At 37.8% G+C, this 72,089-nt stretch overlaps 2 protein-coding genes across 3 annotated transcripts; one reads left to right on the forward strand and one right to left on the reverse strand.

Moving 5' to 3' along the window:
• The first annotated feature begins 40,533 nt into the window (after window positions 1-40,533).
• LOC107774183 (ARM REPEAT PROTEIN INTERACTING WITH ABF2) lies at window positions 40,534-49,306 on the forward strand. Its single transcript, XM_075237785.1, has 19 exons — window positions 40,534-41,024; window positions 41,164-41,324; window positions 42,200-42,372; window positions 42,465-42,585; window positions 42,666-42,740; window positions 42,859-42,953; window positions 43,115-43,190; window positions 43,305-43,412; window positions 44,426-44,554; window positions 44,648-44,716; window positions 44,866-44,925; window positions 45,176-45,299; window positions 45,392-45,531; window positions 47,181-47,244; window positions 47,334-47,413; window positions 48,028-48,092; window positions 48,183-48,300; window positions 48,396-48,520; window positions 49,035-49,306. Exons 1-19 carry the CDS (start codon window positions 40,775-40,777, stop codon window positions 49,126-49,128), a joined length of 2,127 nt encoding a protein of 708 aa, XP_075093886.1. The 5' UTR covers window positions 40,534-40,774; the 3' UTR covers window positions 49,129-49,306.
• A 2,567-nt stretch (window positions 49,307-51,873) lies between these two features.
• LOC107774182 (cyclin-P3-1) lies at window positions 51,874-56,033 on the reverse strand. Of its 2 annotated transcripts, none has more exons than XM_016593660.2 (3): window positions 55,531-56,033; window positions 53,178-53,581; window positions 51,874-52,570 (listed from the first exon to the last, which is right to left on the reverse strand). In XM_016593660.2, exons 2-3 carry the CDS (start codon window positions 53,576-53,578, stop codon window positions 52,318-52,320), a joined length of 654 nt encoding a protein of 217 aa, XP_016449146.1. In that variant the 5' UTR covers window positions 53,579-53,581; window positions 55,531-56,033; the 3' UTR covers window positions 51,874-52,317. The 2 variants fall into 2 exon arrangements, with proteins under 2 accessions (XP_016449146.1, XP_075093888.1); XM_075237787.1 differs by lacking the exon at window positions 55,531-56,033 and adding an exon at window positions 54,029-55,483.
• Between the last annotated feature and the right edge of the window lie 16,056 nt (window positions 56,034-72,089).

The raw sequence follows: 72,089 nt of genomic DNA on the forward strand, positions 1-72,089 counted from the left end.
GACATATTACGAGTGGGACATCGAACTTTCTCCTGAATAAGGTATCGTCTTCGGACAAACTGAACTGGGCCGCCTTTATGCACATAGCCCTCGATTCTTTAGGATCCGAGGGCAGTTTTCCGGTCTTCAGATACTCCATATATTTTTTTCTCCAGTCCCAGGTTAGTCTTATTGAGTTTATCTCAGCGTGACCTTCTTCGACTACCGATCTCATGAGTTGTACGACCATCCCCGAGTTGAACTCATCGTTGTCGACCAACAATCCCAAGTTAGCAAGAGCATCGGCCTTACTGTTTTGATCCTAAGGTACATGTTGCAGAGTCCACTCGAACCGAGGAGTTATCAGCAGTTTATCCAGGTATCTCTGCATTGGCTCCTCTCTAACTTTGAACGTCCCATTAACTTGGTTCACCACAAGGAGGGAGTCGCACTTAGCCTCGATCATTTTTAGCCAGTTCGAGACCTGCAATCTAGCCAATCGTACTTAGCCTCGATCACCGCACATTTGGCCAGTCGTCCCGAGAGCTCGGGTTTATGCATTATGTTCCTCAATGGGTAAGTAGTTACAACACGTATGGGGTGGCATTGAAAGAATGGTTTTAGCTTCCTAGAGGCGCTTAGCAAAGTGAGCGCTAATTTTTCTAGGTGAGGATACCTAGTTTCGGCCTTGCCTAGAGTTCTACTAACATAATAGATAGGAAATTCCGTACCTTCTTCTTTCTGGACCAGGACTCCACTTACCCCCACCTCGGATACTTGTAAGTACATGTACAATTGTTCGTCTGCCTTCGGAGTGTAAAGCAAAGGTGGGCTCGAGAGGTACCTTTTGAGTTCCTCCAAGGCTTGCTGGCACTCCGGAGTTCATGAGAAGTTATTCTTCTTCTTCAACAGTGAGAAGAACCGATGGCTCTTGTCGGAGGATCTCGAGATAAATTGACCCAAAGCGGCTATGCATCCGCTTAACATTTGTACGGCCTTGATGTTGTCCACTACGGTAATGTCCTCTATGGGCTTGATTTTATCAGGATTGATTTTGATCCCCCGGTTGGACACCATGAATCTGAGAAATTTTCCGGATCCGACTCTGAATGCACATTTTTGGGGGTTTAGCTTCATATTGTATTTTTTCAATATGTTGAAGGTTTCCTTCAAATGCTTCAAATGGTCCTCTGCTCGCACGGACTTAACCAACAATATCATTAATATAAACCTCCATTGATTTTCCTATCTGTTCTTCGAACATCCAATTTACTAGGCGTTGGTAGGTGGCACCAATTGTTTAGTGTGAATGGCATTACGTTATAGCAGTAGGTATCGTACTTAGTGATGAAGGTCGTTTTTTCCTGATCCCCCGGGTCCATCCGAATTTAGTTATATCCAGAATAGGCGTCGAGAAAACTGAGGATCTCTTGGCCGGTTGTCGTATCGATCATGCGATCGATATTGGGCAAAGGGAAAGAGTCCTTGGGACATGCCTTATTCAAATCTTTATAATCTACACACATTCATAATTTATTCCCTTTTTAGGGACTACCACTACGTTTGCTAACCAGTCCGGGTACTTAACCTCCCGAACGGACCCTATTTTAAAGAGTTCAGATACCTCGTCTTTTATGAATGCATGCTTGAATTCGGACTGAGGTCTCCTTTTCTATTTGACTAGATGGAACTTCGGGTCCAAGCTCAGCTTGCGAGTGGTTATTCCTGGGGATCCCTGTCATATCAAGGTAGGACCAAGCGAAACAATCTATGTTAGCTATAAAGAATTTAAGAGTTTTTTCCTGAGCTTGGGACTTAACCCCGTGCCCAAGTATACCTTTCGATCGGGAAAATGCTCGATCAATATGATCTGCTCCAGTTCTTCGACAGTTGATTTGGTGGCATCGGAGTTGTCGGGGGCTATAAAAGACCTGGGAACCTCGTAGTTGGCATATTCATTGATCCCCTGCTTCTCTGGTTGGGTCGGGGCCGGACTAGGTAATTGCTAATTGAAGAATTAATCAATACTTAGCCTTGAGATGGATACAAAATAACAAAAACAACAGTTCCGGGAACAGGGTTTTCGGGCACAACAACAATGAAATTGAAAGCAAGAAGATAAGATTGTATTAAGCTTTGAATAGAATATAGCATAAGTGTTTCATAAAATTCGTATCCCTTACAATAATAACTGAATTCACTATTTATAGCTATGTCTAGGGAAGGAGGTCCTAGGATTGTGTCTCTCTTTAATGTCAATAATGAGGGTCATTGATGAAGAAGTAACGGTGAACATAAATATTAAATTCCTTGTAACAGACAGTCGTTCTTAATGACACTGAATATTCTCTATTAAATGCTACCGGGCGAAGAGTATTTATCATATTTTTATGAGCGTTATTCTTTCCGGTAACAAATGGAACAGTTGCTTTCAGTCTTGGTCATCCCCTCGTCTTGGGTTCCACGTGTCCCTCTTTTGGGCGGTCATGTGTCATAACATATTTTACTCTATACACTCTTATCATTGTTGTTTACCCATAAAATGGTACATTTGAATTTATATGTGATTTCTAGACAAGTGAACTAATTTGATCCTAAAATAATATAATAATTGAAGAAATACATAATACTTACCCTTAGAATGTAGATGAAATAGCAAAGATGATGATTCTGTGAACACGGTTCCCGAACACAGCAATGATGAGATCTAAGAGCAAGAAAGTGAAATTGTACAAAGCTTTGTATAGAATATAGTATATGTTCTTGCCAAACAATTCATGTCCTTTACAATGGTAACTGAGCTCATTATTTATAGCTATGCCTAAGGAAAAAGTGCATAGGATCATGCCCTCCTTTAATGTCAATTATGAGGGTCATTGATGAAGATGTAACATTGAGTATAAATGCCAATTCTCTGTAGCAGACCGGCGCTCTTAGTGTTGTAGAATATTCCTTAGTAAATACTACCGGGTGAAACTTTTATGAACGTTATCCGTTCTGGTAACAAGCGCAGTAGTTGCGTTCGGTCCTCAACCATCCCATCTTGGATTCCACGTGTCCTCCTTTTAGTCAGCCACGTGTCATATCATATTTTACCGTATACAGATAGTCCCCCTGCTTTTCGGTGACATAACTTTGTGTTACCGGGACGTTGGTAGAAACATTTTTTTTGGCGGGGATTACTATAACTACCTCTGAAGGTCTCTAACAAATGATTAGACGCACGTCTAATCAACTTTTACATTTAATGCCCCGAACACGCGTCATCCCATAATTCAGCACAGCTTTTGCCGATTATCAAGGCAATTATGGCCATGAATTTAGCCACCAGAATTTTACTTATATGCAACTTTCTTTTCCTTTACGTTTCACAATTGTTTGAGTTTCTGATTTGCATCCTTGTTTTCCATATTTTTCCAAATTTTCTTCAAACAAAAACTCTTTACCTTCTTATTTTCCAATGGCTTCTTCTTGTCGAGCCCCTTTTTCTCGTGAAATCGGGCTTCGACATTGACAACTCTTTTAAAAGAAAGGGTTATTAAAAGAGAGAGTCGTCACCTAACGGATTAAGGTGCGTTAGGGCACCTATTTGCAAATGACTCAGGTTTAATAGTTTGCGTCACCAAAGATCGGGTAAGGGCTCAAATTACCTCGAGGAGAAGGTGTTAGAAACTCCTCGAGGTCCACAACGGTGGGTCCCGGCCGAACTCAAATCATGTGAATTAATCTAAGAGAAAAGAAACAATTTGGACAAAGAAAGAACAATTTTAACAGGAATGGGGGAGTCCTAAGTTTTTTAGCCTAAAGGATCAACCCGTGCAACATAAATAATACTTCGTAACTCCCTCAAGATGGGGTGTTACTCATATTATTCAGCGGGCACAGACTATCATCTCCTGCTATCCAATTACTATCTTTAAGTTGTTTACCCAAAGCGCTATATTTGATTCTAAGTCGTACCCTATACGTGCACTACCCGTCCCATGCCTATGGTCCAGGAGGCATTTGGACCTCTATTTCAGGGTAGTTCTAGACCTTAACTTAGGTTGCTCAAAGGAGAAAACTAGATGACATACAAAAACAGTTAGGACTTTCAAATAGAAACAAGTATGGGCTCAAGTTACCCTCCGCATTTAAACATCAAATGCACGCCAAACTGATTAGCATTAACAGGTTTTATTAATTGCAAAATCCTATAGGCAAGATATCTATGTGATATTGACGAACGGGCAGATAGTCGTATACAAAGTCAACTTCTTAATGCGATTATTAGGACCTACGAAGTTTGCCTACTGATTTTAGCATGATACAATTAAGCCTACCGGCATGGTATCTAGGTGTTTGTGCGATAGTAAATAGTAGTCAGTCACAGAAACAGACCTAAAATTATTCGTTTTAATCATACAGGCATGTTTTCTAGTGAGGATAGCAGCATAGTAAACAGCCATAAATAACAATTAAACAGATTCAGGCATGCATTCTATAACTTGATCCAGTTTGAATCCTATAGGCATGATTTCTATAATTTGAACAGTTTTGAATCCTATAGACATGATTTCTATAATCTGAACGAAACAGTATGCAAGCAGGAATTCACACACACATTGGACCATACCATTTCTATAGGCATGGTTTGTAACAGAACATAATTGAGCCAAACATTGAGCCTATGGACATGGTTGCTAACACATAATGACTGAACACAATAAGACAGTAAGAAGCATGATTTCTAACATATAACATCACAACATTAACCCTATAGGCAGGATTTCTACCCCAACTTTATAGCAAGTATAAAATAAGAATCCTTTCCCATTTTTACTAATACCCCAGAATTGTTATTACAAATAATTATTACATGCCAGAATTTAATGAATGAATTATAAGGTAAGTAAAACTATAGGGAGCCTACAGCATGCCCAAATACACCTGGACAGGTCAGGCCTTCAACTCACAGTAGTTCCAAAAGCCCATGTCCATAGATACACAATAACCAGTGGTGAATGATTCACCCATATTTCAAGGATAAGCATACAGAACCCAAATCTCTAGTGTGTCAGATTTCCTAGGGGCTTCAGGAACCCAGGACAGTGCTCACACTAGGGTGGTTAACAAGAATAGTTCAGAGGAGGGATTAGGGTATACACTTAAGGACAAAATCACATATAGAGCATGTACAAACAAATAGCAAACATATTTGAACCTAAGCATATTTAATCAAGTTTTTAAGAATCAACAATGTCTCATGCTAATAAGGCCAGTTCATAAACATGTTCACAGTGATAACAGAGACTTCAGATCAGGCTAAGTCATAGAAAGAAAACACATTGATTGGCAGTAGGTCAGGAACTGATTAAGATAGTTTAATAGAGGTATCATAATATAGTGAGAACAGAACTAAACAGGCCGTAACAAGTTCAACAAACAAACATTATAAATCTGTTAAGGCACACATCTATACATGGCTAAAGAGGTATGAAAGCATGTTTAACTCTAAAAGATAGTCCTCAATAACACAGAATTAGGTAGATTTCATTAATCAATTCAAATTAAGTTCGACATGTCTTAACTACAAGTAATAGCATTTAGGGTAACATGGCCTAATGGCAATAAAACATTGAGCAAGTAATCATAATGAAATGGCAAAGGATTCAATAACTCACCAGTTAAGATGAAACAGGGAAGAAAAGAATCCAACAGTATAGCAAATATCACCAAACAGAAGCAGAACTTGCAGATTTCTGGCCTTGGCTTTCAGCCGGCCAGGAATCAAAGCACAGAGTAAAATTACTCAAGCGAATAGTAGTATACAGCTTTTGTTTATAGTAGTGAAAGGATCTTTCAAACTTAGAACCTTCTCTTTTTCTTTTCAAAGGGGAGTAGGGAGGGGTTTAAATAGTGCTTAGACTAGAGCATAGAAATAGCTAATTAAAATATTAAAAGGAAAGTGCTCAAATCAGTGGGATTGAAATCCCAAATTTTAGGTGAAGATACACAAAATCAGTAGGAAATAAGGTAAAGAATCACATAGGCATATAATGAACAGACAAGAGATTATTATAAAAAAGGAATACTGAATCGAACCAGATTTAGTTCAAGTAAAAGGGTCTGAAACCCTAAGTTAGGTAAACCACAAAATTGGCAGAAAATAAAAGCGAGAATCACATACTAACATAAAAGTAAACATAGGTAAGAAATTATTCAAAAGGAAAACTAGAATCGAACCAGATTTGGTTCAAGTAAAAGGGTATGAAACCCTAAATTAGGTAAGTGAAGGGAATCGACAAAAATAAGAAGATTCATAAGTAATAGAATGAATATAGACGGAAAAATGCTAGAAATCAGAGTTTGAACCAGTTTATGTTCGAATCAAAGAAAAATCTGGAACCTTAACCTTTAGGGTTTAGTGCGAATCAACGAGATATGACAGAATCGTTACAAAATAACATGCTTGGACTCAAGGTTATCCAGATTCAAGAGACAAACATATATTTGGACAGAATCAAAGCGGAGTACTTTCCATATTTAGGCAAGTACCTAAGTCACTCTGTAACATAGCACCAAATAAGGGGAAAACATCGAAATGGCAAGGGAATAGGGAAAGAATCCTATTAGGAACTGGATTTGGGGGGATTTGGGTGAGACGGCGGAATTAGGGTTCATCATCATAGGGGAAATAAGGGCGGTGGGTTTAGGGAAATAAGGGTTAGGGTAGAGAGGAGGGAGATATAAGGAAAGGGGCGGTTATTTGTGGGCCGTTGATCATCTTTGATCAATGGCCGAGATTTAAACTGACTGGGGTCGGGTTTTAATGAATGGGTAAGGGTAATTGGGTTAGGAGTATTGTGCTTGGGCTGGTTTTGGTAGTTTTGGGTAGTATTAGGTCCGAAATTAATTTAAAAAATGGGGCCAAATTTTAAATACCCAAATTTAACCAATAAAATAATTTGTAAAAATAATAGATAAATAATAAAAATATCATTTGTGCATAAAAATGATTGAAAACAAATATTCAACATTATCAAAATATAAAAAGGTTATTTTTGCATAAATAAAGTAATTATAAGTACATATAGGCTATTATTGCAAAAATATGTAATTTTAGCCTTTAAAATGCAAATTTAATTATAAAAAATGTATTAAAAATATTTAAAACCTAATATGGGTGTAAATGATGAGTTTAGATGATAAAATCATCATAAAAATTATTTCTAAGGTAATTAATGGGTATTTATATAATAATAATGCGAAAATAAATTGATTTAAAGCATTTAAAAATTATGAAAAATTATGAAAATACTTGTATATGCTTGTAAATCAAATGATGATGCATATGCACTATTTTGAAAGTGTATATATGTATATATATATATATATATATATATATATATATATATATATATATATATATATATATATATATATATGAGGGGAAAATTGGGTATCAATAGCTGCCCCTCTTTACCCGGGAAGGATGAAAGAGTTATCGGGTAAAGAAATGATGACCAATTTTGACCGAATGTGGTGTTTTGAAAAATATAGGCCGCACCCTGGTCTCTGAGCTGCCTACATATCCCTGGTTATACAGGAATCAGGCCATGTGTAGTTCTGGATCCGACGGTAGAATAAACCGATGGAACTGTTGTAAGAACAGACTGAATATTCTGGATATGACAGGTTGAGAATGGTTACGGATATTTGAGTGGGCATCATGTGAGAATAAGTAACGGACGGTGGTCGGTTGCGTTTGAAATAATTGAAGGATATGAACGTTGAATGGAAACTGGAGCGAAGATTGCTCCCATTATGAGAACGGTTACTTCCCGGATTACCTGCAAACTCATAATACAATGCATGCATATAGATTATCGCATAAATTTAAACATGATGCAAATTTCCTTTGAACCATAGAGATCGTCCTTGTACGGTGAGGATGATGTCCTTAAACCATGATGTCCCGGGCCATGAATTGTGCGGTAAAGGATTCGCAGGCTATGAAATGATGTTCTCGGGCTATGAAGATGGTGCCTCTGAACCATGATGCCTTTGAATAATGATGTGCAAGATTAAGATATCCTCAGGCCATGGCATGGTGTCTCCCGGCTATGAGGATGATGCCTTCGGACTATGACGCCTTTGGACAAATTGGCTATGTATCAGCCTATGAGATGCAGAGATATGATGCTTGAGATAAAACAAGATAGAGCTTAGTCCTGTATAGAGTCGGGAGCAGAGCTTAGTCTCGAGAGAAGAGAATAATGCAAGGTTTGGAGCAGAGTAACATTTGTCGTTATGCAAGGAGAGACAATGCTTAGTCTCATGCAATGAGAAGGCAATGCTTAGCCTTGTGCAGTTGAGGAGGCATGGCTTAGCCCCATGCAAGTTGGAGACAGTGCTTGGTCTCATGCAAGGGGAAGGCAATACTTAGCCTTATGCACAGTTGAGGAGGCAGGGCTTAGCCTCATGCAAGATTTGAGACAATGCTTAGTCTCATGCAAATGGAAGGCAATGCTTAAACTTATGCAGTTGAGGAGGCGGGGATTATCCTCATGCAGGATAGAGACAATGCTTAGTCTCATACAAATGGAAGGCAATGCTTAGCCTTATGCAGTTGAGGAGGCACGGCTTAGCCTCATGCAGTATGGAGACAATGCTTAGTCTCATGCAAATGTAAGGCAATACTTAGCCTTATGCAGTTGAGGAGGCAGGGCTTAGCCTCATGCAGGATGGAGACAATGCTAGTCTCACGCAAATAGAAGGCAATGCTTAGCCTTATGTAGTTGAGGAGGCAGGGCTTAGCCTCATGCAAGATTTGAGACACTGCTTAGTCTCATGCAGCGAATAAATAATAGTGATAGCGGAGTATTTCTTAGTTGTGGATGAGTTCGGTAGCCTTGTTGTTGTGAAGACAGTGATTCCAAGGTGCGCATGTACTGGCGACTATCTCTTGTTCCTGCATTCAAAGAAAAATCGTGAGTTTTGCGGGGGAGTTTGGTTCGTGCCTTTGTCTGCTCTGCTCCGCGTTGGAATCCTGTTCGAGTTACCATAGGTAGCATCTCGCTAAAAATAAAGTTTTCAAAAAATATGCATGCATAGTTATTCAAAACACAGTAATGTGCAATTTAAAAATTAATTAGATGAACCAATAACTGCGACATTATTAGACACATTGCGACCTTCTTGCCATAGAATTTTGAGGGTCCCCCAGTTACCTAGACGAATCTCTGGCTGTTCCGCATACAGTGTCGTTGGCTGAACTTGCTTCAGAATTTTAAGGGTCCTCCTCAAAATTCTGCCCCAGTTTCCGATTATGGGGAAAATGAAAATTTTATTGAATTGTGATCGAACCCACAAGGCTGCCTACGTATCCCCTCTTAAACGGGAATCAGGTCAAGCGTAGTTCAGTTACATCAATTGCATAAATGTAAACAGCTTTAAACATAGTGTCTTTTGACTGTATCTGAGTTGATAGGCTTTGGCCAAATCTCTCCATCCATTTCTGTGAGTATGAGTGCTCCTCTTGTTAGTACTCTGTGAACCATATATGGTTCTTGCCAGTTGGGTGAGAATTTTCCTTTGGCTTCATCCCGGTGTGGAAAGATTCGTTTCAACACTAGTTGCCCTGGTGCGAACTGTCTAGGTTTGACCCTTTTGTTGAAAGCTCTGGACATTCTGTTTTGATAAAGTTGACCATGTCATACTGCATTCATTCTTTTCCCGTCAATGAGAACTAATTGTTCATAGCGACTTCTTACCCACTCTGCGTCACTAAGTTCATCTTCCTATATAATTCTTAGGGAGGGAATTTCTACCTCGGCGGGAATGACGGCTTCAGTTCTGTAGACCAATAGGTAAGGAGTTTCCCCGGTTGACGTGCGGACTGTGGTCCGGTACCCCAATAAGGCAAATGGTAACCTCTCGTGCCATTACTTATGGTTGTCTACCATCTTCCTCAGTATTTTCTTGATATTCTTGTTTGCGGCCTCCACGGCTCCATTCATTTGAGGCATGTATGCTGTGGAATTCTTGTGCTTGATTTTGAAGGTCTCGCACATTGATCTCTGACAAAATCTGCGATGACTTTCTTGGTTACAGCTTTGTAGGATGCAGCTTCGACCCACTTTGTGAAGTAGTTTATGGCCTCTAAAATGAACCTGTGCCTGTTTGAAGCGGCGGGCTCGATTGGTCCAATGACGTCCATTCCCCAAGCGGCAAAAGGCCAAGGTAAACTCGTTGCATTGAGTTCATTTGGCGGCACCCGTATCATATTTGCGTGTATTTGGCACTGATGACATTTCTGGACATACCTGATGCAGTCTGTTTCCATAGTCATCCAAAAATAACCTGCCATCAGTATCTTTTTGGCTAAAACGAAACCATTCATGTGTGGTCCGAAAATTCCAGAGTGTATCTCTTCGAGCAGTTTGGAAGCTTCCTTGCCGTCAACACACTGTAAAAATCCTAAGTCTGGAGTCCTTCTATACATAATCACTCCACTTTGGAAGAAATGGTTGGACAATCTTCGGAGAGTGCGTTTTTTAGTATGATTTGCATGCTCCGGGTACTCTCATTTTTCCAAGTACTCCTTGATATCATGGAACCATGGATTCACGTCTGCTTCTTCTTCAACATGAGCACAGTAAGCCGGCTGATTATGAATCTTTACCGGAATGGGGTCGATGAAATTCTTGTCCGGATGCTATATCATGGAGGACAAAGTGGCCAATGCGTCTGCGAACTCATTCTGGATTCTCGGGACATGTCTAAACTCTATCTTCGTGAACCTCTTTATCATCTCTTGCACATGATATAGATATGGTAATATCTTGGTATTCTTTGTAGCGCATTCTCCCTGCACCTGATGTACCAGCAGATCTAAATCGCCAATTACCTGTAATTCCTGGATATTCATGTCAACAGCCAAATTGAGCCCCAATATGCAAGCCTCATATTCTGCCATATTATTGGTGCATGAAAATCTGAGTTTTGCGGATACCGGATAATGTTGACCTATTTCTGACACCAAAACGGCTCTAATACCCACTCCTTTGATGTTTGCGGCTCCATCAAAAAACATTCTCCACCCGTCGTAGGCTTCGGCGATATCTTCTCCTACGAACGACACTTCTTTATTAGGAAAATACGTTTTCAGTGGTTCTTATTCTCCTCCTACAGTATTTTCCGCAAGATGATCTGCTAATGCCTGTCCTTTAACTACCTTCTGAGTTACATAGATGATGTCAAATTCGCTCAACAATATTTTCCATTTGGACAGCTTTCCTGTAGGCATAGGCTTCTGAAAGATGTACTTCAGAGGATCCATCCTCGATATGAGATATGTGGTATAAGCATAGAAGTAGTGCCTCAGTTTCTGGGCTATCCATGATAGAGCACAACAAGTGCATTCCAGCAGAGAGTACCGTGCTTCGTAGGGTGTGAACTTCTTACTCAAATAGTATATGGCATGTTCTTTCCTTCTCATCTCGTCATGTTGTCCCAAGACACAACCGAAAGCCCCATCTAATACAGAGAGATAGAGTAGCAGTGGTCTACCGGGTTCTGGCTGGACCAGGACTGGCGGTGTAGACAAATATTCTTTGATTATGTCAAAAGCTTTCTGGCAGTCTTCAGTCCAATTGATTGCGGCATCCTTCTTTAACATTTTGAAAATCGGCTCACAGATCACGATTGATTATGCTATGATGCGGCTGATGTAATTAAGGCATCCCAAGAAGCTCATCACGTCTTTCTTGTTCTTTGGAGGTGGCAAATCCTGGATAGCCTTGATCTTTGATGGGTCTAACTCAATTCCTCGGCGGCTGACAATGAACCCTAGCAATTTCCTGGCATGAACTCCAAAGGCACATTTTGCGGGATTCAATTTCAAATTGTACTTCCAAAGCCGATCAAAAAATTTCCTCAAGTCTGCTATGTGATCTGTACTCTTCTTGGATTTGATGATGATGTCATCCACATATAGCTCTATCTCCTTGTGTATCATGTCGTGGAAAATAGTTGTCATGGCCCTCATATAAGTGGCCCAAGCATTCTTCAGACCGAACGGCATCATTTTATAGCAGTACACCCCCCCTCCCATGGTGTGATAAAAGCTGTCTTTTCGGCATCCTCTTCATCCATCCAGATTTGATGATATCCCGCGAAGAAATCCATAAAGGATTGGAGCTCATGCTTGGTGCAATTATCAATCAGTATGTGTATGTTGGGTAATGGGAAATCATCTTTGGGACTTGCTCTGTTTAGGTCTCGATAATCGACGCACACTCTGACTTTCCCATCCTTCTTCGGAACTGGCACGATGTTAGCCAACCAAGTTGGATATTCAATCACTCTGAGAACCTTAGCTTTGATCTGTTTGGTGACTTCTTCTTTGATTTTCAAACTCATATCTGGCTTGAACTTTCTGAGCTTCTGCTTTACTGGCGGACATATTGGGTTGGTAGGTAGTTTATGAGCCACTATGGACGTGCTCAAACCAGTCATATCATCATAGGACCATGCAAAGATATCCTCATATTCTTTTAGGAAATGAGTGTATTCTTCTTTCTCTGATGGTGACAGGTGAATGCTTACACGTGTTTCCTTGACTGTTTCGGAGTCTCCTAGATTAACTGCTTTAGTCTCATCCAAATAGGACTTAGGCTTGTTTTCAAAGTTTTCCACTTCTCTAACAATTTCCTCGGTCATTATATCCTCTTCCAGATCCTATGAATCATTATCCTTATGTTGCGTTGTCTCATTACATGTCACAGTCGTAAGTTCATCGGGGTAGGTAATAATAATACTGTAGAAAAAAAATGTAAAGAATAATAATAAATACTAAAAACATCAATGCATTTAGATAAATATTGAAAACGTCAAACAGGTGCGGCTCGAAGACCCGAGCAATTATTTCAAAATAAAACATGCTTAAAACAAAATGCTGAAAACTTCTTAAATGCTCATAAAAATTGCTTTTAAAAATAAATGATGATAATTGCCAGGCTACCTAGGAACTCGATGGGCCCTTGATGGTGCAGCAATCCAGTTCTTGAGAATAGCTCCCTTGTCCAAGGTCTGAATAATGAGGCCTTCCTCCTCTTCCTCCTCAACTATCGCACTGCAATCCATGTCTCCATCATCCAGAAATAGATTCCTTATACCGGCTAGAACTTCATCTTCTTCGGACTCCCACATCATGTCAGCTTGGTGAAATGACTGGCTCAAATGTGGTACTGGTTGCTCTAGAGGGTAATAAGGACCACGCCATGGTGGTGACCAATTCTAATACTCGTGCCAGGTGTATTCATACCCAAGCCCAAAAGTTGTGCCGTGATGCTTTAGCTGTATTGGTTTGGTGATCCCTGGGAGATTTTTGCCGAGACCTTGCTAGGCTCATACCCTGTCCATGCCAATATGCCTTCTATCTTACTGCTCCACCATTTGTCCTTTTCATTTGCGTTGACGTGCTCGATGCGATGGTATGTTTCTCCACCCAACTTCCTTCTATTCTCGATGACCGGAACAATTTGACTGGTGTAAATAGGATTACTTTCGTCCCCATAGATGATCACTTCCTGATGGTTCCACTCAAACTTCACGACCTAATGTGGAGTAGAAGCTACGGCCCCAGCGGCATGTATCCAAGGTCATCCCAACAATAGGTTGTAGGTAGCAGATATGTGCAACACTTGAAACTCAACATCAAACCATGTTGGGGCCATCTGTAGGTTGAGGTTGGTTGCCCCAATTGTGGCCCTTTGAGACCCATCAAATGCTTTCACATTCATACTTCCTGCTCGTATCCCGTGCATGCCTTTACCCAATCTTTTCAGAGTAGTTAGTGGACATATGTTAAGACTCGAACCCCCATCTATCAGGACTCTGGCAATGAACTTATCCTCAAATTGCACTGTGATATGCAGTGCCCTGTTGTGACTTAGTCCTTCTAGTGGTAGCTCGTCTTCATAAAAAGTGATCTTGTGGCTTTCCAACACTTGTCCTACCATATTGGCCATCTCTCCACTGGTAAGATTGTTGGGTACACAAGCCTCATTCAACACTTTCATCAACGCGTTCATGTGTGCCTCTGAATTCTGCAGTAGTGATAGAATGGATATCTTAGCAAGGGTTTTGTTCAAATAATCAACCACAGAATACTCCCTTGCTTGCACCTTTCTCCAAAGATCATCTGGGCTAGTTTCAATGATGGGCTGCTTGGAAGTGGCTTCTTTACTTGTTCCCCCCAAATGCTCGGGCATGTAAACCCTACCAGTTCTGGTCATACCTTGTGCTGCACCAGTTTCTTCCATTTTCCCCTTTCTTTTCCTTCTTGCTTCTACAATATAATCCTATGGCATAGCTTTAGACTTATAAGACGGTGTAGGTGCTACCATCACGGTGAAGGGTGTTGTAACTCCAACCATAAATGGAGTTGGTGTAGCTACCTCAACTTCAATTGGTGCCTGAGTTTGTACCATGATAGGTGTGAGAGTGACTGGAGATGTTTCAGGATTATCCCCTTCTCGAATGAGTCCAATTGACCCCTCTGAGTCCCATTCTTCATCGGTCTCTATCATGTTTACCCCTCCGCCCCTGTGAACAGGGAGAGGATTGTTACGAGCATTGGGTGCAGCCTCCTTTGCCTGCATGACTTTGGTGTCAATTAATGTCTGAATCTTATCCTTCAAAGTACGACACTCATCAATAGTATGACATTTCATGCCTGAGTCATAGGTATATGTTTTATTTGGATTGGCCCATTGAGAGGAATTTTCCATGGCGACAGCGAGAATGGGAGTGATATAACCGGCAACCTTCAGTCTCTCGTACAATTGGTCTACAGGATCAGCAATTGGGGTGTATTGTCTGGGTGGTGTGCGGTCGAAATTTGGTCTAGGTTTTTGGTAGTTTTGGCCGGCTGGTGGTGAGTGGTAGTATGCGGGTTGGGTGTTATAGGTATGGTAAGTGGTGGCAGGTTGTTGGTATCTAGGAGGTGAAGGCTGATATGTGGGTGGAGGCGTTTGGTATGTGAGAGGAGACTTCAGACCTTGGGCTACCATCACGGCCCCTACTTCTTTCTTCTTGAATATACCCCCTAACTGCAACGCTTTATTTGTAGCCTGTAATGCCTCAAAATTAGTTACCATTCCGCACTTGATCCCTTCTTTAATCCTTTCCCCTAATTTGATGGTGTCGTAGAATTTGTGATTCTAGATAACCATTAACCATTCGTAGTATTGTGGATCCTAGGCCTGGACGAAGAACTTGTTCATCTGCTCTTCTTCCAATGCCTGCCTTACTTTCACAGCTTCCGATCTCCATCGAGTAGCATACTCGCAGAAAGTCTCTGTTGGCTTCTTCTTGAGATTCTGGATATAGAAGACATCTGGCGCATTCTGCATATTAAACCTGAACTGATCCATGAAATCTGATATCATGCTTACCCAATTAACCCATTTCTTTGGGTTCTGACTGATGTACCAAGACAGGGCATCTCCAATGAGGTTTCTCATGAACAGCTTCATGCGGATTCTTTCATCCCTGCCAACTCCTACAAGCTTGTCACAATATGTTCTCAAATGCACCTTCGAATCACCAGTTCCGTCGAACATTTTGAACTTGGGAGGTTTGTAACCCTCTCGCAGTTCTACATCTGGCTGAATACACAAATCCTCATAATTCAAACCCTCAATGCCTTTGCCCCCTTCGATATTTTGAACCCTGCTGGTAAGTTTCTTGAGTTCCTTTGCCATGTTCTTGATGAACAGGTACTTCTCGGTGGATTCTGGTGTGTATGGGGTTTGTTGAGTGGGGTGAGGTAGAGTTTCTACGTATATGGGGTTACTTTGGTGGATACCGGGGATTTGGGTGTAGTGATGATCATTGGTTGAGTTCTGCGGATCAGGGGTAGGTTACGGTGTATTTTGAGGAGTATGGTAGGTAGTAGTTTGTGGATACTGAGTCGGAAGATGTTGGTGTTGAGGAGGAGTTGGCACTGGTGGAGGGTTAGGATTTTGAGGAGGTGTGGCGTATTGATGAGGTGCAGGAGGATTTTGTGGATGTTGGTTTGCTGTGTTTTGAGGAGGTGCTGGGTTTTGGGTGTTCTGTTGGTTAATATCCGGGACGTTTAAGGTGAGGGAGAGGTTTGCCAAGTTGTGGACCTGCTCAAGTTCCCCTTGTAATTCCAGTATTTTCTGCTCCAACCGTAGAATCAAATCATTTTGTGCCGGAGTACTCCGACCATCTGAAGTTTCAACATTTTTCGCATGTGCATCGTTATCTTTCCTGATACCACTTATGTCATCCATCTTAGCCTTTCTCTTACTTTTAGGATTACTTAGAGGAGGAGGTGGTGGAGGGCCTCTGGATCTGGTATGATACGCTGATGATGCCAGTATGCAAGAACCAACCTTAGGGGATGGGATTAATCAAAATAAAGAAAAGCAAAAAGGTAAACAAGTCAGTAGGGGATTTTAGAAGGATATCTGCAGTATTTAAACATGTATTGCAGAATTATTTGGGGACCTCATTGTGCATGAGGTAGGCCTAGCGACACATAGATTTGGAGAAACTTGATGCCGATAACTGCCTCATTTCATTAATGTATTAAATAGATCAAACCTCTAAAATGACAATAATTAAAAGAGTTGCTAGTGGCATTTGCCTTATTACAATCAATTTCTAAAACGACTCTAGAAAAGCAAATAAACAACAATTCTATTCTATTTGGTCCCGGAGGGACCCTCTCCAAGCTTGGCCTTCTTGGCCCCATCGATCAGATTCCCCAGGTCGCGCATGTCCAGCAGCAGATACGCCCTTACTTGGTGTCCTCCTTCGTTGCCCTCTGCATTCTGACTATCCACGATCTTTTTCCTCATCTTCCCTTTAAGTTCCATTAGACCCTGCTCTAAGTACTCCAACCTCTCTGTTGATTTTGTAGCAAATTCCCTCCATTCATTGATTGATTCCATGTCTATCTTGTGTTGTTCCAAATGTTTGGCTTCAGACTCAAGGATTCTCTTGCGCAACCTCTTGTATTTTACTTGTGCTTTAGCAGCATCGTCTATGACCCTGTTTCCTCGATCGATACCTAGCTCGACTTCTCCTGCTATGTCATCATTGAACCATGATAGGTAGAAATACACATGACCGGCGTGGTACCGATCTGGTTCGATGGTATCCTTTTCCACAATAATCTTCAGATGCCATATGTGTTGGGCCTCACACTTGAATGGAATGGCACCACCCTGAAAGTCTGCTTTGTAGTGAACCATCTTAGAAACTCGCGGTATGACATGTTTTCTCCCAGCCTGTCTCATGACCCTGATAGGAGCTTAAGGATAGATACCCCTCAACCCAATCAGCACCAAGTGAGGAACATCCCTGGACCTGAGGATGAACTCGCTAGTAGGGAACCACTCGAACATCCAATAGACCTTGTCATTAGTCAAATTGCTAAAGAAGTGTACCCAATCCACGGCATTTTTTGGTTGTGCAAATCTGTCTGGGATAAAAGTAATTCTTTTTGGATGGTGAAAGGCTATATGGTCATTCCATGGTCGCCGCGGAAATTCCTGAAGGTACTGTCCTCTTTGAAGATGCTCCAACAACCATATTTGCAGTAACAAATTACAACCCTCAAAATGTCTGAATCCCTTCTTACAACGGTCCAAAGCTCGGTATATCTCTGCCACGATCATTGGGACAATAGTGTAAGTCTGTCCCTCAATCCCTTCCATTAAGGTCTTGGTAACCATAGCCAAATGAGTGTGAATCATGTCTCCTTGAATTGGAAATACTATGATACCCAGAAAATAGACGATGAACACAAAAACTCGACGATGAGTCCAGCCCAGGGAAGTGATGGCAAACTCATCATGATAGATACGGTAGGATGTGTTGTGCCCATAACGCTCGTAGAGGAGGTTGAAAGGTATGGTAGGACTTCTTCAGGCAGACTAACTCGTCATTCTTTCTAAGACCCATCATTTTTAAAAATCCCCTAGAAGTATGATTTTCCGGTACCAGCAGACGAGGGCTATCCCAGGGTAGCCCGGCAAAACCTCATATTTCCTCAAGAAGGGGAGTCATCTCTATGTTACCAAAATGGAAAACAACCCTCTTTTCATCCTAGAACATAGTAGCGGCCTCGATCAGTACATTGTTTGGCTGAATGTCCAGCAAAGAAGGTAAATTTTCAAGAATTCTTTTCACATGGTTCTTGTTGTATGGCGAGAGATTTTCCCACCAGTCTAGCAAAAGAGGTGAGATACTTCGGACCATGTCGAACCTAGGAATTTCGTGCCTCATTTCTTCAAAAAAAATAAAGTTAGCCCTTTCCCGCTCCGGGTTTGACTACTTACACATTAATGATTAGCATATCGGCATGTTTTCTCCAAATAATGCACATATCATGATCGTGCCCGTTAGGATTATGGAAATCCCGATGGACTTTGGACAAGGCTTTCCTTAGAGAGTTATTATGCGGACAACATTCTAACTCATGCTAGGTTTGGACATGATGCGTGCACAATTAATATCAGAGTAGGGTTTTCTATAGAAGTCTAGGTCTTTGAGAGGGAACGGCACAGAACCGTCGATTGAACCGCTAATCGACTAGTTTTATCGCAAATAAGCCTTTCCAAATTTAAAAAGGGCAATATAGGAAGAGCGCGGACACTCATCAAGTGCCGCTATGGTATTAATTACGCACGAGTGGAATATGATGCAGAGCATGTAATTATGCAAAAAATAAAACAACACCTTGTCAAGTATTTTGCATGATGAAAGCGATAAATGCGGTATTTAATAAATGTAAAGACATGAAAGAGAGAAAAACAAAGAAGGAGTTAGTTCGCATAATGGAAAAATTATAATAAAGCAGTAAAAGGGTAGGGATTGGGAAAGACATAAGGATTGAAGCCAGCGAACAAGGTTAAACGAAAAGTTGCATGTAAATTCATGTAAAAGGGAAAATAGGGAAGGGGGTGTGCATGTAGCAACTAAACGGTGAATTTGAGCATAAAATAATAAAGACATGCTTATCGAGGGAGACTAATTCACACATACCAAGTTCATTATGGTAAGAGCCTAATGATATCCCCAGCAGAGTCGCCATGCTGTCACGCCCCTTTTTCTTGCGAAATCGGGCTTCGACATTGATAACTCTTTTAAAAGGAAGAGTTATTAAAAGAGAGAGTCGCCACCTAACGGATTAAGGTGTGGTAGGGCACTTATTTGCAAATGACTCAGGTTTACTAGTTTGCGTCACCAAAGATCAGGTAAGGGCTCAAATTACCTCGAGGAGAAGGTGTTAGGCACTCCTCGAGTTCCACAATGGTGGGTCCCGGCCGAACTCAAATCATGTGAATTAGTCTAAGAGAAAAGAAACAATTTGGACAAATAAAGAACTATTTTAATAGGAATGGGGGAGTCCTAAGTTTTTTAGCCTAAAGGATCACCCCGTGCAACATAAATAATACTTCATAACTCCCTCAAGATGGGGTGTTACTTATATTATTCAGCGGGCACAGACTATGATCTTCTACTACCCGATTACTATCTTTAAGTTGTTTACCTAAAGCGCTCTATTTGATTCTAAGTCGTACCCTATGCGTGCACTACCCGTCCCATTCCTATGGCCTAGGAGGCATTTGGACCTCTATTTCAGGGTAGTTCTAGACCTTAACTTAGGTTGCTCAAAAGGAGAAAACTAGACGACATACAAAAATAGTTAGGACTTTCAAATAGAAACAAGTATGGGCTCAAGTTACCCTCCGAATTTAGACATCAAATGCACACCAAACTGATTAGCATTAACAGGTTTTATTAATTGCAAAATCCTATAGGCAGGATATCTATGTGATATCGACGAACGAGCAGACAGTCGTATGCAAAGTCAACTTCTTAATACGATTATTAGGACCTATAAAGTTTGCCTACTGATTTTAGCATGATACAATTAAGCCTACCAGCAGGATATCTAGGTGTTTTGTGCGATAGTAAATAGTAGCCAGTCACAGAAACAGACCTAAAATTATTATTTTTAATCCAGTTTGAATCTTATAGGCATGATTTCTATAATCTGAACAGTTTTGAATCCTATAGACATGATTTCTATAATCTGAACGAAATAGTATGCAAGCAGGAATTCACACACAAATTAGACCATACCATTTCTATAGGCATGGTTTGTAACGGAACATAATTGAACCAAACATTGAGCCTATGGACATGGTTGCTAACACATAATGACTGAACACAATAAGACACTTAGAAGCATGATTTCTAACATATAACATCCAACATCATAGCATTAACCCTGTAGGCAGGATTTCTACCCCCACTTTATAGCAAGTATAAAATAAGAACCCTTTCCCATTTTTACTAATACCCCAGAATTGTTATTACAAATAATTATTACAGACCAGAATTTAATGAATGAATTACAAGGTAAGTAAAACTATAGGGAGCCTACAGCAGGCCCAAATACACCTGGATAGGCCAAGCCTTCAACTCCCAGTAGTTCCAAAAGCTCATGTTCATAGATACACAATAACCAATGGTGAATGATTCACCCATATTTCAAGGATAAGCATACATAATCCAAATCTCTAGTGTGTCAGAGTTTTCAAGGGCTTCAGAAACCCAGGGCAGTGCTCACACTAGGGTGGTTAACAAGAATAGTTCAGAGGAGGGATTAGGGAATACACTTAAGGACAGAATCACATATAGAGCATGTACAAACAAATAGCAAACATATTTGAACCTAAACATACTTAATCAAGTTTTTAAAAATTAATAAAGTCTCATGCTAATAAGGCCAGTTCATAAACATGTTCACAGTGATAACAGAGACTTCAGATCAGGCTAAGTCATAGAAAGAAAACACATTGATTGGCAGTAGGTCAGGAACTGATTAAGATAGTTTAATAGAGGTATCATAATATAGTGAGAACAGAACTAAACAGGCCGTAACAAGTTCAACAAACAAACATTATAAATCTGTTAAGGCACACATCTATACATGGCTAAAGAGGTATGAAAGCATGTCTAACTCTAAAAGATAGTCCTCAATAACACAGAATTAGGCAGATTTCATTAATCAATTCAAACTAAGTTCGACATATCTTAAATAGAAGTAATAGCATTTAGGGTAACATGGCCTAATGGCAGTAACACATTGAGCAAGTAATCATAATGAAATGGCATAGGATTCAATAACTCGCCGGTTAAGATGAAACGGGGAAGAAAAGAATCCAACAGTATAGCAAATATCACCAAACAGAAGCAGAACTTGGAGATTTCTGGCCTTGGAATATACAACTTTTGTTTATAGTAGTGAAAGGATCTTTCGAAATTAGAACCTTTTCTTTTTCTTTTCAAAGGGGAGTAGGGAGGGGCTTAAATAGTGCTGAGACTAGAGCATAGAAATAGCTAATTAAAATATTAAAAGGAAAGTGCTCAAATCAGTGGGATTGAAACCCAAACTTTTAGGTGAAGATACACAAAATCAGTAGGAAATAAGGTAAAGAATCACATAGGCATATAATGAATAGACAAGAGATTATTATAAAAAAGAATACTGAATCGAACCAGATTTGGTTCAAGTAAAAGGGTCTGAAACCCTACGTTAGGTAAACCACAAAATTGGCAGAAATAAAGGCGAGAATCACATTTTAACATAAAAATAAACATAAGTAAGAAATTATTCAAAAGGAAACCTAGAATCGAACCAGATTTGGTTCAAGTAAAAGGGTCTGAAACCCTAAATTAGGCAAGTAAAGGGAATCAACAAAAATAAGCAGATTCACAAGTAAAAGAATGAATATAGACGGAAAAATGCTAAAAATCAGAGTTTGAACCAGTTTAGGTTCGAATCAAAGAAAAATCTGGAACCCTAACCTTTAGGGTTTAGTGCGAATCAACGAGATATGAGAGAATCATTATAAAATAACGTGATTGGACTCAAGGTTATCAAGATTCAAGAGACAAACATAGATTTGGAGAGAATCAAGGTGGAGTATTTGCCATGTTTAGGCAAGTACCTAAGTCACTCCGTAACATAGCACCAAATAAGGGAAAAATATCGAAATGGCAAGGGAATAGGGAAAATATCCCATTAGGAACGGGATTTGGGCGGATTTGGGTGAGGCGGTGGAATTAGGGTTCATCAGCAGAGGGGAAATAAGGGCGACGGGTTTAGGGAAATAAGGGTTAGGGTAGAGAGGAGGGAGATATAAGGAAAAGGGGTGGTTATTTATGGGTTGTTGATCATCTTTGATCAACGGCCGAGATTTAAACGAATTGGGGTCAGGTTTTAATGAATGTGTAAGGGTATTTGGGTTAGGAGTATTGGGCTTGGGCTGGTTTGGGTAGTTTTGGGTAGTCTTAGGTCCGAAATTAATTAATACAAATGGGGCCAGATTTTAAATACCCAAATTTTACCAATGAAATAATTTGTAAAAATAATTTAAAAAAATATTATTTGTGCATAAAAATGATTGAAAACGAATATTCAACATTATAAAAATATAAAAAGGTTATTTTTGCTTAAATAAAGTAATTATAAGTACATATAGGCTATTATTGCAAAAATATGCAATTTTAGCCTTTAAAATGCAAATGTAATTATAACAAATGTACTAAAAATATTTAAATCCTAATATGGGTGTAAATGATGAGTTTAGATGATAAAAGCATCATAAAAATTATTTGTAAGGTAATTAATGGGTATTTATATAATTAAAATGCGGAAATAGATTGATTTAAAGCCTTTAAAAATTATGGAAAATTATGAAAATACTTGTATATGCTTGTAAATCAAATGATGATTTATATGCACTATTTTGAATATATATATATATGTGAAAAATATGGAAAAAATATTAGGTATCAACACTTCTACCAAACATGGTGGTTCTTTAAAGAATAATAACAAAACTGAGGACTCCATTCCTCCAACAGTGGATTCCATCATCCCAAGGAGGTTTAGTACTTCGAAGGAGTTTGAAGAGAAATTTCTACTGTTAACCCTCGTACTTGGGTTGTTAGTAGGTACCCTTCTTCCATTCGTCCTTCCAGTATTCCTGCTGTGAAGGAGGATTGTCGCTGCAATAAGTTGGAAATCATTGCTCCTGATCTATCGGAGCGAGTGACCTTTCCCAAGGAAGGTTTTACATAATTTTTCATGTATATCTTTACATTGGGTGCATTTTCTTTGAGCGGAGAGCTTGATTCCGTGATTGCGGAGTTTTGCCTTTACTACCATGTAAGTTTGGCACAGGTAAATCCTTTAGTGTGGAGGACGATCGCCTGCCTCCAATGCTTGTACCAAGCAATTGGAGTGGAGCTAACCTTAGCTCATGTGATTAATCTCTATTCCCCCAAAATCTTCCGTGGGGGAATGATAAACCTTTGCAAGTATGGCCACCATAATTTATTGTTTAGCATGGATTATGACAACGACAATGGGTGGATGGAACGATTCGTTGCAGTCGCCACCAACGACATCATTCTGATAACGGCTTCAACCTTTCTAGTTGCTTGGAACCACACTCGTAAGTTCTTTGTATAATATTCCTCTGGTGGCGATGATGATTGGTCCTCCTTCTGGGCCGGCCGTAGACACCGTGATGATTGATGATGATGAATAAGTTGTTGATGAGGGAGCTTTTTTACACAGAAGGCGACTATCCTCATCATCTCAATATGATGCTCAACCTATTGAGATAGTTGCACCAATTGAAGACAACGTCTCAGCACTTTGGGGAGAATCTGATTTAGTAGAATATGCCAACTCCCGCTTCTGAGCCCTAATTGCTGTAATCGGTGCTGTGAGGCTGAGTATCGGGTCCCTGCCTTCTTTGGTTGGCGAGCATCAAACAACCAGCACTGCATTGGATGCTGCTGCTTCTCACTCTTCAACTCTATCAGCTTCATTTTCACCTTCACAAACACCAGTAACTGCTACATCATTTCCATCTTCGTCTACTCTTCCAGCAGTGGTTGTTACACCATCTCCATCGGCCGCACCTGGCAATGAAGAAGGTGTTCCTCTTCTACAGTCCCCAGTTCATGGGATTTGGGGGAAAAATTATGCTGCTCCTTATGAAGACCCCCAAAGGAGGAGGAACATCAGCCTTTCGGTCTCTACAGGGTGCAACCTACTATCACGGCCGGTGGAGCTTGATAATTACCTTAAGGCTTTGGATTCAGAAAAAGACTAAAAACGATTCAGACACTCTCGGGAGAGTGTTTGTTGAACAATGTTATGCATAATGCCGCAGTCGTACGTTCCTTCCTTCTTCTATTATTTCTTTTACTTTGAACGAATATATTCTAAATTTTACCTCTTCTTATTTTATAGGCCAACTTTCTTACTTATGAGGGCCTTCAAAGATTGATTCGTGAGAAGGAAGAACTTACGGGATCAACTATTAGCGGAACGGGACCAGACTATTCTCCGCCTCTCGGAACTGGAAACTAGAGCTTCTAAGGCCGTTGTTTTGGAGGCTCGTTTGCAGCAAAGCGAGCAAGAAGTGGTAAACCTTTAGAGAAGAAATTGGGCCATTGAGGGTTAGATTTGATGAGGCCAAGGCCAAATAGGCAGAAGTCCAGAACGTCGTTCTTGCTGCAACCGACCGCGAGGCTGCCTCCGCTGAAAGAGTGATTAACTTGGAAGCAGCCTTGAACTCCAAAAGTGAAGAGCTTGCTGCTATAGAGGTGAAACATACCCAGCTGGAAGAGAAGTACAGGAAAACTATAAAACATAATAGGCTCTTTAGTTCAACTTTCTGTGAGCTCGATATTAGCCTCCAATCTGCTAGATCCGCCCGGGAAAAACTTTCTGCCGAGGTCACTAAACTCAAAGAAGAACTTAAGCACCGAGCGGCTTCCCTCATTGTTGAAAAAACTTATTTTATGTACCGCATGAGGAGAAAAACCTTGGAAGAGGCTAAAGCTGGTATCATCGATGTTGATGCCGAAATTGCTAAGGCCTGAGAGCTTGAGTTGGCTGCAAAAAATAGACTTTCGGCGCATTCTGATGCTTCATGTTCTTTTGATTCCGGTTCCGAGTTTTCGGAAACTGAAGAAGGATCGGAAGGTGATGAGGATGAAGGCCAAACTAGGGAAAGCGTTGATCCATTGGCGGAACCAACTACTCTTTCCGACAATGCTGATACTTCTCTTCCTCCTGGTCCCGGAAGTGCTGCAGTTTAGCTTTTCCTTTCTTTCCTCATTTTGTACTTGTAATGTTTGGCATGTTCTTATGAATAAAGACATACGTTTTGTTAATATCGTTTGAGTCTTACTTTCATTTGAATATCCATGCAAGCTTTTAACTTTTGCATTTGCTCAAGTATTCTGCGTATGTTATTCAATTCGCGCTTTACTATGTGTAGTCTCGGATGCCTTTTCTTTGAAGCATTTCGGTTTCAAGTATTATCTCTTTTACTTGAGGGTTTTTATGAATCTTTGCGCAAGTTTCCCTTTTAGGTGAGGGTTTCTATGAATATTTGCGCAAGTTTCCCTTTTACGTAAGGGTTTCTATGAATATTTGCGCAAGTTTGCTTTTTGCGTCCTTTTCATATGCGACTTCGGGTGTATTTTTCCCTGATGGCATTTTGGATTCCGGGCATTGATTCTTCCAGAACCAACCCTTTAACGTGAGGGTTTTTTAAGAGAGGGCCCTCTTATATTTACGATGCTCTTGAAGAGGACGTCTCATGTTCATTACAACACTAACATTTGAAGTACTTGTTTAACTTTCAAATGACAAAATCAGCTCATCGCTCAGACAATAAACAAGATAAAACAAAAAGGATTTCATTTTTTTCCTTCTATTTTTAGAAATTACATAAGCATTTTGCTATGCAGAAAAGAAATTGCCATTACTTGTGGCTATCTTGTACAACTTGTTTCTACGGGGCTGTCTGTGCAGTCTCCGATCCCGATTATGCATTTTGTTTCTGAATTTTTGTTCTCGGTTAACGTGGCAGTCATTGATGTTGTATCCTTATATCACCCCCCCCCCCCCCGGTGTTTGAATGCGAATTGGAACACTGGAAGTATTGTATCTTCGAAGGTCCCACCAATGAATTTCTAGGTAATCCTTCACTCGGCAACATATCTTGTTTCCCCTTAGGAATCCATGCTATTGAGCGAACGAATACCTAACAGTACTCTGATGGTTTTGTGCTTGTGAATGGTCGGGTAACCTCAATTCGGTAGCAAACTTAACTTCACGGTGTGAATTTGCTATCGAACCAAAGATTACCTAATCATCCCCGAGTGGAAGCTTGTTCGTTTACCTTGCTATCAAAGGTCTTATTGTTGTTGTCTCCGTAGTATGCTTTTTGTCGCTGCCTCGTTAAAAACCTTGCTAGAAAAACCCAATTGGGACAAAACCGAACGAAGGGAAGAAGAGTGCAGCACATACTTTTAGTTTGAGTATTGTTCATCATCAATAATATCTTTTGAGGTGTGCAACGTTCCAGTTGCTGGGCAGCTTGTCCCCATTCTGGTTCTCCAACTCGTATGAACCTTTCCAAGTGACAGTTGAAATCCGGTAGGGAACTTCTGACGTTAGACCTAGATTTCTCGCGTTGAGCTCTAGGGTATTTTATGTTACTTTCCTTAGAACCTAGTCTCCTACTTTGAAAAAATGGAAACTAGCTCTTCGATTATAATATCGCTCCATTCTCTACTTTTGAGCTACCATTCTTACATGCGCCAAGTCCCTGTATCCCTCAAGTAGTTCCAAGTTGACTAGATTTTCTTCATTATTAGATTCTTCATTTGTCTGAGAATATCTCAAAGTGGGTTCGCCCACATCAACTGGGATTAAGGCTTCAGCATCGTATACGGGGGAAAAAGGAGTTTCTCCTGTACTTGATTTGGCCATTGTTCGGTAGGCCCATAGAACTATGGGCAACTCTTTGGGCCATTTGCCTTTTGTTGCTTCCAACCTTTTCTTGAGGTTTTGAATGATCACTTTGTTTGTTGACTCTGCTTGACCGTTTGCGCTCGGATGATAAGGCGAAGATGTGATTCTCTTTATTTTCAAGTCTTCGAGGAACTTTATAACTTTTGCACCGATAAACTGTGGCCCATTATCGCATGCTATATCTTTTGGTATTTTGAACCTGCAAGTTATATTTTCCCATAGGAAATCGACCACTTCGCGTTCTCCAATCGTCTAATAAGAACCTGCTTCTACCCATTTAGAAAAATAATCAGTCAAAATTAAAAGAAACATTAATTTTTCGGGAGCCGGTGACAGCGGTCCGACGATGTCCATCCCCCATTTCATGAACGGCCATGAGGACAGAACCGAATGTAAGGGTTCTGCCGATAGATGTACAAGTGATGCGTAACGTTGGCACTTATCACATTTTTGTAAGAAATCTTTGGCGTCTTGTTCCATGCGAGGCCAGTAATATCCTGCTCGTATCAATTTCAGCACCAAAGACTCTGCGTCTTAGTGATTGCCGCATATCCATTTGTGGATTTCTCTCATAACATAGTCAGTTTTTGATGCTCCTAAACACCGTGCCAGCGGGCCTTGGAAAGATTTTCTATACAATTGGCCTTTCCTGAAGCTATAACGTGCAACTTTGGTGCGTAACGCTCGTGATGCTTTGGGATCATCGGGAAACTTTCCGTGCTCGAGGTATTTGATTATTTCATTTCTACAGTTCCAGACCAGACTAGCTGAATTCACTTCATAGTAAGCATTTGTATCAAGTACTAAACTCATCAGTTGTACCACCATTTCAGACTCTGATCCCTTTATTTCCGTCGATGAACCTAAGTTTGCTAATGCATCCGATTCTGCGTTATCCTCTCTCGGGATATGAGTGATTGACCACTCACAGAATCGTGCCAAAAGAGCTTGGACCTTTATCATGTATCGTTGCATACGTCCTTCTTTGGTATCAAAGATCCCGTAAACCTAGTTTACCACCAGTTGTGAGTCATATTTGATTTCAAACAGGCGATTTAAATAATGGAAAATCCAATATTTAAAAATTGTATTGAGAATGTCTGGTAAGGTGGAAACAAGACCAGATATAATTTGATCATTATGAACAAATCTAAAATCACCTCAGAATCAAGTCCCCGGGCCAATTCGAGCCCTGCAATCAAAGCTTCATACTCTGCTTCATTGTTAGTTAAATGAATTGTTCAGATTACTTGCCTTAAGGTTTCCCCCGAAGGCGTGATTAAAACTATTCCGAGCCCGGACCCTTTTATGTTCGAGGCTCCATCCGTAAATAAGGTCCAAACCCCTGATGTCGATTTTGATACCATGACTGCCTCCTTGGTTGCCAAAGGTAGCAGTCCTAGACTAAAATCGGCCACGAAGTTAGCCAAGACTTGTGACTTAATTCCAGTCCTCGGTTTATATTCTATGTCAAATTCACTTATTTTGACGGTCCATTTGGCCAATCTGCCAGAGAATTTAGGTTTATGAAGGATGTTCCGCAAAGAGAAAGCAGTCACCACAGCTATTGGGTGGCATTAAAAAAAGGGCCTCGGCTTTCGAGCTGCGACTACAAGAGCTAAGGCCAGTTTTTCCAAATATGGGTAGCGAGTTTCTGCTCCCGTTAAAATTTTGCTAACGTAATAAATAAGAAATTGGGTACCTTCATCCTCCCAGACTAAAATCGTACTTACCGCAACTTCTGAAACTGCGAGGTAGACCAACAGTATTTCACCATTTTTCGGTTTCGAGAGCAATAAAGGGCTTGATAAGTACTTCTTCAGGTCCCTCAAAGCCTGTTGGCACTCCGACGTCCATTCGAAATTGTTCTTCCTTTTGAGCAATGTAAAGAAGCGATGAAACTTTTCCGACGACCGGGAAATGAACTTGCTCAAAGCTGCTAACCTTCCTGTGAGTCTTTGGACTTCCTTCACGTTTGATAATTGATCGAGGATATCGTCTGTGGCCTTGATTTTGTTGGGGTTTACCTCAATTCCCCTTTGTGAGACCAGAAACCTCAGGAACTTACCGGAGCTGACCCCAAACGCGCACTTTTCGGGGTTAAGTTTCATGTTATGCTTTCTCAGGATATCGAATATTTCTTGCAAATGCTTAAGGTGGTCACATGCATTCAAAGACTTAACGTGCATATAGTCTATATAAACTTCCATGGTTTTTCCTATTTGCTTTTCAAACATCTTATATACGAGTCGTTGATAAGTGGCTCTGGCATTTTTTAACCCGAAAGGCATTACATTGTAACAATATGTACCGAAATTTGTTATAAATGAAGTTTTTTCCTGATATTCTGGGTTCGTCTTAATTTGGCTGTACCCGGAATAAGCATCAAGGAAACTCATCAGTTCGTGTCCGGTCGTGGCATCAATCTTTGATCGATATTTGGCAGTGAAAACGCATCTTTCGGGCATGCCTTATTAAGATCTTTATACAAAATTTGTTGTTCTTCTTAGGAACTACTACTACATTAGCTAGCCAGCCTAGATATCTTACCTCTCTGACTGAGCAAGCGGGTTACCTCTTCTTTGACGAATTTATTCTTGGCCTCAGCAATAAGGTGCTTCTTCTGTCGTACCGGTGGTACGTTGGAATCCTAACTCATCTTATGCACAGAGATTTCCGTCGGGATACCTGTCATATCCTCATGCGACCATGCAAAACAATCAGCGTTAATTCTAAGAAATTCAATAAAACCATACCTGAGCTCGGGGTGCAGTCCTGTTCCCAAAGGAAATTTTCTTTCTAAAAATTCTTCAAACAATGACACTTGCTCTAGCTCCTCTGCCGTGGATTTCGTTGTGTCCGTTTCTTCCAGAACATGGAGATATCTTGGCACCTGATATTGTTCTGACGATTCTTCCATTGGAATAACCTCTTCTAACTCGGGATTAGGCATCGGTTCCTGTAATTCCTATGTCGTGCGCTTCTTCCCTTTGCTGCTGGAAACTAAGATTGCATTCATCTCCCTTGTTGCTAGTTGGTCACCTCTTATCTGCTTGATTCCTTCGGGCTTTGGAAACTTTAGTAATTGGTAATACGTCGAAGGTACGAGTTTCATATCATGTAGCCATGGCCTTCCCAAGATGATGTTGTATCCTATATCACCATCCACTACTTCGAAGAGAGTTGTTTTCATAACTCCTTCAACGTTCATGAGCAACAGGATATCTCCCCGGTTCGTCACACTCGCAAGGTTGAATCCAGCGAGGAGTTTTGTTACCGGAATAATGCTTCCGGTGAGTTTAGCTTGTTCCAATACCCTCCATTGTATGATATTAGCCAAACTTCCTGGATCCACTAGAACACGCTTACTTTTAAAATCTAACACATTTAAAGAGATTACCAGTGCGCCATTGTGTGGTAACAGTAATCTGTCTGCGTCCTCCTCCGTGAAAGTGATATCATCCTCCCGGAGTCTTTTGATGTGAGTTATCGATATTTTAGTCTTCTTTGCTGCCGAAAAGGTGACCCCATTAATTTTGTCCCCCCCCTCCCCCCCAAAGATCATGTTGATCGTATGGCGTGAGGCTTCTTCTCTTGCTTTCGAAGATTTCGCGTTTGTAACGACTCGACTTATCATTTTGTGAATTGGCATCCCGTTCAACGGTTTAAGGCACCGAGCAGATTCGTAATATGTATTATGACTTGCGTGTGCGGTCGAGTTTAGTTTTCGGAAGATTCAGAATTTAATTGAAAAAAAAACAATTCTTATTTTTGAAGCTTAAGTGAAAAAAGTTGACCGGAGTTTGACTTTTATGCAAACGACTCCGGAATGGAGTTTTGATGATTCCAATAGCTTCGTATGGTGATTTCGGATATAAGCGTATGTCCAGATTTGGATTTGGAAGTCCGTAGGACAATTCGACACATTTTTGGCGAATGTTGGAAAATAGAAGAATTTTGGAAAGTTTGACCGAGAGTTGACTTTATTGATATTAGGGTCGAAATTTGATTCCGCAAATTGGAACAACTCCGTTATATAATCTATGACTTGTATGCAAAATTTAAAGTCATTCCGGATTGATTTGATACGTTTTGGCACAAGATATAGAATTTGAAAATTTTCATAAACTCATAAGTTCGATTCGAGGTGCGATTCGTTGTTTTGGTATTGTTTGATGTGATTTGAGGCATCGACTAAGTCCGTATTATGTTATGGGGCTTGTTGGTATATATTCGGACGGGTCCCGAGTGGCTCGGGTGAGTTTCGGAGTGGTTTCGGACCATTTGTAGGCCATTTTTAATTGCTGGTTTTGGCTACAACAGTGTGTATCGCGAGAAATTTCTGATGCACATAATTGACTTTGGAAGCTTATATCTCGCAATCTGTAAGGAATTCGGAGATGATCTAAAAATAAAAGTTGTAGCTTTTTGCGTCTAGATTCCAGAAAAGTAAACCATTCATCATTTGGACATTTGTACAGAAAGTTATGATTGATTTACTGAATACTAGTACTGCAGTCTCTTTGCCTGGCAGTGTGCATCACAGAAAATTCCTTATGCACAGGGCATATTTTGGAAGCTTATCTCTTGCAATGTATAAGGAATTTGGAGATGATTAAAACATGAAAGTTGTAGCCCTTTGATTATAGTTTCAAGAAGAGTAAACCATTCATCATTTGGACATTTGTACAGAAAATTATGACCGATTTTACTGAAGGTTGGTACTGCCTTTTGTTTTGGCTAGAAATAATGAGGCAAGTCGCATTTCACAGATGTGATTTGCCTGGAAAGAAGCTTATATTCCGGAGTTAGTCATTTTTATTCATTCTTGACGTTTTTAGAGCTCGGGAGAAGCGATTTTCGGGAGATTTTCAAGGGAAACATTGGGGGTAAGAATTCCTAACTCAATTTTGGTTAAATTACCCGAATCCAATGTTATTTTTAACATTTAATTGGTGTTTTAAGTTGGAAAAGTTGTGAAAACCCTTAAGGTTAAGATTGAGGATTTGAGGGCCGAGTTGTTATCGAAATTTAGTAATTTTGGTATGGTTGAACTCGTATCGGAATGGGTGGTTCGAATTTCGTAAAAATTCTATCGGGTTCTGAAAGGCGAGCCCCGCATTGACTTTCGGGTTGACTTTTTAATGTGAAATTTTAAGTCGACATTATATTATCCGAAATTATTTACGGTGAATTTTAATGAAGTTATATAATTTATTTGGCTAGATTTGAGCCATCTGAAGATCATTTCACTCAAGAAGACTATTTTAGAATATCGGTCTAACTTCGTAAATGTAAGTATATTGCCTAACCTTGAGTGGGGATTACCCCTTAGGCATTGAGTTTTATGTGGAAATTATGTTATTGAAAGCCGTGTATGCGAGGTGACGAGTACGAACTCGGCTTATATGTACAAATTTTATTGGTTTATAGTCTTAGCATTTTTATGTATTAAATTGGATAATTGTTGGCATTTATTAAATCCTCTATTTGCCATACCTCAAATCTTTGTTTGTCGAATTTGTTTTTATATAATAATTTGGTGTTATTGCCACTTTGATTTTTATGTGAATCAGTGTGTTTGTTGAGTTGACATTTCATTGAAATAATTAATTAAATAAGTTTAAAAAGAGGAATTTGTATATTTATTTAAAGTTTAGATTAAAGAAGACGTTGTCCTGTGCTGAGCTATTTTTCCGTCCTTGTTATTATTTTTGAGGTTTTATATACGTTGTGTGGAGCCTTGGGCTATTTGCTGTAAAATTAATTGATTTCATTTTACTTTTGGAAAGGTTGTGGCCTACGGGCAATTTGTAATTACGAGTTGATTATGTGGTGTTATTGTGATAATCTTCTGTGTAAATTGTTGTGTGATTTGGGTTACTGTTGTACGACGTATAAGTGTGGCATTCCATTGTTAATATTATGCAGGTATAAAGTGGCATTTCATTGTTGTTATGTGTGTTGGGATATTGTCTGGGCGGAGTGATAAGGAAGGTTATTAAACAGTGCGATAAGGGAGGCTATTATAGGAGTGATAAGGGTGACTATAAGAGCGATAAATGTGACTATTGATATTATCAGGGCGGAGGAATAAGGGTGGTTATTGATATTGTCGGGGCGGAGCGATAAGGGTGGCTATTATATGGAGTGATACAGGTGGCTATAAGAGAGATAAAGGTGACTATTGTCAAGGATGATATGTGATGATGTGGGATTATTGTGTTGGTGATTTTTATGTGATGTTCTGATTTCCTTGTGATTTCTTTTATATCTTGGGCAACTTGTTTTGTTAATTTAGTAAATTTGATAACGGTCTAATACATGTTGAAATTGTGAGCATGTGGCTATTACCGGACGGATTCTGTTATTGCCACCTGAGTTGTCCGTGCGATTGTGATATAAAATGTGGGCACGAGGTGCCGTGGATATATAATGATTATGATATTGGCGCGTGAGTTATCCGTGCAGTTGTGAAATGAGATGTAGGCATGAGTTGCCGCGAGTAAATGATGATTTTATTATTGGCACGTGAGTTATCCGTGTAGATCTTATATATTGATATTTTGGCACGTGAGTTGCCCGTGCAATTGTGATAAAAAAATATGGGCACGAGATGCCGTGGAAATATGAAAGTGGACTGAGGCCCGTATTATGAAAATATGAAAGTGGGCTGAGACCCGTATTTTTTATGATTATGAAATGAGGCGTCATAGGGTGTGAAAGAATTATATTCAAAAATATTATTTGAAAGAATTATATTGAAGGATATTTATTTGAAAGAATTATATTCGAAAGATATTTATTTGAAGGGAGTATATTCGAAATATATTTATTTGAAAGGATTCTATTCTAAAGATTTTTATTTTAAAAACTTATAGGTGAAAGATTTATATTTGAAGGACTTGATTACTTGGTTGTGCATATGTTCATTATTCGTTTGAGCAATATTTATGGTGTTCTTGTGGCCTTGTTGTTTATATCCTTGATTGATTCTTGTTGCCATCATTGGTATTTGTTTTATGTTATTTTGTATGCTAAATTGCACAGGTTATTAGACCAGTGAGTGTCTTGACTGTTTCTCGTCACTACTCCACCGAGTTAGTCTTGATACTTACTGAGTACCGACCGTGGTGTACTCATACTACACTTCTGCATATTTTTGTGCAGAGCCAGGTACTGGAGATATTGGACTCGAGCAGAGTTAGTGTGTTGATCGCAATGATTCAAGGTAAAGTATATTCGATCCTTGAGATCATTTCATGTATTCGGTTAGAGTTCGTGACTCAGTATTACCAGTATTGAGAGGTTGTTTAAATATTTCTGATGTTGGTTTTGACACTTGTATTGAATTAAAAAAATGGCTTGAATTGTTATTATGATCGGATTACTTAGTCTTAGAGACTAAGTTCCATCACGATACTTGTGGTGGGATTTTGAGTCGTGACAGCGTTGTTGCGACCGTCATTGTTCTTAGCTCGATCACTCAATAATTCTCGGAGATGACCATTCTTTAATAGTGTTGCCACCTCCTCCTAAAGATGTAGGCAGACCCATGTCCAGTGACCGTTCGTCCCGTGGTATTCGCACCAAAAATTGGGATCCCTCTGGCCGTAATCGGACCTCATAGGTCTCGAGAATCATGTTTATTTAATGTTCCTCATGGCTGACACCAGTTCCACTACACTGGCATTGAAGTTATATTCTGATAACCTGGGGTAAGAAAGATCTCGAGGCCCCGACGTTTGTTTATCTTGAAGTGATCTATTGTTTCGGCCATGATCAATCCCTCCGTCAACGGTGAACTTGTTTGCTGCTCGGAAATTTCTGCCATGGCCTTCGGGACGCTCGTAGGGAAAAAACCAACCCCACGTAGTCTACATATCTGCGTAGTATTCATCCTTTGATTTTTCTCTATTCTTCTCCCGTCCTTTGCCCGGTGATGTAAAACCGACCTGTCCATCTTCGATCCTTATCTTCGACTCATACCGGTTGTGAACATTTGCCCAGGTTGTTGCTTGAAATTCAAGCAGGCTCTCTTTCAGCTTCCGGGAAGCGTCTGAACTTCTCGGATTCAATCCTTTGGTGAATGCTTCAGCTGCCCATTCATCTGGGATGTCCGAGAGCAACATTCATTCTTTCTGGAACCGAGTGACAAGCTCTCGTAACAATTCTGATTCTCCTTGTGCTATCTTGAATATGTCGGCCTTCCGGGCTTGCGCCTTTCTGGCCCTAACGTGTGCTTTAGTGAAAGAACTCGCGAGCATCTCAAAAGAATCTATGGAATGCTCGGGCAGTAATGAATACCACGTTAGGCCTCCCCTCGTGAGGGTTTCGCCGAATTTCTTTAGCAACACATATTCAATTTCGTGAGAATCTAGATCATTTCCTTTCACCACTGTTGTGTAGGTGGTAACATGTTCGTATGGGTCTGAAGTTCCATCATACTTTGGAATTTCATGAATTTTGAAATGCTCCGGGATTAGTACTGGTGCCGCACTTGGCTTGTTCAGTAATTGAACATACTTCTTCAAGTTCGGGTCTTTCAATACTGGTGGTGCGCCCGGGATTTGATCCATGCGGGCGTTCACTTCCCTTATGAACCTTAAAAGCTCATCTTTGAATGAATTGTTCTCGTTATTAAGACCTGATCTGCTCCCCCAGCCCCATCGGAGCCAACTTCACCCCTGGGAGTATTGTTATTGATTTTTTGTGTTGTTTTGTCTGCAGAAATAATGAGAGGAATTGGATCACGCCTGTTTGCATTATTCGAAGCACCCGATATCGCCTGCTTCAGTTCCGTCATAACATGATCCTGCCACATGAGATGGCCTACAATGATTGCATGTTGCTCTTGCAGGACCCTCTAAGTATCCGCTACTTGCTCATCGTCAGCATCACCGGGTTCTTTCCCGAACCAGTCGAGGGTACCGTCTGTCATGCACCGGCGTGGCGTCATTCCCCCCATTGCGGTGTCACTGATTGAGTCCTCAAAATAAGGTTGGTCCCCTCGAATTTCAGGATTGTGTGCATCGTTAACACTGTTATCTGCCATTTTTTTGTGATTTTTTCTAAGACAAAAATAGTCAAGACACGTTAGTAAAAGAGGCAAGGATCAATTTAATTGCACGGCTGTCTAGGCCCTTGTAATGACCCGACCGGTCGTTTCGAGAGTTGTAGCCTTGTTTCCCTATTTACTGCTCCATTTATGCTTTATAACTGTTAAATGACTTATCGGGTTAGTTGGTTCGGGTACGGAGAGATTTCAAAATGAATTGAGACACTTAGTCTTATAATGGAAAGCTTAAGTTGGAAAAGTCGATCGGATGTTGACTTACATATAAACGGCCTTGGATTTGAATTTTGATGGTTCTGTTAGCTCTGTTAGGTGATTTTGGACTTAGGAACGCGTCCAGATTTTGATTTGGAGGTCCGTAGCAGAATTAGGCTTGAAATGGCGAAAGTTGGAATTTTGGAAAATTTGACCGGAAGTGGACTTTTTGATATCGGGGTCGGATTGGATTTCTGGAAGTTGGAGTAGGGTCGTGGTGTCATTTGTGACTTGTGTGCAAAATTTGAGGTTAATCGGACGTGGTTTGATAGGTTTCAGCGTCGTCGTAGAATTTGGAAATTTCAAAGTTCATTAGACACAAATCTATGCGCGATTCATGTTTTTGATGTTGCTTGAGGTGGTTTGAGGATTCGACTAAGTTCGTATAATATTTTAAGACGTGTTGGTATGTTTGGTTAAGGTCCTGGGGGGCTCGGGTTGATATCGGGTGGTTAACGGATCAAGGTTTGAAGTTGAAGAGTTGCTGAAGTTTGAGGAGTGCTCGTGTAATCGCACCTGCGAATTGGGAACCGCAGATGCGAGCTCGCAGAAGCGAGAAAGGGACCGCAGAAGTGGCTAAGAAGGCTTTGGGAAGAGGCCGCAGATGCGGACATGTGGGCGCAGAAGCGCTTGCGCAGAAGCGGGAGGACAGGCACATGTGCGGGCTAGTGCGCAGGTGCGATGGAATTTTTCGCACCTGCGATGGCGCAAATGCGGTCCAGGGCTCGTAGAAGCAGAGGCAGCTGGGTTAAGTGATTTCCGCAGATGCGGAGTTTTCACCGCAGAAGCGCATTTTGGGACTGCAAGTGCGGTTTGACTGGGCAGAACATATAAACATAAGGGTTCGCGATTTTCTTCATTTTTCTAACATTTTGAGCTCGGATTTCGGAGGTTTTTAGAGGATTTTCAAGGGGATTCTTGAGGTAAGTTCCTTGTATTTATTTTTCTTCAATAATTATGTTTCCCCATTGATTTTCCACCTAAATGGTGTATTTTTAAGGTGTAATTTGGGGGTTTGAGGCGAGGGATTTGGAGAGTTGATTTTGGAGATTTGAATGACCAATTGGTGTCGAATTTTGATGAATTTGGTATGACTAGACTCGTGAGTGAATGGGCTTCCAGATTTTGTGAGTTTTGTTGGATTCCGAGATATGGGCCCGAGGGCGGTTTTGAACCAATTTCGGAATTTGAGTTATAACTTAGTAATTTCTTGTAGAATTGATTCCTTTAGCCCGTATTGATTGTATTACACTGTTTGTGGCTAGATTCGGGTCATTTGGAGGCCGATTTGCGAGGCAAAGGCATATTAGAGTAGGGATATGCTCAGATTGAGGTAAGTAACACTTCTAAACTTGGTTCCGAGGGTTCGAAAGCTCGAACTTATGTGTTATGTGATTGGTATTTAGGTGACACATATGCCAAGTGACGTGTGTGCGGGCGTGCACCGTGAGAACTATGACCGGTCGATTCCATGGCATTGTATAGTGGTTCTATCTTGTTGGTATTCGTGTTTTCATCATGTGATAAAGTAATTGAGTAGTCACTCATGCTAGATATCATGTTTAGGCATTATGCCAGTACTGTTGGGTCCCATAGTGGTCGTTTATTGCTGTTGTCTTACTGATTTCATTGATATTTCGTACTCAGTCATATCCATTCATTTCATAGAATATCTCAGTCTCTGTTGTTATTTATTGATACATCGTCATTTTTTCCAGGCTAGTATCATGACATTATGAGCCTGTGAGAGAGAGACCTGAGGGATTTATGATTGAGTGAGGCCGAGGGCCTGATTATGAGTGACATTTATGAGATCGGGCTGCACGCCGCAGCGGTTATACTGATTTATGATAGCGCTTGAGCTGAAAGAGCCCCTCCGGAGTCTATACACACCCCCAGTGAGCGCAATTGATTATATTGAGGGATGGATCTTCCCTGGACATGGATCTTGTCCGAAGCATTATATACCTGGAGATGGATCTTCTCCATGGGTTGGATTGGCCCTACTCGGTACTGGGTGACAGATTGTCAGTGATGTATATATTTCGGGATGGATCTTCCCTGGGTCGTATGGGCCATATACAGTACCGAATGATTGAGCATTTGAGATAGTGAGCACATGAGGCTGTCAGCACGTTGCATCACATACAACATGTGCATTGGCATGTAGAAGTAAAGAAGTTATATTCTTCATATCATTCAGATTTGATCCATTTTACTGTTTTGAGATATCTATCGAACTTGAAAGCATGTCTACGTTTCTGCATTGTTATTTTCTATATTGAACTGTGCCGGTTAAGTTCGTCACTACTTTCAGTCCACATTTTGGATTTGTTACTTATTGAGTTGGTTGAACTCATACTACACCCTGCACCTCGTGTGCAGATCCAGGTGCTTCCGATTACGGCGACTGCTGAGTGAGGAGTCGAGATCTCGGAGACTATCGAGGTAGCTGCATGACATTCGTAGGCCTTAACACTCCTTCATTATCTTTATTTGTATTTCAGTTCTTATTCCTCAGACATTGTAGTAAGCTGTATCCTGGTATAGATACTCATGTACTCGGTGACACTCAGATTTTGGGGAGAGATTTGTATTGCGTTGTGATTTTATTTTATTTTTTAAAAAGGTTTTTCCAAAATATTAACTGCTTCCGTTTAATTTTCAAAGCTTTTATTTGGGTGAATTGGTTGAGTAGTTGGCTTGCCTAGTTCCACGATAGGCGCCATCACGACGGTCGGTTTTTGGGTCGTGACAGCTCCACGGTGGGCGCCAAACTATTTGCCTGTAAAACGGTACTGTTGAATTTATACGTGGTTTCTAGACAAGTAAACTAATTTGATCCTGAAATAATATAATAATTGAAGAAATACATAATAATTAGCATTAGAATGTAGATGAAATAGCAAAGATGATGTTTCCGTGAACACGGTTCCCGAACACAGTAACGATGAGATCTAAAAGCAAGAAAGCGAAATTGTACAAAGCTTTGTATAGAATATAGTATATGTTCTTGGCAGAAAATTCATGTCATTTACAATGGTAACTGAGCTCACTATTTATAACTATGCCTAAGAAAAAAGGTCTTAGGATCATGTCCTCATTTAATATCAATTATGAGGGTCATTGATGAAGATGTAAGGCCAAGAGTGGGTTGCTCTAGTTGTGAGCATCCCCACTTCCAGGTTGTGAGTTCGAGTCACCCCAAGAGTAAGGTGGGGAGTTCTTGGAGGGAGGGAGCCGAAGGTCTATCGGAAACAACCTCTCTACCCCAGGGTAGGGGTAAGGTCTGCGTACACACTACCCTCCCCAGACCCCACTAGTGGGATTATACTGGGTTGTTATTGTTGTTGTTATTGATGAAGATGTAACGTTGAATATAAATGCCAAATTCTTTGTAATGAAGCGTCGCTTTTAATGCTGTAGAATATTCCTCAGTAAATACTGCCGGGCGCAGAGCATTTAATACACTTTTATGAACGTTATCCGTTCGAGTGACTACTGCAGTAACTGCATTCGGTCCTCAACCATCTCATTTTGAATTTCACGTGTCCTCCTTTTAGTCAGCCACATGTCATATCATATTTTACCATATACAATTGTATCTCTAGTACTAATGAAATTACATCAAAACACTACCCACACTCTATTGCAATTACATCCCATGAGTGAAGACAATTCACATAAAAACTCGTACTCGTATGAATAATTGCATCGGGATGTCTTGTTTCGAAGTTGGAAAATCATTTCAGTGAAAATGAAAATTGCTAGCATTTTAACAGCAATTGGTATTAGGGAATATATTTTATAATACAAAACTCAAAATATGACCTACGTGTTTCCTGACAAGTGACAAGTCATAGTAAATAAAAAAGGGAATAAAGTAGAATTCAACAAAAAGTTACAACACTAATTAAAGGATGTTAAATAAAGGCTCACAGATAATCAGACAAATAGTACTACTCCCTTGTCTCAATGACTTTTTCTTCTAATTTGTTTTTTTTAAAAATATTTTTATATTTAAAAAATAATTTAATTACAAACTTTTCGTCTTATTTTTAACAAGACAATTTATAACTACAAAAAGTTTATAATTTAGTACATATAAATCATAATTTTCTATCATTTTTTTTCATATTCGTACTCAATCAAATTCTATCGTATAAATTAGGGCGAAAGGAATATTACAAGCTGAGCCAGTTCAGCATGAAGAAGGCTGTACATTACTTGATTCGCGAGTTTGCGTTATAAAAAGCTTTTTTGGTAGTGTATCGTTGGCCCTATAGAGGATTAATGGCGGGAGTCCTCCAAAAATAAGTTTAAATACCCAAAATTTACTGTTTTTGTAAAACGCGGGCATTGCACGAAAAAGGTCCCCGGGTACAAAAAATAAAAACCCAAAACAAAGCACTCACATAAACATTTCATTTTTATCCCTAAAGTGCCCCCACACACACTACACACACTGATTACTCTGTGTCACACCTTTTCTCCTTTTCCTCCTCATCTACTCTCCCATGGAGAACCAGAAGCACAGCGAACGCTCGTCGGGCTCTGGTAGAAGGAGCTTGAAGAGAAAGCTAAACGAAGATCGCGAAGACGATCGTACGGTTTCTTCTTCTTTATCTTCGGAAGAAGCTCATCAAGATCTGGCGCGTGAAGTCCGTACACAGGTTGAGGTTCTAGAATCTTCCTTTTTTTCATCCGAGTCAGATCGAGCCTCTGCAAAACGTGCTATACACGTTCTCTCTGAATTAGCCAAAAACGGTAACTCAAAACTCTCGGTTTTGTTTTTCATTTCCAGTTGATCAGAAATTTTCTATGTTCGTGAGGAGAGTTCGATAGCTTTTTTTAATCAGTTTGAGAGATATTAAGTTTTGATAATTGAGTATTTGTGTTTTTGTAGAGGAAATTGTGAACGTAATTGTAGATTGTGGTGCTGTTCCGGCTTTGGTGCAGCATCTAGAGGCGCCGCCATATGTGAGTGAAGGTGAAGGTAGTCACATGCCATACGAACATGAGGCTGAGAAAGGAAGTGCTTTTACGCTTGGGCTTCTTGCTATAAAAGTAAGCTTTCAGCTCGTTTTTCAGATTTTTCTCAGAGTATTATCATTTATACTGTATTATAGCCATCTTTCAGTGATGCGGTGAAGTAAAATCAGTCTGTTTTTGCAGATGATTTTATAAACTATCTCAAAGTTCTGGTGATAGTCATATTGTAGAAAAGAGCTTGCTTTTGCTACTAGAGCTATGTATTATATGGAACAAGTTACAACAAATGAGATTTTCATTTTGCTGTATTATTGGAGCACTTAGTTTGATTTATTTGTGCATTCGTTTGCGGCAAGTCAAGACTACTCAAAGTTCATTGACAAGGGCATTTACCAAATATGTCGCAAGGGCAATTTTTGAACAATCTATCATTATAACTTTACTTGTATCTTAGAAGCCGAAATTATCTATTAAGAAGAAAGGGCAACTCAATGCCGGAGATCTTAAAGATTTTTTTTGTGTGAAAATCAAGTAAAAGGTTAATTACCTCAGTGTATTGCAAAGTAGATAATTTCCAAGTAGGAACATGTGCAGATCTAAATTAATCTTAATCAGTGTACGAAGAGTGTTTTGAGTTAACTGCCTGCTATATCGATATTTATGTTGTACTTGAGCAAGAAGCCTACCAAATTTGTTCGGTCAATCAACATTTATAGCCTATAAATGATTTTCCATCATCGCAACTTCATCTAACTCATACACTTGGAGTATTTGTTTTTTTCTTCTTCTTATGTACCTTCTTAATTTTTTGTATATCATGCTCATACTGAAAAGAAATTTGCTTTTCTACTTCGTTCTGGATAGTCCGTACGTTATGTACTTCTGAAACTCAGAGGAGTAGATATTTACTCTCTCTCTTCTTTTATATATTTTTAATTTATGTCTGACAGCCAGAGCACCAACAACTCATTGTTGATGCTGGAGCTTTGCCTCATCTTGTTAATTTGCTGAAGAGGCACAGAGATGCTCAGAACTCTCGAGCAGTCAATGGTGTTATTCGTCGGGCAGCTGATGCAGTAACGAATCTTGCTCATGAAAACAGCAGCATCAAAACTCGTGTTAGGTTAGTTTGCTCCTTATCTGAAAACTTTGTTATTTAGCATGTGCAGAAAGAAGACCTCTATTTCTTACTTCATCTGTATTTTGTGACTATAGGATTGAAGGTGGCATCCCTCCACTTGTTGAGTTGCTTGAGTTTGTTGATTCAAAGGTGCAGAGAGCAGCTGCAGGAGCCTTACGAACTTTGGCATTTAAGAATGATGAGAACAAAAATCAGGTTAATTGCTTACAAATTTATCTTGAATATTTCTATGGTTATCTGTTTGATTTATGTTAATTTGTGTGAATTGATTGTAGATTGTGGAATGCAATGCACTCCCTACTCTTATACTAATGCTTCGGTCTGAAGATACTGCTATCCACTATGAAGCGGTGAGACGTCATTTAATGTTATGATAAACTAGCACATATGATATTTAATATAACCCAGGGTCTTGGCTTTGATTCATCTGGTAGTCATCCACAAAGCTAATTAAATTGTGGGTGGCAGGTTGGAGTCATCGGAAATCTGGTGCACTCATCACCAAATATCAAGAAAGAAGTTCTTCTTGCTGGAGCTTTACAACCTGTGATTGGGTTACTTAGGTATAATGAACTCTCATAACTTTTGAGTGACCTGATCATGTTAACATTTCTGATACCTGCGTTATTATTTGCAGAGTCCTCTAGAAGGACCTACCTGTGCAACTATATGCTCTTTTCTTTTTTTCCTCTGTGTTTTGCTCACTATAAATCTTTTATGCCAGTTCCTGCTGTTCAGAGAGCCAAAGGGAAGCTGCTTTACTGCTAGGACAATTTGCAGCAACTGATACATACTGTAAGGTTGATTAATAAGCTCTATCACTTTCTTCATAGGAGAAACTTTTTATTTAAGTAGCATTACTGAACAACTTAATCTTATTTACACAATGTAAAATCTATTTAAACCTCTTGCAGATTCATATTGTTCAAAGAGGAGCAGTTCCACCGCTAATTGAGATGTTGCAATCTCCAGATGCTCAACTAAGGGAAATGTCAGCCTTTGCTCTAGGGAGGTTGGCGCAGGTAATTCCTCATCCTGATAAATCTTGAGGAGCACAATTTTTCTTGTACTTGTCATGAAAATCTGTTTCTATTCATTCTTTTGGTAGTAGCACTTGGACTATTGGCTGTCTAATGTAAGCTTGCCATCCAAGAATTATCTTGTCGACTTTCAAATGTTCTTAGGGATGATTTATCACAAACTTGCATTTGATGATTACTGATTTTGGTTTTTCAAGTGTGAAGCATGCTAATGATCTCTTTATATGACCTTTGTACTGGTCCCATTGGACTATTGATTGTTCTGCTGCTGCAAAAGATTTCTATTAAAAATGGTTGATTATGATAATCGTTTGTAGATGAGCAACTGTTAATTCACATAGTTTTTTTTTAACATTCACTAACTTCGGCAGGTCTTGAAATATTATGTGGAGTAATCTCTAAGAGGATAAGAAATTAATGCTTTTGGGGCAGAAAACATATGCAAGGATAATAGAAATGATTTCTCAATATGGAAGTTTAATCAACCCTAACCTTTTGGAAGCTATAGTACTGACTCTGAGCAATATCATAAAGTGGATTTTGAGGATATCATCTTCATCACTTAATTTTCTGAAATGGCTCGATCTCTTGTGATTTACAGTTTCTACTGACAGGCTTCTTCAGATCTGTATCATTTCCTCATCACTAGCTCTGTTTCAGATGTAGATAAATGATATGTGGCTCTATATCTCACAATTTTCTGATGCATGTTCGACGATCACATGATAACAGTTTTGAAAAGTAACATTAATTAAACTTTAATAACCCAAGCAAAATGGTTTATCAAGATACTATGATGTTCCTAATTATGGTAAAGAACACTATTTTAACTTTTGCACTTCCTTGGGAGCTCCTATTTCACTTCAAATATGAGGAATGACAGTGCCAGACCATTTTCTTCTCTTCTTCTCTTCTTCTTTCTCATAGCACTTAATTTGATTTGAGGATTTAGTACTACGTTGTTGACCGGGAGTTAGTGGTTGCATGATGTTCAGGACACACACAATCAGGCTGGTATTGCTCACTGTGGTGGGATTATCCCATTGTTGAAGCTCCTTGACTCAAAAAATGGATCATTGCAACACAATGCTGCATTTGCTCTATACGGGCTTGCTGATAATGAGGTGCTGCATGTCACCAGATCATATATACTCTTATTATAATCAGTTTCATGCATTTACATGCTTCTTTAGACTTACTGTGACTTTCTGCTTTAGGATAATGTTGCTGATCTTATAAAAGTTGGAGGTGTTCAAAAGCTTCAGGATGGAGAATTTATTGTCCAAGTATGATCTCTTGACTTCGCCTTTTTTGTGATTCTTCAATTTTATGCTTTTCTCTCAAGGATAAGTACCTTTGTTACCTTAAATGAGTTGCATTATTATTGTTGTACATATTGCCCCGAGCTCCTAAATTGAGTTCACTGACTATGCAGCCAACTAGAGATTGTGTAGCAAAGACATTGAAGAGATTAGAAGAGAAGATCCATGGACGAGTAAGTTTCTACATCTTAAGTTATTTGTTTCTGTGAGTTTACTTTGGTGATGAAGGACATGATGCATACCGGAGAACATAAAACCATGAGTGTATTTTGTTGGTACCAATAGCAAACTTTGTCTTCTGATGACATGAATGCAACTTACATCCCTTCTCCACATTTTAATTTTACATGTCTCAAGGTGCTTTTGTTAAATCTTATAGGGTTAGTCATCCTTATATGTAATCTCTTTCTCCTTCTTTTGTAGATATTGGGCCATCTGATATATTTGATGCGCATTGGGGAGAAGGTTATTCAGAGACGAGTTGCTTTGGCCCTGTCCCATCTTTGTTCACCGGATGACCAAAAAATAATTTTCATTAATAACGATGGTATATGTTTGATTTAGACTTGAGATTGGGTTTTATGGGGTTCTGGTTAGGCAATGACAATATCTTCTTCTATGTCGATTATGCAATTCTAGGATTAGAGTTGCTTTTGGAGCTCCTTGAATCAACAAACTTGAAGCACCAAAAAGATGGCTCTGTAGCTTTGTGCAAATTGGCTAACAAAGCTAGCTCACTTTCGCAAGTCGATGCTGCTCCTCCATCCCCGATACCTCAGGTTTGTTTTTCTTAATTTTCGGTCTGATTGCACTATCAAGGTTCTTCAACTTTTGCTTCGAGCAGGATTTAGATTATTGCCTTTTACTTTTTGGTTTCTGTTTCATTTCTCCACTGCTATATCTGTAGTGCTTAGTCAGTCTATCATTCCTTGACCTTACTAGGACCTTTCATAGATAATCAAAATTTCACATACATCTTCATTGCCTTCTTGATTTTAGAATAATTGGCATAATTTTAGGATAAGGCCTAAAATTTACATCTACGATAGTGTTACTTCAAGAGGCAACTGTGGATTCAGATTTAGACATTAATTGTGGATTGTGAAACTTTTAAGTTTATTTATAGATATTTATGTGTTGAAACAGTTTCTGCATTATTACCCTTGACCCATAAGAGATGGTAATAGTGTTGCACCCAAGTGTGTGGCCTAGTGGTCAATGAAGTGTGTGAGAATCATGATGTCTCAGGTTCATATCCCAGCTGAGGCAAAAAACGCTAGGTGATTTCTTCCCATCTATTCAAGCCTTGGTGGATAGAGTGGTGGTAGGTGACATGTATCTCGTGGAATTAGTCAAGATGTGCACAAGCTGACCCGAACACCACGGTTATCCAAAAAAAAAAAGAGATGGTAATAGTGTTGTCGTGGATGTGAACAGATTTCTAGGGATCAAAGATGCAACCTTTGTAGAAGCATAAACTCTCCTGCATGGTCATAGTCTTATTCAACCTATTCAAAACTTTGCATATAAGAAAGGTATTTGCTTTGGCCCTTTAGGAAGAACCTCTGTTTGCAGATCTGATCTTAGTGAGAGAGTTGGGATTAGGCTTTCACTAAAAGAAGAATTTATACTAAAGGGAGGAAACAACTCTTTGAAACTTATAATATAACTAATGCAAAGTTAATATATTTGGTCATCTTTTCTTGTGGTTTCTGATATTATCGATTGTTGTTTCCAAATTTACATGCTCATCCCTATGGTTGTAGTTGTTGACTGCAAATACTTTATGTGACCCTTTTGGTGATCTTCCTTGCTGTCTGTATTCAGTGTAGATTGGACAACATCTCTCTCAATGTGATGCTCCTATCTTCTTCTTGATTCGCCCCCCCCCCCCCCAAGGTTACTAGGAGGTAGTTGTGTGTCTAATGTCTAATTTTTTTTTTTTCCAAAGCAGTGCGCTATGAAGACACAAGACTTAGATTTTTCCCTCAATAGTTAGTCGAGACTGGAAACTATTGTACATCTTGAAGACCTGAAAAGTAGTTCCCCAACCCCCAAATGAGGAGGAGCATCTGCTCCAATTCTTTTAGTTTCTGCCACCAGGTTAAGGTGTTAAGTAGGCCATAAAGTGGGCTTAGGGTGACTCTTCAATTTTGAGGATGTAGATAATGCCGAGTTACTTTTGATGACATTTGGGAGAATTGGATGTTTTGCATTTTGATGAAATCTTGCTGCTTTTAGCACCCAATATTGGCTATTTGGTGCTGATTGTTTTGACCATTTTATGTTCTCCTAAACTGTTTCATATTTGGTTGATTGTATTCATTCTTTCTGTCCTCTCTGATCTCAAATTATTAGTGAAGCTTATTCCATCCTGATGCAGTACCTCTTTCCCTCATTTTTCTCTTTTAATTTCTTTTAAATCCAGGTTTATCTGGGAGAGCAGTATGTAAATAATTCTACGTTGTCTGATGTGACATTTTTAGTTGAGGGTAAGAGCAGTTTTACTATTCTAATGTATTTTTCTTCCCTTTTTCTTTTTTTAAATGTTGTATCTTACTTTTTTTTGTGCTTCCACCAGGCAAACGGTTTTATGCCCATAGGATTTGTTTACTAGCTTCTTCTGATGCATTTCGAGCTATGTTTGATGGTGGCTACCGGGTGAGTTGTATTCCTAGCCAAAAGATGTCTACATTCTATGTTTTAAATTTATTCATTTCCTAACTGTGTAAAAGCTATCATCCATTGTAAAAATCAATCTTGACAACTTTAAAGATGGTATCGTGCATAATTGGAGAAGGGTAAAGGGGTAGGCCATTATCTATCGAGTTTCAAACCGTGAGCCTCATGTCTTTTACAACAACAGCCCAGTGAGTTCCTAGGAATGGGGTCTAGGGAGAGTAAGATGTACGCAACCTTACCCGTACCCTAGAAGGGCTCATAAATTTTTATTTTTATTTGACGGCTAGCAACTTTGTTAAGTATGCAAGAGCAGACCTGCTTTATCTTCAATGTTTGTGTAAAATGTTTGTTTCTATTATCTTTTTCTTTTGTACAACAACAACAAACCCGGTGTAATCCCACAAATGGGGTCTGGGGAGGGTAGTGTTTACGCAACCTTACCCCCACCTTGTGCAGGTAGAGAGATTGTGTATGCATGGCCATTGCAAAAGAAGTGACAACTAATAGCCAAAAATATTTGCTTACACTGTGTCAGCGTATCTGGGGTTTGCTTGATACTTTGTTTCTAACAGTCTGTAGATAATGTATTGCAGGAGAGAGATGCCAAAGACATAGAGATCCCAAATATCCGATGGGATGTTTTTGAGTTGATGATGAGGTAGAGTGCACTTTAATTACCATCACATCCTTGGTTCAGATTTTGGAAGTCAATCTTGCATTATTAAAGACAAATCTCTCTTGCTTGCAGGTACATATACACAGGATCTGTAGATGTTAATTTGGATGTTGCACAGGATCTTCTAAGAGCTGCAGATCAGTATCTATTAGAGGGCCTCAAACGTCTTTGCGAGTATGCCATTGCACAGGTGAGTGCTGAGATATTTTATTTATTTATTTATTTTTTTGGGGGGGGGGGGTGTGGTTCTGTAACAATTTTACTAATGATTTTTGTCTTGTCTAGGATATATCTGTGGAAAGTGTCTCTCTCATGTTCGAGTTGTCGGAGGCCTTTAATGCTTTGACATTACGTAATGCTTGCATTCTATTCATTTTGGAAAAGTTTGACCAATTAAGTGTCATGCCGTGGTATGTCCTGGACTTCACTATCCTTAATTAAATTATTTTTGAGTTCGGTGGGTGACGAACCAAACTGCATATCCTTCTAACCTTAATCTCTGGCCAGCCATTAACACACAGGTTTCACCTATTCTGTCAACCTGAACTCCTGAGTATCTGTAAAAAACACGGATTATGAAAAGGAAAAAAAAAGTACTTCAACTTGGTAATTTGTAGAATATGGACTGTTTATTGTTTTATGGTAATTATAATTAAAAGCTTGATCAAGTAAGTATAGCTAAACGCAAGGTGATAAAATGCTTTTTTGTCATTTAAATTTTTGAAACGTAAGTGGTGATTATCAAGTTTTTTTTGTAGTAAATGATAAATACAAACTTATTTCATTATGAGGAAGTGTACGTCTATTTGGTGTGTGAAATCGCAAAGCATGTCATTCAATTTGAAGTGAAGATTCTCATAATGATTAGTATGAATATATAGTTCTCTTGTTATGTGTATTAAGGCATTATAATTTCATATGTAGGTATTCACATTTGATTCAACGTGTATTACCGGAGACTCGTAGTTACTTTGTAAGGGCGCTTACCAGGCCAATTCAAGCTGATATGCGGGTGTAGGTGCTTCAGATTCAGTTTTGTTCTTTTATTAAATTGTAACCACGGGAGAGAGTATGTACAGGAATGGGTTACTGTTGTAATAGTGTCTCAAAATGAGAGCTAATGTAATTCCTCATTGAATGCGCCAATTCCAGATCATCGGATGGTTAACTAGCTTATAAAGTTCACTTTCAATGCTTGCTATGTTGTTCCTAATGGTCTTTGATGAGGTGATAGAATTTCAGCATTCAATCGAAATTTTTAAGGTAGAATTTCTGTGGAGCTCTTTGGATATTACTCAAAATTTTATTACAACACTATCCAATTTGCTAATTTTATTATTATTCTTTAAAAAAATTCTAGAAATTTTTTACTTACCAACAAGAAACTGAAAATTTTCCAATAGAAAATGATTCATATCGTACCAAATACACTAGAAATCGAGCTAATTATGAAGAGTTGGAGATCACCACCTCCTAAATTGGTTAGTGACATTCATTGTCATAAAAAAACGAGCTTATACTAGCACCTTTTTGGTCAAAACATAATATCAAACTAAGTATACAGAAAATAATTTATGATGATGTCTAAGTGTTAGTTGGAACAAATAAAATTAAGTTAAAAGGTAAAAATAGTTCTAAGAAATTTGATTTTTGCTCATTAGGGAGAAATATTTTTTCCATTTTAATGTAAATTTTTTTATCTTAGTTGAAACATTAGAAAATGATTCCCTAAATTTATTTCTTGAAAAAAGGCTTAATGAAAAAAAATATACCAGTAAGACAAAAGTTTGAGTGAATTTCCTTCCACCTTCTAGTGTCTTGGTTTGACTAAAATATTCACAATTGAACATATGAAATTCGATATCAAGTTAAAATTAGTGCATGTTGCACATGGCAGTAGCGGGAAGAAAAGTTAAATATTTATTTTATTAGTCTTACCAAAGCAATTATCTTGTAGATATATTATAAGGTATAAGTCTTGAAGTATTTAAGGGAAAAAGAAAGGCAACTAGTTTTGAACTTGTCTTATCATAGAAAGTTTCTTTCTTTTACCTTCTAGTAATAGTTATTTCACAAAGAAAAAAACTATGATATTTAATAACTCGGAGCCGATGTATTCTTTGGTGGATAACAATATCCTACAGGAATTCAATGAGTAGTAACAGATCTTTGGAAAGTTTCTCCTTCCAAGTTATAATATAAAGTGAATGCGTATCTCTCTTTGGGTGTGTGTGTGTGTGTGGGGGGGGGGGGGGATCTAACCTCCTAAAATATTCACGTTTCATCAAATAGGAAAAGTGTTTACTCCAAAACTCCACACCATCTTGCAATGTAGAAAATGGATTTTGGCAATTGCTTGCATAACATTTGTTGGCCTGCAGCCGGCTTAGTGAATAGTCATTAACATTATTTCTATCAAGAATCAATTTGTTTGGTTATTTAAAAAATGCCAAGCAAAACTATTTATGCAACTTCCAATTTAGTGGTAGGAAAGAGATGAAACTTTCCACTCAACTCGATTCACAAACGGAAGGAGATATATCTTTGGTTAATCCTACCTTTCTTTCTTTTCAAGAAAAGGGAGTCTATTTAGAATGCATTACGATTTGTGAATGATGGATCCTCTTTAGGAAAGATCTGGATTTACAGCGAGGAACATTGATCGGACAACAGATATGAAGCTTGCCAAATAGAAAGAATTGGTAAGAGTTTCTTTGAGAGTGCAGAACAGCCATTCTTATAAAGATACTTTCAAGGGTTCCAACAGTTGTGTCCTTCCTTTTGGATACCCACTGATCTTCTGCTTGAAAAATATTTAAAACTCACATATACTTTTGAGCGCCACCAGGGCAATATTCATTCACTTAGTAGTTTCTTGTTGTAACTGGAGATCATATGTTCAAACTTCACTACCTGTTCTTATATAGGAGGGTATATGGGAAAAATATTTTCCTATTATATTTAGTATGGTATGCTCTCTCATGTCATTCCCCTAGGTATGTTGAGTCCCACATCATTTGTGAGATGTGGGATGGGCATTTGGACTCCTTATTCTTATATGGTCTTGCGCAATCATTACCTATGAGCTAGCTTTTGTGATTGAGTTAGGCCCAAAATTTATTTTGTTATCAAACTAGGGGGAGACCACCTGGAATCAGGTCATGGCCTTCACCAACTTTTATCTTTGTTCATTAATTCTTCAAAAATTTGCCTTTTATCTTTTAAAAATAGAGATTGTATAAATCTCAAGACAAGAGGGGTTGCTCTGATGGTAAGCAACCTTCACTTCCAACCAAGAGCTTGTGAGTTTGAGTCACCCCAAGAGTAAGGTGGGAAATTCTTGGAGGGAAGGATGCCGAGTTTCTATTAGAAACAACCTCTCTACCTCATGGTAGGGGTAAAGTCTGTGTACACACTACCCTCCCCAGCCCCCACTAGTGGGATTATACTGGGTTGTTGTTGGTTGTATAAATCTCACATTATTCTAGGAGTTACATTAGTGTCAAGCAAGCCATGTTCTAAGCCATGTTCTACATAACTGCTGAATATTAAGCGGTGATTATTAGTGAGTTGGAATTTGTGTATGAGCTTGGAAGCAAGCTCTTAGTCTAAACATAGCTGACAGTATAGTTGTCAGCCTGCTGATAAAGAGGTGTTTTGTTACATCAATTAGTAATGTCATGATGCATCGTTAAACTAACATTTGGGGATTATTTAAGAAAGAGTTTACATCGATACCGTAAAAAAGATGTACACAATCAAATCACCCCCCCAAAAAAAAACTACTTATAAGTTAAAGATTGCTACAATAGGTGCATTAATGTAAACAAAACTCTACTGGGTACAGATGTCTAACTTGACTTGGTTGTACAAAATGATGTCTAAAAACACTAAGAAACTTATACTGTAAAGCATGTCCCTCAATCTATACGAACCCTATAGGAATCAACATCCGTGGGAAATTTCACAGAACCTGAAAAAGAATGATACTGGTAACAAATACAAGGAGGGGGAAGCCAGGGGCTCCTAGGTGGTACATTAGTACATTAAAGAACACCTGCACAAGGGAAAAATGGGTAAAACAATAGAGTATAACAAACTACTACGACTATTTTCTACAACAATATAGTACAAACCCATCTTTTAGTTTCTTGCACGTCCGAAAGAATCTTTCAGCTTTGTGATAAATCTTCAACATTGCAAATTGTCATCTTGCAATTTGTGCACAGGTGGAATCGTCTTTGTTTGACCAGCTCTCGGTGATTCTACATGCCTGGATTGAATGCTCGATTGGGAGGCCTAGAGTGCCTTCTTTCTCCAGGAGCGAGCAATAGCTTCCAAATGTCTTGACATTTACATGAAGTCGGAAATCCAGTCCAAACAAAAATTTCATCTCCAACTTATTCAACTCTTTTGTGGTTACACCACCTACTCTTGCATAGTATGCATTGTTATAGAATCTGAAAATTATGCAGAGCATCATAAAGATTCAAGCAAATTCCTAGAAATGAAATGTTATTTCTCACTCTTGAGGGGGTCTGTTGGCTGTTGCTAAATAAAATATATCAAAAATCATTGAGCTTCAGGCAGTCAGCAGATAATGAACAGCATACATGCATGCATATAACAATTCCGGTGAGTCTACTATGTGTTAGTAATCCTAACGGAAAGCTTGCCGCATAGGGTGGGAACAGGGTTCAAGTTTCAGGTTGGACTCTTAACACTCAACTATCCAATTGATTAATAATCAGCATGACAATAAATCTCAAAGCATGTATATCTATCACTCACTCTGTTTCATTTTTATGTGAACAAGTTTGACTGGACACAGAAAAGAAAAGCTTTTGAAACATGTGGTCTACATTTGATAATAGTTGTGTGGCTATAAAATCATGTTATTAAGGGTAAAATAGGAAATTTAAAATTAAATTGTTGCCAAACTATAACAATGTGTCGTTTGTTTTGGAACAGATTAAAAGGAGATAATGTCGCAGAAAGTGGACCGGATGGAGTAAACAGTTGGGTAAGATAATTTGGTAATATAGATCATATCTGAGATAGACTTACGCATCATCAATGAATTTTGCTGCCACCATCACACTTGTGATTAGTAGTCGGTGAACATTGAGGGAAGTTAAATGAGCACTAGTGCGTTCAATGAATCGCTCCATGTAAATGTGCGCAACCACAAAGCATGAAGGGCTGCAACACGAATACTTAAAAATGCGATCCAAGTATTGTTCGATACCCAGCGAGGGGGCTCTTGATCCATGAAATATTGTAATCACATCTTTTCTTTGAGTACTTTCTAATAAGCTTTCGGTTTTTTGAACAGATCTCTCAAGAAGTGTTGAAAGAAGCGATAGAACTCTGGGTTTTCCTGATTTTTGCTTGCCAGATACCTTCAGCCCCAATGCTAAGTATTTTTCTGAGCATATGACCTCAGATTCAGGCGCCAGAGTTCCCATGTCCTGCAGATCATAGATTAAATTGCATCAATACACTTGAACATTGAAGAAGAAAGCATACTCTAGAATGAACACTACAGAAGAAAATATCAAGCGATTGAAAATTCGTAGGTGAAGATGGTTGTGTCGGCAACCAAGCAAGGAGTTAAATTGGGGACTGTATTCTGACTCTTAAACCTGAAGGAGTGGTCATGGTTAAGAAGCTCCTTTTACCTATCTCTCTCTCTCTCTCAACAAAAAAAAAAGAAAAAAGAAAAAGATAAAAACAAGACAGAAGTTATTTAAGAGTTTCATGTTAAGAACTTCAGGTTCTTCTTTCTCCACCAAAGAGGCTAAAGCATTTCAGACCTATATTTTTTAGGGGGGAAAAGGAATATCAATCATTAGAAGGTTTCGTTTTTTCTTCCTTTTTTAAATATAAAGGTGGTGTTCCGGCCAACTTGTGCACACCTCGATTATTCCATCGGGTACCTGCTATCTTCCACCAGCACAGGTATCGGGTACTCTATCCACCAAATCATTAGAAGGTTTTAGTCTCCGTCTCTTCATCTAGTATAAGAATGCTCACGGTTTCAATTAGAGTTTCCTTGATTAAAATCACAACAAAGACTAAACTTATTGTTTAGCAGTAAGCAGGATGGTGAACTTGAATTATAAAAAAACTCATTCCTCTTAGGTTTTGTGCAATGATGTGAACATTTTTTCAACAATAGCTGATTTCTTCATGCAACAATGTTTATTATCCTTAATGTGTAATCCTAAATATATAAGCAAATAGTGGAGGTCATCATTTATTAAAGATGGGGGATTAGCTGGCTCTTCAAACAAGGAAATATAGTTCATAGAAAGTAAGTCAATTTACCATGTTTTTGACACGCTCAATTAAAGGAAAGTCAAGCTTTTCTAGCTCAAACACTACATAGTTTTACAAATGGAACTTGTTAAATTAAGTGATTTTTTCTACCATTTGCTCATCATTGAATACAGTCAAAGAGTTCAAATGCTTATTAAACTAATAGTCTTAGCTTGTAATGGGAACAAAAGACCATAACCAATTGACTGGAAACATTGCTTTATCTGGTAAACAGAAAAGTAGAAATGTGCTGGATTAAAAGTAAAAAAAAGTCAAAAGATGAACTTTAGTTTTCCTGATCAAAAAGAAGTCAAAAGATGAACTGACGAGCCATATTATCAAGAAATAATGACCTGTTACCAAATGAATAGTATCATACAGCACTCGAAAGACGCACTTGATTTTCAATTTTGAGAAGATATATATTTTCATGAAGAATATTCAAATGATTCTTTAGCTTACGGGCAAATGCACTAATTTCTTGAGAGCTCAACCATACTTTGGGATCTAAAATGAGTGTCACAATGTACAACAGGACTTAAAAAAAACACATGGGATACCTAATCCATATTCACCATCATCATCGAAACTGAAGTGTAAGAACAATACATTGGTCTAATTTTACCCCCATAAACAGTGGAATGAACCATAAATGTGTGATCCAGAACCTGTCTCTCATTGTTTAATACTAGTCACACTGAATAACTGGTTTACAAATTCATCAATTAGAAACTTCTACTCTGCAAGCAGCTTATAACAGATTTCAATACAAGACATTACATTCAGTCTGTAAAGTGTATATTAAACTTAATTCACAGATCTAAACACATTGAGTCAGGATCTAGTAAAAGTAAAAACAAAAGTGTCTCAATTGAAAAATCTATCTATATAAACCAACAGTAGCAATATGCTTTGCTTCCCAAAAGGGTAATGCATCAAATCACAATATTGACAACTTCAAATAACCCAAGAATTATAAAGCAAAAGCATAGATCTTTATAACAAATAAGCACAGGAAAGAAGTAGCAAGAAATAGCCCAGAAAATAAATCAAATTAAAAACCCAAGAAAGATAGGGAAAGAGAGAGAAAGAGAGTTACAGAGTAGTTGTTGAGAGATCTGGTAAATTATCAGCTGGCACTTGAAGCTTCTACATGACTCTACCAATGGGCAACTAACAAAACAATACTACAATATCAGGCGGGTAGTAGTTCCTCTCTCTCTCTCTCTCTCTCTCTCTCTCTCTCTCTCTCTCTCTCTCTCTCTCTCTCTCTCTCTCTATCTATCTCTCTATCTATCTATCTATCTACAATACTACTCACTATCTTTCTCTTTCTTTAGGTCTGTAGCAAAATAATGGGTGACCAAAAAGAAGATGTGCTTAAATTTATTGAAAGAATAAAGAAGTAGCAGAGAGAGAGTAATGGGGTTTCTTCTTCTCTCTTTATTGTTGTAATAGTAGTAGTTTCTCTTTCTAGCTTCACAATACATTATAATATTGTATCTGTAGAAAAGCACATGTCAGCTTTGTATGTATAGCTGTGACAGTCGGAGTTTCTCTCATTCCTTTGTTTGGAAGAGTCGTATGTCTCTCTTCTCGCTCACTCTGTGTATGCGTGTACCAACAAAAAAAATTATATACTAAATTCTCAACCCATAGACGCCTTTATAATGTAATTTAACTTGTTATAAATTATTATTTTTAATATTATATGATTAATAAAATTATTCTATTATAATTTTTTAAGTGATTTAATTATATAAATATATTTTATACTATCAAACTTACCAGTGATAATACAGGGATAAACGTATGGGAAGTGTCGGTAGTCTTTAAATCGAATAAGTAATCACCATTGTTAAAGTTGGAAATTTGCTCTTTCATAGGCGAGCGGTGCGGCTTTGGTCCCCACCATATTTCCTTCACTCTTCTATCTCCTACGGCCCATCATGTTTTTTTTTTGGTTGCTTTTTCAGTTTTATTTAATATAATAATGCATAAAAAAAGTAAACCAAAGTAAAAATAAAAAGAATATTTTCTACTTGTGTATAAAAAAAAAAGTAAACCAAAGTAAAAATAAAAAGAATACTTTCTACTTGTTATGAAAATCATAATCGATGAAGTATCTAATTAAAACTGTTATGAAAATTATAATCAAAGAAAAATAATTTGACTTCCAAGAAATAGTAGGATCATTCTATTTAAAACAGAAGCATAACATCCCTCCCCCCTCTCCCCCCTAATAAAAAACGAACTAAAGTATAAAGTAATAGTTCAGATAAAATTGTTTATCCATTGACTTTCTTATTCTTTTTATTTTTTCTGTGGTAGATAATCATATTTGTTACTAAACTATATTTGTAAAATAATTCTGAAAAAGATAAAATAACATATAAACAGAAATGTAAAAGAAATAGAATTTAATCCGAGCTCACTGAATTCACAGTGTTTCCTTAAGGAATTTAATCCTCTCCTAGTACCCAAGGTTGTGGATTATTTTCTCCCACGATAGAACGAATTACACACTGGTGTAGCGATACTTCAAACCCCAGTGTTTCAACGAACATAAATTTCGGTAGCAAATCACACTTATTGTTGCTTTGTTTGTAGTTAAAACAATGCATAAGAAAGGAGGAGAAGTCAGAAATTCGTATGGAAAACCCGAGAGAATGGATTGGTATTTATAGCCAATGTTGAGCTCAAACTCAAGAGGTGCAACTCTTCAAAACTTAAGAGGTGCAACTCTTCAAATCTGAAGAGGTGCAAACTGTTCTTCAAATCCGAAGAGGTGCAAACTGTTTCGGCCATATTGTAAATGTCTTTTACAAAAAGCGAACGGCATATACTATTCCGTTGGATTTAATATTAATATTCCGTTTACAAAAAAACGGATATTTAATAACATTTATGTTAATATTTACTATTAACAAATAAATTTGGTCCAATAAATTAATCGATCAATCGATCATTTGACCAAATCCGAATCCGAATCCGAAGCCGAAGCCGAAGCCGAGCCGAGCGAGCGAGCGAGCGACGACGGCGCAAGGATTGCCTTCTTCATAACTCTTTAAGAGCTAGAAGAAGTGCAATTGTATATATACCCATCAAACCCTTTTCCTCTTCCAATATGGAACAATGTCCCTTTGTTAAGGAGGAAAACTCAAATATTTTCAATTTCCCTCCATTTCCTATTCACCCTCTTTGAGATTCATATTCGTCACCTCTATCACTTCTTATCATTTTAATTTTCTTGTTAAGTTGCGTTTCAACTTCATTTTTGTATTGCCTGAATGCATCTATTGCTTCATCTTTACTATTAAGTAAGTAAATATAGCAATATTGAGTACTGTCGTCAATAAAAGTTATGAAATACTTCTTTCCACCGCGAGATGGTATTGACTTCATGTCACAAATATCTGTGTGAATTAAGTCTAGAGGATTTGAATTCCTTTCAACTGACTTATAAGGATGTTTAACATACTTAGATTCCACACATATTTGACATTTTGATTTGCCGCATTCAAACATAGGCAATACTTCCAAATTAATTATTTTTCGCAAGGTTTTATAATTGACATGACCCAAATGTATATGCCATAATTCATTTGACTCAAGTAAGTAAGAAGAAGCTGAAATTTTATTATTATTCTCAATAACCATTATATTCAGCTTGAAAAGGCCCTCAGTGAGGTAACCTTTTCCTACAAATATTTTATTCTTACTTATTACAATCTTATCGGATACAAAAATACACTTAAACCCATTCTTAACAAGAAGTCCAGCAGAGACTAAGTTCTTTCTAATCTCGGGAACATGAAGGACGTTGTTCAAAGTCACCACCTTACCAGAAGTCATTTTCATAAATATCTTCCCAGATCCTTCAATTTTGGCTGTGGCAGAATTTTCCATAGAAAGCGTCTCTTCGGGTCCAACAAGAGCATATGTAGCAAACGCTTCTTTAACAACACAAACATGGTGAGTGGCTCCAGAATCAATCCACCACTCCTTGAGATTTCCCACCATGTTGCATTCAGAAAGCATAGCACACAAGTCATTGATATCTTCGTGCTTTTCAACCATGTTTGTTTGTCCCTTCTTCTTGTCTTTCTTTGGAGCTGGACACAGATATGCAGATTGTCCCTTCTTCTTGTCTTTCTTTGGAGCATGACAATCTGCAGATCTGTGTCCAGCCTTTCCACAATTGTAGCAATTTTCGTTGAACCGCTTCTTGCTTGGGTTGCTTTTCGGTCCATACGTCTTTTTCCTTTTTCTATCCTCAACAATGTTTGCTCCCATTATTGTTGAGTTTCCACGGCCTTTCTTTTCAGTAGCTTTGTTGTCCTCTTCGATTCTCAACTGAACAATGAGATCTTCAAGGGACATCTCCTTTCGTTTGTGTTTCAAGTAGTTTTTGAAGTCCTTCCACAAAGGAGGCAACTTCTCAATTATTGCTGCAACTTGGAATGCATCATTGATGACAAGACCTTCAATAAAAATTCTGTTAGTAGAAACAATATAATTAATACTTTCAATATTAGTATTAATTTGACTTATACCTTCAGCAAGGAGATCGTAAAAAATTACTTGCAATTGTTGGACTTGGGTAATAACAGACTTGCTATCTACCATTTTATAGTCCAAAAGTTTAGCAGCAACGAATTTTTTTAACCCGACATCTTCCGTTTTGTATTTCCTTTCAAGCGTTATCCACAGTTGTTTTGACGTCTTCATATTACTATAGACATTATACAAATCGTCCTCTAGTCCGCTAAGAATGTAATTCTTACATAGAAAATCAGAATGCTTCCACGACTTAGTCACGAGAAAGCGTTCATTTTCTGGAGTTTCGTCGGGCAGAACAGGAACATCTTCCTTAATGAACTTCTGTAGACTTAAAGTCGTCAAGTAGAAGAACATCTTCTGCTGCCATCGCTTGAAATCAATCCCGGAAAATATTTCGGGTTTTTCTGACGGTGCCAATATCGGTGTTATTTGGCTTGTCGATGCATTGGCAGTCACCATAGGAACAGTCTGGTTCCCGTTGTCATTCGTCATTTCTGTAAATGAATGACACAAACTAACGTTAAAATCACATAGATTTTAATCTCCACTGGAGTAGAAAACCACACAGGTTTTAGTCTCCAAAAACAGTGAGTATAACACAAATACAGAAAATATTAAATTCCTTAAGCTTGTTACTAAACTGTATTTGTAAAATAATTCTTGAGAAGATAAAATAACATATAAACAGAAAATGTAAAAGAAATAGAATTTAATCCGAGCCCACTGAATTCACAGTGTTTCCTTAAGGAATTTAATCCCCTCCTAGTATCCAAGGTTGTGGATTATTTTCTCCCACGATAGAACGAATTACACACTGGTGTAGCGATACTTCAAACCCCAGTGTTTCAGCGAACACAAAGTTCGGTAGCAAATCACATTTACTGTTGCTTTATTTGTAGTTAAAATAATGCAGAAGAAAGGAGAATAAGTTAGAAATTCGTATGAAAAATATGAGAGAATGGACTGGTATTTATAGCAAATGTTGAGCTCAAACTGAAGAGGTGCAACTCTTCAAAACTTAAGAGGTGCAGCTCTTCAAATCCGAAGAGGTGCAAACGGTTTCTTCAAATCTGAAGAGGTGCAAACTGTTCTTCAAATCCGAAGAGGTGCAAATTATTTCGGCCATATTGTAAATGTCTTTTACAAAAAGTGAAAGGCATATACTATTCCGTTGGATTTAATATTAATATTCTGTTTACAAAAAAAGGATATTTAATAACATTTATGTTAATATTTACTATTAACAAATAAATTTAGTCCAAAAAATTAATCAATCAATTATTTGACCAAATCCGAAGCCGAGTCGAGCGAGCGACGACGACAACGACGACAACGACGCGAGGATTGCCTTCTTCTTAACTCTTTAAGAGCTAGAAGAAGTGCAATTGTATATATACCCATCAAACCCTTTTCCTCTTCCAATATAGAACAATGTTTCTTTGTCAAGGAGGTAAACTCAAATATTTTCAATTTTCCTCCATTTTCCATTCACCCTCTTTTAAGCTATATTTAAACTTAAAAACCCAATAATTTTAAGCTACATTTAAGATTAAAAATCCAACAATATTAACATAAATTTTAGTTGGACCGGTGAATTTGCATATAATTTTAGTTCTATCCTGTGGACAATTGTAAAAATGAAACTTCATACTTCCGGTCAAATTGGAAGGAAAAGAATGAAAAGCTAAGGATAGCTAGTTAAGTAGGAGTGTAGGATACTTCATCGATTCAAACGTAATTGTTCAATTATTTAAGTAAGGAATAAGGAGCAATAAGTACTTATTGAATTGCTGACTAGGCTCGAATTGTTTATTGGACTGTTGATGACACGAAAGCAGTTGATTTATTAACAAACTTGCTAGCCACATACCAAAAAGAAAATGTAAAGCAAAACGAAAACAAACTTTTTTCCGTTGAATGCACTAGTCCACTTCCTTTTTCATCCACTAAAATGCATACGATTTAAACTTTCAGACACCGTATTCGGTATCTGTACGGAAAACTTGACATCATTCCAATACCCCATTCATACATACATATATATATATATATATATATATATATATATTAAAAGAATAAAGTTACTATATATATATTTGGCATTATTGTTAAGCCAAGTGGCAAGCTAGTAATGGTAACTTTATTATATATTTGACTACGTTAATCAAATAGAAATATACGTGTGTGTGTATAAACTGAATTTGAATTAAAGGATAATTTTGAATTTATAGATTAAATTTTTAAATTTGAATTAAAATAAAAAAAGAAATTTATCTTTTGTTATCATGTTATCATACTTAATTCGGATAATGATCACATACAATCATGTTAGGAACTTTTGTTATCTTTTCTAATTATTTAAATACTACTTCGCCTCTAACAAAAAAGAAAAAGAACTGCTCCATATAACTATAGAATCCTTTCACATTTAAAACCCTGTAATTATAGTTCTTTAAAACACTATAGTTAGAATAAAGTGAATTTCTTTTAAACTAAATATAATATATAGGGTACACGTCTATGTTTATCCAAATAACAAAAAAGAGTTTAAAAATCGTATAAAAATTTACTTACATGTATAATGAAATAAACCTACATGCTGGAGAAAGAAACAACACAAAAATCAGTCAATATTCAAAAAAAGTTATTTTTTTCCTTTTTGAAGAATAATTGTTTGAAGAGTCAATTTGTATAAATGGACATCAAACAAATAACAAAAATTTGGCTATACAATTGTTATCATTAACTTCAATTTTGTCACGACTCCAAATTTCCTCTGTAGGAGGTGAGATGGCACATAGTCTCTAAGACTAGGTAAGCCTATCAATACGGAATAATCATAAATATCTTAAATAAATAAACTACAATTCAAATAATTACAACTCCCAAAATCCGGTAGAAATAAGTCACAAACTTCTAAAAATTTATTCTCAATGTCTCTATATATCAAGATCTAAAGAAAAATAAAGAAGCAACATAAAAATGATAGAAGTGGACTCCGGAGTCTGCGGACGCTGGCAGATATACCTCGAAATCTCCGTGCGCAGGTAACTCACTGACGTCTAGACTGGTAAGATGTACCTGGATCTGCAGAAAAAGATGTGCAGAAGCGTAGTATGAGTACACCACAGCGGTATCCCAGTAAGTGCCAAGCCTAACCCTGGTGGAGTAGTGACGAGGTCAGGTCACGCCCTACTGGAGAATAAATAATGACATAAAAAATGTTTAAACAATTTAATAAGATAAAATGACAATGAAAATGAATCAAGTAGTATGTCACATTTAATTACACAAAGTAATGGCAAATAAATACCTCATGGAAACAAAACATAATTTCTTTTCAACTTTAAGAAAAATCATAATAAAAATCAAAGGCAACTACGGCCATAACTCAATATCAACAAGGGAACTACCGAGGTACCACCTCGTAGTCCCAAATCATAAATAAATTCACAATATCTCATTTCCTTATCTCACCGCGGGAGCCTTCACAATTTATTTTTAAAGAAAATATTTTTTTTCGAAATAGCATCCCGCATTTTAGCCATCCTTATCACACTGCATGACTTCTAATAGTTTTTTCTACTAGCCACGCGTATCAAGCCACCCTTATCTTACCGCATGCGTATTCATATCACAATATATCATAATTTGCACCTCAAGTGCTCAAATAATTTATCTTGCCAAAATAATTCAACAACAATATTTTTCCACAATAAAGAGCTCACGACTCATGCCAAAATAAATCATCAATAATATTTTTCCACAATAAAGAGCTCACGACTCCATCACAATGAGTACAAAAATCTTACAAAAATATTCAAGAATAGATAATTCAGGAAAATAATATTTCAAAATCTTTAATACGTTGCTTCAATATCAAATTTAAAATGTCAAAATACTTCATATTAATAATGTTTAATTTAAAGAAAATCACCCTTCAAATAATGCACATAATAAAAGAAACCATGTTTCAACTAAACATGTATAACAATTAGCTGAAAAATGTCAAATAAATTTAAAATATATATATCTCAGATCAATGATTAAGAATATAACAAGATCAAATAATTTAATAAATGCGCAACAATGATTTACACAATTTAAAAGTACAAATTAGCCCGTGTACACACTCGTCACCTCGTGTACACGACTTCAACACATTTCAATAATCACGTCAATATCAATTCTAGGAGAAATTCCCTCCCCCCCCCCTCCACAAGGTTAGACAAGTCACTTATCTCGACTTGCTCCAATTTAACCAAGTATTATGCTTTTCCTCGATTTTTCGACTCCGATCGACTCGTATCTAGTCATAATTAATTCGATACAGTCAACAAAAAATTATAGGAATCAATTTCATAAGAAAATATTATATTTTTCAATAAAATCCGAAATTAGCTAAAAAATTACGAGTCCAACCATTCAATTACGAAACTTAATTACGAGTCCAACCATACCAGTTTCACTCAAATCCGACTCCGGATCGACACCGAAATCTGAAAAAGTCGTTTCTATGAATATTGTTTAAAAATTTCAAATTTCTATCTCAAAACACTAGTTAAAGGATGAAAATAATGATATATTCGTGTATATTGACCAAATCCGAGTTAGAATCACTTACCCCAATATTTTTCCTTGAAAATATATCAAAAATCGCCTCTACTCAAGCTCCAAGTTGTTAAAAAATGGCGAATGGGACGAAGCCCCCCCTGTTTTTATAACTTACAAATCTGTCTAGGCTGACCTCGATCACGGAGTATGATCCTGGACCTCGATCATGGGGAGTCCGATCATGGAGAGTCTGATCATGGGAGTCCGATCACGGGAGGAGTCCGATCATGGGAGTCCGATCATGGAGTCCGATCATGGGACTGCCTCAATCTTGGGCTACCTCGATCTTGGGCCGCCTCGATCACAGCCCAGAATTTCGAGCAGCAGAGAAAAATTACAGCATATGTTTTAAGTCCAACTTTTGATCCGTTAACCATCCGAAACTCACTCGAGGCCCTCGGGACCTCAACCAAATATACCAACAAGTCCTATAACATCATACTAACTTATTTGAAACCTCAGATTACATAAAACGACGCTTAAATCGCGAATTATGCTCCAATTCAAGCTTAATGAAACTTAAAATTTCCAACTTCTACATTCGATGTCGAAACCTATCAAATCAAGTCCGATTGACCTCAAATTTTACACACAAGTCATAAGTGATATAACATAGCTGTGAAAATTTTCAGAGATGGATTCCGACCCAGATATCAAAAGGTCAACTCCACGGTCAAACTTCCAAACTTTAAATTCATATTTTAGCCGTTTCAAGCCTAATTTCACTACGGACTTCTAAATAAAATTCCGATCATGCTCCTAAGTCCAAAATCATCATACAGAGCTGTTGGAATCATCAAAATTCTATTCCGGGATCGTTTTCACATAATTCGACACCCGATCACTATTTGAACTTAAACTTTTAATTTTTTATCAAAATTTCATATCTCGGGTTAGGGACCTCGGAATTTCATTCCGGGCATACGCCCAAATCCCAAATCACGATACGGACCTACCGGAACTATTAAAACACTGATCCGAGTCCGTTTGCTTAAAATATTGACCAAAGTCATCTCAATTAAGTTTTAAAGCTCTAATTAATATTTTAATCCATTTTTCACATAAAAACTTTCCGTAAAATTTTACAAATTACGCACGCAAGTCGAAAAATGATAAATAGTACTTTTTGAGGTCTTAAAACATAGAATTAATTATTAAATTTAAAGATGACATTTTGTGTCATCACAAATTTAGCACCTTCTAGGAATTGGAGTGTATAAGCTGAAACCTCTTCATTTAGCTGCAGTCAAGCCTACATTGCAAGAGTGTAATATTTTTCTCGTTGAATAATATTAGTTTTGAATCATTAGATTATGTGAAAGATTTTTTCTCTCGAATTCAGCAAGAGGGATATTGGTTTCTAATTGATAGTTTCTATAGAGATTTTCAAGTGTAACAAACAGTATATATTTTTAAACAAAATAGTATGACGTGATTTTTTTTTAAAATGTAAACAAATTGTTTTGAAATGGGATTATTTTTTAAAATATAATGTAATTTTAAAAATAAAAAGATAAGATATTTTTGAATTTTAGTAGAGAGTTTTTAAAATTATTATAATAGAAGTCATGTCATGGATAAAATTAAGAAACCGAAATCTTATGGAATATTTACATAAATATCCGGCCAGATTTATTATTTACTTTTTATAGCTAATATACACAGATGATATGCCGACAACACACAATTATACACATATTATATATGAATTATATACAAAATTACACATCTTTTAATTTTTTTAATTTAAGTGGTTATGTGAGCACCTATTTAGGTTGATTAGATAAAGCCAAAAGAAAAATATGAAAAATTTCAACCAAAGACTAAAAATATAAATAAAATTCTTATGTAGACGATTTCAATTAAAACTCATCCTTTTATAGCGAAATAAATTAACTTTTTGTAATAAAAGAAATAAAGACATAAAAAATAAGATAAAATAAAATAATACAGAAAAAATGTATAAAAATCTAAAAACTAGAAATAAAAGATGAAAATGAATTTCTAAATTTGTTTCATCTTTGTTGAGTATAAAAAATTTGGAAGCTGATCTCACTGATTTGAAATATTTTTCTTAACTCAAATACATAGATTATAAGATAAGGATATCTTAGATATTTTTTTTTTTTTTACATTATGTGTCATTTTTTAAAATTTACTATTACTAACACACTGATATGATATTCGAATTTAAATGTAAATGCAATTTGAGTGGTTTGCATTGAGGTTAAGCCAAGTATGGTGTCGAGAAAAAACTACTTGGCAATTTTAAGACAATATATGTAATGTTATATAATAACAATCAACTAATTTAATATTTGATGATTCAAAGAACAAAAAATATGTATATATAGGATATTCAAAATTCAAAATATGTGGCTAGAGATATCGATAAACTCAAAATGGAGTCATACTGAAATAAAGTTTTATCGGCTAAATAATCATTTAAATTTTTAGATAGCCGATTAAAGAAAAATTTAAATTAAGGATAATATCTTTACTTGCATCATTATAAATATAATCATTATTGAAATATATATATAAAGTTTTAAAAATTGAAAATTTAAAATAGAAATATTTTTTGAAAGATAATAACATACCAAATAAGAGTTCAAGTTGTAGTAAAAGAGTCATGTCATAACCAAAGAATCGTTCATATTGTGTGCTTTGCTGTAAATACGAGTTATTATTTTGCTTTGTGGCAATTTTTAGGTTCCAATGACACCAATGAGAATGGTACAAAAATAAAATTATCACCACGAGATTTGAGAAAATGTTAGTCTTTTTTCATGTAGTGTTTCTTAATTAATATCTAAGGGTTATCTATAATTATCTAGAAGGTTTAAATCTTAAAGTTATTTACATATAATTCAAATAACTCAAATATTTAACATGGTTAATATCAAATATCAAAATGGAGTCATACTAGGGAAAACAATTCACTGCTAAAGAATTTTTAAATTTTTTAGATAGCCGACTAAAATAAGTTTTGAATTAAGGATAATATAATTACTTATATTATTATTAAAATAATTGTTATTGAAAAATAAAGTTCTAGAAACTGAAATTTTAAAATAGAAATATTGTTTGAAAGATATCAACACACTAAATAAGAGTTCAAGTAGTAGTAAAAGAGTCAAGTCATATCCAAAGAGTCCTTCATAGTCTCAACGTTTGATTTTTTTGCCATAAATATGAATTATTATTTTGCTTCCTAACTATTTTTAGGATCCAATGACACCGACGAGAATTATATCAGAAAAAAAATTATAACTAGGAGATTTGAGAAATGGTTAATCTTTTTCATGTAGTGTTGCTTAATTAATATCCAGTGATTATCTATATTTATCGAAAAAATTTAAATATTAAGATTATTTACATATAATCCAAATAACTCAAATATTTGACATGGTTAGTATCCGCGCATCTGCACGGGTGCTAATACTAGTGTCTATTAAAAGGAAAAATGCTATTTACCAAAAAGCCTTCTATTATCAAAGAGGACGAAGGAATCATGTCCATCCATACCAACCATTATTTATGTTACTTACTATCTAGTAGTAGTAAAGTTAACTTCTGTTTTTTATCCTTTTAAATGCAACCTTTCATCTTTTGTCGCCTTATATTTGTTGGAATTTGTGGGTATCTTAAAAGCAAATGTCCCTTATTTTTATCAACTTTCTCTCATCTTGAAATAGTCAAACTAGCCGTTAACTAGCTGTTGGAGCAACACCTATATAAACATGGTGGAGAGCTAAAGACACAATTTTCTGAACCATGGCAATTAGGTAATCTTTTTCTTCCTCCTATATGATGGGTTTCTTTATTGAATTTTCTGCTAGTTCTGTTCCCAGTTTAATAATTGGAAGAGCTTGTCGAATCCTAGGGGATACGCCTAATTTATTATTTATTGTGTAGGTGAAATATCATTAAGGACAGTTTTCTTGACACGCCTCAAACTTTGATAAATCCTATTCTCCATAATCAATTTTTTCAATAATCTTAAGGATATTTCTTACACTGTTCTTATGGAAAATATAAATCTAATAGTTTCGCTACCTGATACTTGATCGGACCCCTAACGCGTTGGTATCAAGTGTTATCAGAGCATAGGATTATCAAGATTTTAATCTTGATAATCTTGGGAGTTCCTTGAGCCGAAAGAAAAAAAATCAGCCCCAAAAAGTGTTGTTGCTCATTATTATTTTCAGAACTCAAGTATTATTTGGTTTCCAAGTCAAGAAAGAAAACAAGAAGAAGGGATCCTATTTCTTGAAGATTAAGGTAATTTCTTTCCTTATTCTTGTGAGTTTTGGGTTTCTTAAATTCTTTCCTTTTTTTATCCTACTAACCAATTCCTATTCTTTCTAGGTTTGGTCTTTCACTTAATTTTTTCTTTTTCGAACTTCATATTCTTATCGCTAAGGGTTGTAACTAGTAAGGTTTATTAATAAATCTAAAAATTAACGATCAAAAGTTGCTTTGAGTAGAAAAAGGTAAGAGAGGTGAGAGCATTAGAGGATACAAATAAACCAACCTTTTCAATAATTCTGGAAGTTTGAGAGATGACAAACAAATGGATATTATTATTATTATTATTATTATTATTATTATTATTATTATTATTATTATTATTATTATTATTATTATTATTATTATTATTATTATTATTATTATTATTATTATTATTATTATTATTATTATTATTATTATTGTCACGACCCAAAATCCACTATAAGTCGTGATGGCGGCTAACGTCGCCGTTAGGCAAGCCAACGTTAATTTATAATTTATTTACTCATTTTATTACTTTCGAGATCATAATCTCCATTACTTAAATAGTATAAAATGGAATTTATAAGGTAAAAGGATAATAACTATGTGAACTAAAATAACGAACAACCAGTAGGAACCCCAAAAACCTGGTGCCATAAGTGCATGAGCATTTTCTAAGGAGTACATGTAACGACCCGACTGGTCGTTTTGAGAATTTGCACTTCGCTCGGTAGTTTACGGGAACGAGTAGCTCCGTATGATGTATTATGACTTATGTAAATCGTCCGTTTTAGTTTTCAGGTTATTCGAAATAGATTTGGAAGAATAAATTTCATTGTTGAAGCTTAAAGTTGAAAGAGTTGACCAAGTTTGACTTTTTGTGAATTTGACCCCGGAACAAAGTTTTGATGGTTCCGTTAGTTCCTGATGGTGATTTTGGACTCGGGCATATGTCCGGATTCACATTTGGATGTTTCTAGAAGGTTTCGCCACAAACTGGCAAAAATTGGGAATTTGAAGGTTTGGAAAGTTCAAAAGTTTGACCAAGAGTTGACTTGTGGATATCAGGTTCAGATTGTGGTTTCGGGAGTTGGAATAGCTTTGTTATATCATTTGGGACTTGTGTATAAAATTTGTGTTCATTCCGGATTGATTTGCTATGTTTTAGCACGAGTTTTGGAAGTTAAAAAGTTCAAAGTTCATTAAGTTCGATTTGAGGTGTGATTCGTCAATTCGATGCTGTTATGTGTGATTTGAGGCCTCGAGTAAGTCTGTGTTGTGTTAGTGGACTTGTTAGTATATTCGGACAGGGTCCCGAGTGTCTTAGATGAGTTTCGGACGAGGTTCAGATCACTTTTGTTGCATAGTGCTTTGCTGAAGGTTGCTGGTTCTGGTGTGATCGCACTTGCAGCTGGTTTTGCGCAGGTGCGATGGCCGTAAAAAGTGAAAAAGGCTCGCAGAGGTGAGGTGAGTTCTGGGTGAGGAAGACCGCATAAGCGGAGATTTGGGTGCATATGCGGATGCGGAGGTGCGAAGTGATGGAGCGCATGAGCGAGGTATTTCGCAGGTGCGGATGGTGGCTCGCACCTGCGATGTCGCATATGCGTATATTTTATCCCCATGTGCGAGGTTCGAGTTCTCAGCTGATTCCGCACAAGCGAAGATTATGTCGCAGAAGCGGCTAATGTGCTGCAGGTGCGAAAATGCTGACAGAACCTATAAATAAATGGTTTTGGTTTTTTCTTCATATTTTGAGATGCGGGACTCGGATTGAGGCAAGTTTTGGAGAAAATTTCATCACAATGATTGGGGTAAGTAGTCTACACTTGGCTTTGATCTTATTACACGAAACTATCTTCATTTTTGGCAATTGGTTGATGAATTTTAAAGAGAAATTGGGTGTTTTGGCCTAAAGTTTCATAAAACAAATTTTTGAGTTTTGAACACCGATTCAGAGTCGGATTTGAATGAAACTAGTATGGTTGGACTCGTAATTGAGTAGGTTGTTGAATTTTGTGAGTTTTTTTCGGGTTTCGAGATACGGACCGGGTGTGAATTTTGTCGGTTTTGGGTTTTGATTAAGGATTCAGTCTTTATCATTTGGAATGGTTTTCTTGGGCTTTATTTGATGTATTTGATTTGCTTTTGGATAGATTTGAGCCGTTCAAAGGTCGGTACGCATGATATGGCATTTTGGAGCATCGCTTGACTTGCTCGGTATTGGAATTGGCTTGTTCGAGGTAAGTAACACTTCTAAACTTAGTGCCGAGGGTATAAAACCCCAAATTACGTGTTATGTGATCGATGTTGAGGTGACGTACATACTAGGTGACGGGTGTGTGGGCGTGCACCGTGTGAATTGTGACTCCGTATGTGGTACTATGTAGTTACCTAATCTTACCTGAACCATGAAATTTCTACGTTCTTGAGCTATTGAGCTGTGATCCATGTTAGAACCATGTCTAGGCTACATGCCTATCCTATTGGGACCCACTGAGGTCATTTCTGATGTTGAGTTATCTACTTTTATTGCATTATATACTTAGTCATACGCATTCATATGCATATCATATCTCAGTTTCTGTTGCTATTTACTGATATATCATATCATCATTTTCGGGCTAGTTTCATGACATTGTGAGCATGCGAGAGAGAAAGAATGGAGAGATTGATGATTGAGTGAGGCCAAGGGCCTGATTATGAGTGACATTATGGGATCGGGCTGCATGTCGCAGTGGTTATACCGATTTATGATAGCGTTTGGGCTAAAGGAGCCCCTCCGGAGTCTGTATACACCCTCAGTGAGCGCGATTGATTTATATTGAGGGATGGATCTTCTCTAGACATGGATCTTGTCCGAAGCATTTATACCTGGGGATGGATCTTACCCACGAGCTGGATTGGCCCTACTCAGTACTGAGTGACTGATAATCAGTTGATGTATACATTTCGGGATGGATCTTCCCTGGGCTGGATTGGCCATATAAAGTACTGAGTGATTGATCAAGATGAGTGAAAAGTGTGAGCCAGTAAGATTGAGTACTCTGAGAGTGTGAGTACATGAGTTCATCTCTGAGATATATTGCATTGACATGCACACATGATATACATGCATATAGATGTATTTTCCTCATGTTGTATGGTATCACGTCATTCATGATTTCTCACACATATTGGCATATGGGCATAGGGATGTATTTTACATTGGCTATCTGGAAAGAAAATAAAACATCTTATTTATTGTTGAGAGGATTTTTGGGAAAGTCACTGTTTTTAAACTTACTCATACTTTTGGCAACTTCGGTAAACGACTTGGGTTTTCACTAATATACTTGAAAGGTAGAACTATTTTTTGGAAAACTATGAATAAGCTGAACATTTCATCTCTGAATTACTTCTTTTATTACTTGGTTTACGTTGTTACGAACTGTTGTTGGCTATTGGTGTTGGACCCGACCTTGTTCCAACTCGTCACTACTTTCAACCTAAGGTTAGGTTTGTTACTTATTGAGTACATGGGGTCGGTTGTACTCATACTACACTTCTGCACCTTGCATGCAGATGTTGACTGATGATGTTGCTGTGTTCGACGGGAGTTGGACTTGAAGACGTACCCGTGTTCCGGTTGCAGCTGCCTTTTGTTCATGGTAGCCTTAGATTCATAAAACTCTATTTATGTACTTTTCGAATAGATGATGTATTTATTTCATACCACCTTTGTAAATTCTATTCTTAGAAGCTCATGATTTGTACTACCAGTCTTTGGGGAATGTATAAGATTCAGATAATCTCTTCTATTTAATTGTTTTATTAATTTCATTGGAATTGGATATTGTTAATTGGTTTACCTAGCGGGTTGGGGTTAGGTGCCATCACGACTAGTTGAATTTTTGGGTCGTGACAGATTGGTATCAGAGCTCTAGGTTCATAGGTTCTACAAGTCATGAGCAAGTGTCTAGTAGAGTCTTGCGGATCGGTATGATGACGTCCATACCTAACTATGAGAGGCTACATGGTATTTAGGATATATACTTCCCATCTTTCTTTCCTTATCGTGCAGAATTGATTCAGCTTGAGACATAACTCTTTGAATTTCTTCCACGCATTCGTATGCGCAATTGAGCGCTCGGTATCAGCTGTGCATCGTCGCTTGTGATTCCATGGATGAGGTGTGAGATGTGATTTCTGTGTGCTGATGAAGGGTCG

This window comes from Nicotiana tabacum, chromosome 19 (genome assembly GCF_000715075.1).
Source record: "Nicotiana tabacum cultivar K326 chromosome 19, ASM71507v2, whole genome shotgun sequence".
Lineage (NCBI taxonomy): Eukaryota > Viridiplantae > Streptophyta > Magnoliopsida > Solanales > Solanaceae > Nicotiana > Nicotiana tabacum.

Bases quoted from the DNA above. Each gene is read 5' to 3' on its own strand.
- LOC107774183 (XM_075237785.1), top strand. From the start codon at position 40,775: ATGGAGAACCAGAAGCACAGCGAACGCTCGTCGGGCTCTGGTAGAAGG. The intron at 43,413-44,425 runs GTAATTCCTCAT...CATGATGTTCAG, and splicing joins CTCTAGGGAGGTTGGCGCAG to GACACACACAATCAGGCTGG. The intron at 47,245-47,333 runs GTAAGAGCAGTT...TGCTTCCACCAG, and splicing joins TGTGACATTTTTAGTTGAGG to GCAAACGGTTTTATGCCCAT.
- LOC107774182 (XM_016593660.2), bottom strand. From the start codon at position 53,578: ATGGGAACTCTGGCGCCTGAATCTGAGGTCATATGCTCAGAAAAATAC. The intron at 52,571-53,177 runs GTAAGTCTATCT...CATAATTTTCAG, and splicing joins GCAAAATTCATTGATGATGC to ATTCTATAACAATGCATACT.